The 72,089-nt window shown below is 48.8% G+C and overlaps 1 protein-coding gene across 1 annotated transcript; it reads left to right on the plus strand.

Annotated features, from left to right (window-relative positions):
* The first annotated feature begins 2,446 nt into the window (after positions 1-2,446).
* Positions 2,447-12,173, plus strand: LOC141938566 (kinesin-like protein KIF20B). The gene is made up of 4 exons (XM_074857439.1): positions 2,447-2,572; positions 9,017-9,164; positions 10,646-10,788; positions 12,090-12,173. The coding sequence occupies exons 1-4, from the start codon at positions 2,447-2,449 to the stop codon at positions 12,126-12,128; spliced, it is 456 nt and encodes a 151-aa protein (XP_074713540.1). The 3' UTR covers positions 12,129-12,173.
* The last annotated feature ends 59,916 nt before the right edge of the window (positions 12,174-72,089 follow it).

Raw genomic sequence — 72,089 nt, forward strand, 5'->3', positions numbered from 1 at the left:
AAGAAGAAAATCTAAGGTGATCAAGACGATGTGTGTCTCCTGCCTTGTGAGGAGAGGCTAAGAAGCTGGCACTGTGATTAGGAGAGGTTAAGGCCACCAGAGGGTTGTGGGGCTGAGGTTTACAAAATCATGGTTGCGGTGGGTAAACAGAAGGCAGAACTGTCCTTGTTAAAATCCTGCAAGAACTGGGCAGCACTTCGTGAAACTAATAGGAAATAATTTTAAGACAGCTAAAATAACATATTCCTATATGAAGCAGCTAGTAATTTTCTGGAGGTGGTGGAAACAGTTACTGTCAGCAGGGATTAGAAAAATTTTGTAGTAGAAATCCATCAATATATTTTTAAATGGATACTCTGAGGGTTAGACAGTGGTGTAGACTCTGACAATTGTAATGCACAGCTAAGAATGCTGGGAGAGTATGGAGAGGACAGATGACAAGGTGACCAGGATCACTATCTTATCCTTAAATAGCATCTCCCTTTGCCACTCTGGGGGCAGAATATTGAACTAGACGGACTGTTGGTGAGACCCAGCAGGGCACATCTCATGATGGCATCATGAGTAGAGGTTACTGCCTTAAACTTGTGTTGTCTCTCAGCCCAGGTGTTCATTAGCTGTCTGCACTTGAGCTTTTATATTGTAGCTTTAGAAAAATCAAAATATTTTGAGGTTTACAGTTTAGCATAATCTCTTCTCGTTCTAAATATTTACAGTTTATAGAAAAACAAAGCAGGACTAATCCTATACTTTGTCAAGTATTTCAGTTAGATATGACGCAGTTAAAGGGAATTATTCATTATCTCAATGTCCTGGCAGTGCCTCTTCATTAAGTGAGGTTGGTACAAAACTGAAATTTAAAAATTTTATGCAGTTGTATGGGTTTTGCTAAATGCAGAATAGGGAAGAAAATGTATCCTGTTGTCTGAATAATTCTAAAGTTTTATTCTGCAAATACCTTTCTTGGTGATCAGATCACCTCATTTTAGTGGCTTTTGGTAGAAATAAAAGATGTATAACATAATCATGTGAATAGCTATATCTGACTTCAGCTGCATGCTCTTGAAATCCTACCTCTCACCAATGCTTATGAAGTGGCTGATTATTAGATAAGTCACTTGAAACAAATATATAAACCCTTTTAAATGGATGAGCAGTAGCAGGGCAAATTGGATTTGCTTTCTTCCACTACAGGATTCCTGTGTGTAGCTGTGTTAGCTAATGACACTAGCCATTCCTGTGTAACTTTTTGATGGCTAACTCTCATGAAATAGCAGTTATAAAGAAAAATGTTTCTATTAGCCGACTCCATTCTTGGGAATGCAGTGGTGCTTGTATTCTTACTCAGAATCCCAGCAGAGCCTGTTGCAGAATGTGACTATCTCTGGGCTTTCCATGAGCTTTGATCACTTTCCTTTTTGAGAGGAGGAGAGTGCCCTTCGAGAAGCCACAGCAGCTGCTCTGTTTGGGACCCCACCAGCAGCAGTAGTAGCAGCCACCTGCAGTTTCTAAGCACCAACCACCCCAGCAGCCTGTCTTTCAGGTTTCATTCAAACAGCTGCTGAATCCATTCCTGTATGCTAGCCAGCAGCTGAACTGCTGCCACAGAGATGCAGGAGCTGGGAGGACCACAGCTCTCACTTGCTGGTTTTGCTAAGAAAAACAGGTTGGGTGGATGGTGGAAGGTAAGTGCTGCTGAGGAAGAAGAATTGTCAAACTGATTTTTCCATCCCACCCTCACTGTGCAGTTCTTGCAGTTTGGCTGTAAGCAGGTACAAGACAAGGTTTTCAGCTTGTGGGCTGCGGGCTGCCTTAATGCCTGCTCTTCCTCCAGAGAACAGGTAGTGATGTAGAAGCCTCTCATAGGTTGAATTTGGCTTGTAGCTTGCTAGTTGGACCTTGTTACTTACACAACTTCTCTGGTGTAGAAGGGGAAGGGAAAATTCCTTAAAGATAGGCTAGAGAAAGGTTATACTTTTCTCTCAAAAGCTGCTATCACTGCCTAGCTCCTAAGGAGCAGCAGAGTTAAGATGAAAGTCATGTCCATTCTACTACTGCTACTTGTGAAAACTGTGACTGTCTCTGCCCTTGAGCAAAATGACTTGGAAACAAAGTATCAGGCTGAGTTCAAGTTCTGTCACTGTAGATAGAAACGTTAACTTTTTAAAATGTAACAAAAAAGTTTTAGAAAGTAAGGGTTAAACTCTGCTATGGTTGAAGTAGATTCCTTCAATTAGAAGTGTTCTGAAAGTGAAAGCTGGGAAATGGAATGCTTACTTTGCAATCCATTGGGGAAAGATGTGTATTATGGGTTTTTTAACTCAGTTATTTTAAAACTTGTGTTCTTAAAATTTCCATGTATTTGCAGGAGCATTCAGAAATTGTCCTTGACTCTTCAGAAGTGTCCACAGAAAGTGGAAATACTAGTTGGTTCCCAAAACCAGAGATGGAAATTCAGTTCACACCTCTGGAACCCGATAAGATGGAGGTGAAACACCAGGGCAGCACCTTACCAGCTACAGTTAAAGTGCTCAAGCCAAGAAAGAAAAGGACAAGTGAAGAGAGGGATGAGGTATGACCTAGACCAACTGACAAAATGTGTTGTGTAGTCTTTCAATTTATTACTCTGATCATTTGTTAAAATCCTATCCTTTTGATTCTCACTGAGATCCTAAGGATATATACAGAGAATATTTAAACCTCTTTCCCCCCCACCCCCCACCTCCTGCCAAGGTGTGGATCTCTGGCCTATGTTGAATAAAGTCATAGATTTCAATTTATCCAGACTCTGGACGCTTGTCCCTGATATGTACTTCCTCTTCACCTTTTACATTTCTCTCTCCTTGCTCTTACTATTTGCTTCTGTCTGTAGCTGTGATCTGCAGGATTAGAGACCAGTTCAATAGAACTGCTTCTTTTGGTTTAAGCAATCATTGGTATCAACTATAACCTCTTCTAATAGGCAATTAAAAGTTAAGCCTCTGGGCTTAATCATTGCATTTCAGAGTTTCAAGACCACTTCCTTTGACTTTTTGTCCAGTCTGTGTTTTCTTTGATCTTTTTGTATTTAAAGGGAATATACAGAACTAATTGCACGAGCACCTGAACCTCCCTGTTTTCTGTAGAACTTAATTCCTCTTTAATTCCTTCAGTTGTGCTAGGTTATATGTGCCAGCGTTCTTAGTGTGCTGTGGTGTTTATGTGCGAGACTAAGGCTTCACAGCAGTTCAGGGTGGTAAAAATCTTCACTGCTCCTACTTGAACCGCACATTTCTTTCCTCTGACTTTTATCAACATTAGCATGAACAGAGCTATTTCTAAGACACAAAGACTATGAAACCCTAATACCTCATTGTGGTGGTACTTACTTGTAATCCTACTTGTGGGGCTTATGAATCTCTGTACTTCTAAGGACTTCTGAAGCTGACAGGTGAGTATAGGGAGATGACCTGTGGGTCATTTGCATAAGTGGCAAGTGATCACTCTGAGTTTGTCTCAGCTGGAGAGTGAAGTGTCTGATGGTTTTCTAGCATTCTCATTCAAGTGTTCTCAAGTGATGTTTTTTTAATCTCTTAGTAAAATAGTTAAGAGAAACGGTCACTTCAGTGATTAGTGTTCAACAGTACTTCAATAAACTCATTTTGTTAAACTTGGATTGCAAAAGTAACTGTTAAAAGTTGTGTAAGTTAATTCATCTGGAATTGAACGCTTCATTCTGGAATAATGTCCAGATTTGATTTAAACTTCCTATGTCTTGAACCAATTTTCTTTGAGAGGAGTATTCTCTTAGGCTGCTGGAAAAGTAAGTGTAAAAATAACCATCCTTCTGAAGGCACTGGAAAAGTACTGAACCTTATCTACAGATGAATATATTTCATCTAACATAGTTATCCATGTTTTGAGAAGACTGTTTTACCAATCCATTTATAAATCCTTTCATAGCGTAGATGTTCATATCCTGATGGGATAACATTTAGCTAAGTAATTTTTCAATAACATGGAACTAATTTTAGAAGTATCTTATTGCTGTTTTATTCACCTGAATGTTACTCTTAAATCACAGAATCATCTAGGTTGGAAAGGACCTTGAAGATCATCTAGTCCAACCGTTAACCTAGCACTGGCAGTTTCCAACTACACCGTATCCCCCAGCGCTATGTCGAACCTACTCTTAAACACCTCCAGGGATGGGGACTCCACCACTTCCCTGGGCAGCCCATTCCAATGCCCAACAACCCGTTCTGGAAAGAAATACTTCCTAATATCCAGTCTAAACCTTCCCTGGTGCAACTTGAGGCCATTACCTCTTGTCTTATCGCTCATTACTTGGTTAAAGAGACTCATCCCCAGCTCTCTGCACCCTCCTTTCAGGTAGTTGTAGAGGGCGATGAGGTCTCCCCTCAGCCTCCTCTTCTCCAAACTAAACAACCCCAGTTCCCTCAGCCGCTTCTCGTACGACATGTGCTCCAGACCCTTCACCAGCTTCGTTGCCCTTCTCTGGACATACTCGAATAATTCAATGTCCTTTTTGTAGTGAGGGGCCCAAAACTGAACACAGTAATCGAGGTGCGGCCTTACCAGTGCCAAGTACAGGGGCAAGATCACTTCCCTGGCCCTGCTGGCCACGCTATTTCTGATACAAGCCAGGATACCATTGGCCTTCTTGGCCACCTGGGCACACTGCTGGCTCATGTTTATCCGGCTGTCAATCAACACCCCCAGGTCCCTCTCTGACTGGCAGCTCTCCAGCCACTCCTCCCCAAGCCTGTAGCGTTGCTGGGGGTTGTTGTGACCCAAGTGCAGCACCCGGCATTTGGCCTTATTGAAGCTCATACAGTTGGCCTTAGCCCATCGCTCCAGCCTGTCCAGATCTCTCTGCAGAGCCTCCCTACCCTTGAGCAGATCAACACTCCCACCCAACTTGGTGTCATCTGCAAACTTACTGAGGGTGCACTCGATCCCCTCGTCTAGATCATCAATAAAGATCTTAAACAGTAGTGGCCCCAAAACCGAGCCCTGGGGGACACCACTCGTGACCAGCCACCAAGTGGATTTAACTCCATGCACCACAACTCTTTGGGCCTGGCCATCCAGCCAGTTTTTTACCCAGCAAAGCGTGTGCGACCATCCAAGCCTCGAGCAGCCAATTTCGCCAGGAGAATGCTGTGGGAAACGGTGTCAAAGACCCTACTCAAGTCGAGGTAAACTACATCCACAGCCTTTCCCTCATCCAATAAGCAGGTCAACCCTGTCATAGAAGGAGATCAGGTTTGTCAAGCAGGACCTGCCTTTCATAAACCCATGCTGACTGGGCCTGATCATCTGGTTGTCCTGCATGTGTTGTGTGATGGTACTCTGGATGAGGTGCTCCATCAGCTTCCCGGGCACTGAAGTCAAGCTGACAGGCCTGTAATTTCCTGGATCATCCTTCCGACTCTTCTTATAGATGGGCGTCACATTGGCCAGTTTCCAATCTGTCGGGACCTCCCCGGTCAGCCAGGACTGCTGATAATGATGGAAAGTGGCTTGGCGAGCACCCCAGCCAGCTCCTTCAGCACCCTCGGGTGTATCCCATCAGGTCCCATAGACTTGTGTGTGTCTATGTGATGCAGTAGGTCACTGACTGTCTCCTGGATTGCAGGGGGGTCGTTCTCCCAGTCTCTGTCCTCTGGCTGAGGAGGCTGGATTCCCTCAGTCCAACTAGTCTTGTTATTAAAGACTGAGGCAAAGAAGGCATTAAGGACCTCAGCCTTCTCCTCATCACTTGTTACCATGTTTCCCCCCGCATCCAGCAGGGGATGGAGACTCTCCCTGGTCTTTCTTTTGCTGTTGACATACTTATAGAAACATTTCTTGTTATCCTTGATTGCTGAAGCCAGGGTAATTTCCAGCTGGGCTTTAGACCTCCTGATTTCTGCCCTGCATAGCCTCACTGTGTCTTTGTAATCACTGTGAGTGGCTAGTCCCTTCATCCAAAGGCTGTAAACTTTCCTTTTCTCCCTGAGTTGCAGCCAAAGCTCCCTGTTCAGCCAGGTTGGTCTTCTCTGTCGCTGGCTTCTCTTACAGCACCTGGGGACTGCCTGTTCCTGAGCCATTAACACTTCCTTCTTAAAGAGTGCCCAGCCTTCCTGGACCCCTATACTGTTCAGGATTGTCTCCCAAGGGATCCTTTCAAGCAGGTGCCTAATCAATACAAAGTCAGCCCTTTTGAAGTCCAGGATGTCAGTTCTGCTTAGCCCTCTCCTGGCCTCTCTAAGAATAGAGAACTCTATTATTTCATGATCACTGTGCCCTAGTTGGCCTCCAGCTGCCACATTGTCCACCAGTCCTTCTCTGTTCACAAAGAGGAGATCCAGCAGGGCACCTTCTCTGGTTGGTTCTCTCACCAGTTGCGTCAGGAAGTTGTCTCCCACACATTCCAGGAATCTCCGGGACTGTCTCGCTCTGCTGTACTGTACTTCCAGCAGATGTCTGGGAAGTTGAAGTCTCCCACAAGAACAAGGGCAAGCGATCATGAGATTTCTTCTAAATACTTATAGAATATTTCATCCACCTCTCTGTCCTGGGTGGGTGGCCTCTAGTAGACTCCTACTACAACATCTGCCCTGTTGGCCTTCCCCCTGATTCTAACGCAAAGACACTCTACCCTGTCTTCGCTACACTTGTGCTCAAGGCAATCATAACAGTCCCTAACATACAGCGCCACCCCACCACCTCTCCTTCCTTGTCTGTCCCTTCTAAAGAGCTTGTAGCCATCAACAGGCGCACTCCAGTCATGGGAGACATCCCACCATGTTTCTGTAATAGCCACAACATCATAATTTTCCTGTTTCATCATGGCTTCAAGCTCCTCCTGTTTGTTACCCATACTGTGTGCATTGGTATACATGTACTTCAGATGGGCTGATGTTTTCCCCCTTCCCCCTTCAAATCTAGTTTAAAGCTCTGTCAATGAGCCCAGCTAACTCCTGTCCCATGATCCTCTTCCCCCTCTGGGACAGGTGCATTCCATCTAATGCCAAAAGGTCTGGCGCCCTGTATACCAACCCATGATTGAAAAATCCAAAGCCCTGACTGTAACACCAGTCTTGGAGCCACAAGCTCATCTGTTGAGTTCTCCTGTGTTCTTCTTCATCCATCCCTCCAACTGAAGGGATGGAGGAGAACACAATTTGTGCCCCCGACCCCTTAATCACTTTCCCCAAGGACCTGAAATCTCTCTTCATTGCTTTAGGACTTCTCCTAGTAATGTCGTCACTACCTACCTGAAAAACCAGGAGAGGGTAGTAGTCCTTGGGTCTCACTAGAGTGGGGAGTTTTGCCTTGAGGTCATTGACGCGGCCCCCAGGGAGGCAGCAGACTTCCCTATGAAGCGGGTCCGGTCTGCATATGGGGCCTTCTGTACCCATATTTAAATATTTAAATATTTATCTTCATGTTACATATGCCAAACAGATTATAAAATGATTCAGTAACTTTAACTGTTACAAGTCTACTGAAGACACAGTTTGTTTTTTTAAATTTCCTAAAACTGAAAAGCATTGTGAAAACTAAAACTGAGGGGAAACCTGTAGTGCTAAAATAACCACATACTGCTCATGTCAAATTTTTTTAAAAATGAAACAAACTCCCTGGTGTTTTAGAAACAAACAAAACCAAATCTTTTTCAGAGGCTCCCTTCTAATTAAAGAACAAAATCCTCTTTCCATTTTCTGATGCTGTTATCAGTTGGTATGGCTGTCGGTTATCTGAAATCTCTCAGCACCACTTCACAAGATAGAAGATGTCATTAAAAGACAGCTTAACAATGGCACTGTGCTACCAACCTGTTTTTTATATACTTGTCACCATAAATCCAAATTTACACTTAGATTTATTAATTTCAATTTGGGTGTTGGCTTGTCAAATCTCTTAAAGTCAAAAGTATAGGAAATAACAGAGAGAAGAAAATAGTAAATGTCAGAATGGTTTGACTACAGGCATTTCTAGTTCCCTTCCACAAGTTTGTTTAGTGTTTATTTCACGTTTGAATAGTTACCTCTATCCAGCAGTAGTCAATGCCTCCCTACTGTTAGTCATAGCATTTAAATAGTGGCTGCTTCTGTAATATAGGTAATCATTATTCTTTCCGGAAGAATCCTAGTTAAAATTTGTCATGTTTATTTTCTTAGGATTTTGTGAAAAGTGAGAACAAGAAAATGCAAAACCTGCTATGACTAATTCACCTTCTACAAGCAACAAGAAAATAGTTTGGTTTTGTTCAATTTTGAAGTTAGTTTCTCCTTTCATAAGTCCACCTTTTCTGTAAAGGTGGACTTGTGAAAGGAGCAAACATTCTTATGCAGCAGTATCTTAATCCTTATCTATGTATTTTAATAGGATTCTTAAACACGTACGTTGTCTTCCTACTAAACTTTCTAAGCTAACCAAGGAGAGTCAGTCTGTATTTGCCCAGAACGTGTACTGGCTGCAGCGTACAGGGATTCCCAGGGAAGGATGTTGCATGCTGAGTAGTTATGAAGACTAGTTTGAGCATACTCTTAGCATATGTCATGTTATAGGCAATTCCTTTTGAAGTAAAACTAAGGTTTGTGTCATCTATATGCATGACAACTATAAAAATATGATTTTAGGCCTTAGTAGTAACCTGGGCAGGCTCAAAGGGTGGACAGTAGATTTATTTTCACCATCAGTTTTCTTCTGTTTTATAACTAGAACAGCTAGTCTAATGAAATACTCTAAAACTTTGAATCTACTTTTTTAAAAGAAACTATTTGTTTCCTATATTACTCATGCCCTTAGATGTATTCTGTGAAACTGACAATTTTTTTTCTTTTGGGTATAAAATAAGGTTGTCTACATTGCTTGCTGCGGCAGTATCATTAATGAGCAGAGGTTTCGGTAGCAAAGCTCAAAATGTCAGCTTGAAAATAACATTGAAGCCAAACAAAATGGAATTAAACTTGAAGATAAGTCAACTTTTTGACTTAAACAATGACTGTGTATTTCTGTACAGATGTCTTCTACACAGAAGAAAAGAAAAGAATACCCCTTAAGAAAGCAAGAATCTACTTCACGTAAAAAGTCAGCTAAAAAGAAAGATGGAACACTACAAAAAATTGGAGATTTTTTCCAAAGTTCTCCTGTTATTTTTCACTCTAAAGGTTTGTACAGAATAAATAAGGCTTATTCCATGTTATCTGGGTATTGTAGAATAGCTTTTTTCTACTGTAATCTGTTAATGTATGTGCTGTTAAAGGCCACGTCTGCTGCATCCAGTTGTTCTTTCATTTATGAAACAATGGAGTCTGAGCTGGGGCCTGCTCTGCTGAATCTTGCAGAGTAGAAGAGGCCGACTGGATTACAAGGACCACATGGTTCTAAAGTTTAGGTTAAGTGTGAAAGGTAAGCCAGGTAGAGCGAAAGGATGCAGTGTGGACTATGTGCATATAAATTTATCATAAAAGCAATGATAAGCTCAAAATGTCTGAGTTACTTTGTTCTTGCTTACAGTAAAACAGTTAAAGGCAATTTCAGAAACTTGACCTGTTGATCTAAAAAAATCAAGAGTTGAATTCAAACCCAGATCTGACCTTGTTCTATAAGCAATCTCCCCCCCACTTCCTGTTTTGTTTCTGTGGAAATTGTATTAATGTTTTTTGAAGTATGTATGTAGGAGAGGAAGATTAGTTCTACAGAATCTGAAAGCCAGTATCTCCAGAAAATATGTGGAAGAGTTCAATAAACTAGCTCTGAAGCAGTTAATGGATTTCAAGTTTAAGTATAGCCTTGGGAAAATTAACTGCTAGGACCTTCCATTGAAGAATATATTTTTATTCTTTCCTACAGTAAGACATGATTTCTGAGTTACTGGGTTTTTTTTTAAAAAAAAGATTAAAATTAGCAGAGGGCACAAAGAATCACCAGTGTTAAATTCTAAAAGACACTACTATTTGGCTGGTTAAAACAAGGTTAGTCATTATTCACGATGCACAGTTAAGATAGTGGGATTTCTAACATTTTTCACATTTGTCAGAGTGGTTCCATGAGGACAACATGTCATTATCAATGGAAGCCAAATTCAGAGTAATCAAAATTTCACCCTGGAAATACTTTATTTGAGCAAATGAGGTCTAATTTGTAACCTTTATTACCATGTCCTGTATTTTTTCCCTCCTTTGCATAACTTAGTATTGATTGGGATCTCTTCTTTCCTTCTAGCTCATAAGATGCACACACTCATCTCTTCATAGAGCTGGTACTAGTTTGATAAAACTATACAAGTACATAGAGAAAATTGACTCAACCTTGTGCTTCTGTCAGTACAAAGAAGTTAAGCCTGGTTTTCAATTCCTGTTGTATTTAACATCCAGTGAAATCTGAATCCCAATTGATTTTTTTGGTGCTATTTAAATGTGTCCTTTAAGCTTTTGCATTTGAAGCTATAGAAAACTGTTTCAGGATATAGAAGACTGTGGTAGTCAAATACATACCACTTCTGAATTTTTATGTTTAAATTTCAGACTACATCTGTTTCATTTTTAAACTGATTTTAATAAACCTTTATTCATTAAACCTTTATTCATTAATTTTGAGGCTCATAAAACCAATAAGACATTGATTTACAATAAATTTTTTCTTGTAGCAAAGAAGCTGATGGCAACAATAAGCTCTCCCAAGTCTGCAGAACCAGAAAATGTCAAAGGAAAGGAGCTCAAGCCAAAACGATCTAAGAGAAAGCTGTGTTCAACGGACAGTTCTTGCCCTCTAGATATCCCTGATTCTTCGGTAAGTGATTACGGGTTAGTGTTCTGTCCGCTGTAATCTATTTCTGTAATCTGGGCTTAAAATAAGATATTGGGGGGACAGAACAAACCTGATTGAGTCAAGTTGCAGAAGAGGTTTGAAAGTACTGACTTATTTCTTTTGGTCTTTTCTTCCTGATGTGTTACTTTAATTTTCTCTGTTTTCTCGCTTATCTTCTCTGTGTGTGACTGCTGACTTGTTGTATCACCTATATAGCAGTCATGGCGATATCTTCACATTTGGAGTCTTAGATACCTTAGCTGTGGTATGTGGAGTGTTACTTTTTCCTCTAGTACAGCAGTTGAGTCTTAATTTGTTTTTCCAGTAGTTGGTGTTCATTTAAGAGTAGCATGAAGGGATAACAGAAATAGAGACCATTAAGGAATCCATAGATTTGGAATAGCATGATTGAAACACTGAAGAGAAAGGTCTGCATGTACGATTAACTTTGCAGGGCAAGTGAGCATCTGAGGTAATTTCCGATTCCTTTTCTGCCCAGCTGCTATTAGGGTTACTTTAGGATTTGGATACACCCATGCTTTTCAAAGCACAGTTTCAGTAGTCTTCTGCGTGTGCTTAAATTGCGTTGCCCTGTCTAAACCAGCCTATAGAGAGTCTTATAGGCCAGGGCTTGATGGACTGTTTCTGAAATCCAGCTTTATGGTTTTGTCAGTAACTAAAGTGCTGAGCGTGCTCTGGCTGTTAGAAGTACATCTCTTCATTCTGTTCAGTCCTTTTTCATTCGCTCTGGTGAGCATTTGCCCATACTGAGTTATTCTGTTGACTTTTCTGTAAACTGTATGAATAGATGCAGCAGTAACCAAAATGCTGTCCACAGGAGGCTGAAGGAAATGACAGGAAGGCAGGGCAAAAGAAGCTAAGGAGCTTGGAAGTGGAAGAAAAAGTTAAAGACTGAATCCTGGGAAAGTCAGAAAGCTAAAGAAATTTAAGCTAAAAATATGTTTTCTGAACGCTTCTTGTTTCACAAAATGAGTATTAGAGATAAGAAGTGAGAGCTGCTTTCAGATCACTGTTTTCTTTGGACTTTGATATTTGTTTCAGCAAAAAAAGGGATTTCATATGTTCCCAGTATTTTTTGCTTATTATGATGCACTAAAATGGTGTCTCTGTTCTGGAGACCTCTGACTAGAAGATAATAGGCAAAATTCATTCTGAAAACAGCTTCTGGGAAAAAACATGTTGTTGGTTACATGGGTCTAGAAGTACATGTCATTCGTCACTGAAGAAATGCTGAGTAACTCTTGAAATATCATCTTTTTCAGGTCTTTATAGAAAAAAAGAGAAGGAAAGCGATCAGCTAATCATCAAGCGACAGCTACGCTCAAAAAGAGCTAAATAATCTTGCAGAAGCATGTTTGTATTTTCTTAGTTAAGGCATATTTACAGTGTATTGTTTCAGGTGATTGTATATAGGAAGTAATAGGTACTTAGTCATGCTCCAAAGTGTTTATAGAGATGTATAGAATTGTTCTGATGGGTTACTGTTCTGATTCCATTAAAGTTGAAATACTGTTCAAGAAGTTTGTGTCTGAATATTTTTTTTTTAGGAATGGTGTCTCTGGAAGTGTTCATAATTTATCCATTGTGCAGTAAGAACTATGCCTGTGTGGAATGGTTTAAGTTGTTTTTTTCAGCTGGCCAATATACCAACCATAACTTTTAATGAAAAAAATATGAGTATGCAATAAATTCTGTGAAGTGACAAAAAAAGGAATTGGCACTATGTGGAGAAATATGCTTTTTATCACTGGTGTGGTTTAACTGTCTTTTATTTACTCTTCTAAAGGAATTTATAAGCACAATATTATTTCTTTGGGGATTATAATATCCATAGATAATTATAATCTGCTATTAAAGTGACCCACTCTCAGACATTTGACGTTTTATTCCAACCATCCAGTTCTGCTCAACTAGAACAGCTATATGTAGTAAGGTTTCAGCTTATAATCAGTGACTGAGTAAACATTTAAAACCCTTTTGGTTTCACCAATGTAGCATTTACCTAAGTCACGGGCAGTGACTGTATTTCGTAGGATTTTGCACTGTTTGAGGAACAGTCCTGATCACCTTTCAGAAAGAGCTGAAATTACATTGACAAGGACCTGCTGTTGGCATGGATGGAACAAGACAATCCCAGTAAGTGATCAGGTACTCTAACTTGTTGCTCATGCAGCTTTCTTATTTTTATTTTCTTGAATTAATGCCAACCATACAACACTGTTTTTACGTGGACTATTGGATTATTTTGATTATTACTGCATTTTGGTCTGTCACCCATCATCTATATGATTCTATGATGCCTTTGTTTAAAGAACTCCTTATCAGTCTGTTTTGCACGTGTATAGCACCACAGGAAGAATATCTTGTCTACAGGATTGCATTTTGAGGTTTGGTATTGTCTTGACCACAAAAATTTTTCAGAAATTCTCTGTCAACATTGAGTCTGAGATTTATTTTTTTTTTTGTTCCCTCCTTCCAAGCCATACTGGTTCATCAGCAACAACCAGTTGGTCTGTAGAGGCAGTGATAGTTTGCTCATACAGCCAGATAAGTGCTGCTTATTTTTGATAGTACAGCTGCAACTTTACTGTCCTTTTGAAATGATTCCATGATTTAAGTTATAAGTGGGGTTTTCTGTTTGTTTTCTTGGACTGCTGCTCTCTGTTGTCTTTTGTTTGATTGAAGACAAAAAGAATCAGATTGACTTGAACATGAGATTAAAGTTGTTTTTCTTGAGAGGAAAAAAAGGGACTTTGAATACCTGTTGCAGTTTTGTTTTAACAAATGTGATACCTTTAAAAATGCAAATCAACGTAAAAATGGTCATTAGTATTTCTTTAGTAGAAGTAGTTTTCCTTTCCTCTTTATGTGACTGTAACTTAAATGTGCTGTGAGTCAGTTCAGTGGCAACAAATTCTGACATGGTTTTCTCTGCTGTTATCCAGTAGATTGTCTGAGCATGAAATGTCTTTTCATAAGGATAATGCATAGTTCAGTTCTGTAGATCCTGACTTGTAAGATCAGATTCTCATACTGTCTTTTCTCTAGTTTCATGGCTGTAAAATGGAGTTGTACCCCTATACTCTTCAACAAAGAAAGATTGATATTTTATTCTTTCTAACTTGAAAGTGACAAAGTGAGCCTGATCCACCAATCATTCAGTTCTTCCATTGCTTCAACTTTTTGTCTTCATCTGTCTGTGTGAATGAGAACTTAGATTTCCTTGTCAAGCTTGCTCTTGACATCTTCTTTCTTCCCTCTTTTCGTTCTGTAAAAGAAAGATGTAAAATTCAGGTGATGATCAGATAATTCTAAATAAAAATAAATGCAGTATCTCTTTACAGGCAGGATTTTATACTTTGAGCCCCTTTGTCCTTCCTGAGATCTTCCATTTTCTGCTATCCATGTCCAGATACCTGGATTGATCTTTCAGGGCTATAGAAGAGCACAGCAGTGAAGATTCTTGCCTCATGTAGGTGCTAGTTGCTCATTTTACAGAAGTCTCGTAGCTGGAGACAGTAAATATACAAGGTGAAGTCATATAACAGTCTTAAACAATAGGACAGTACTTGGAATAGTTATTCTTTGTCTTTCTCTTAACATTTTGTCTGGTTTTCTCCATTTTTAGCAGATGTTCTCAGTCAGCTGTTCATCTTGACCCTTGTTGCTTTCTCTGAACAGTTTCAGTTAATTTTAGAACCCATCAGCATGTGCCTGTTTAGCTGGATTGTTCCTTCCATTGTGTATAACCTGGCACTTGCCTGCAGTGAAATTCATATGTCATCGTGTTGTCTTGAATGGCAGTTTGATTGCTTATTAAATCATCAAATGGCCTTATAGCTCTTATTTCACCAAAAAACATCTGCAACATAAGCGCAGGATTGGAAGAATGCTGAATTACTTGATTGTTGCGTGTAGGATTTCTTTATTGATTCAAATGTGTGGAAGTAATAGAAATATCTTCAGCCATTTGACATCTCTGAAATTACTGATTGATAGCTCCCCGTATCAAATACAGTATTTCATAGTTTCAAATAACTTGTGCTTCTTTCTGATTTTGTTGGTAAATAACAAGTGTCAAAACATTTAACAGTTTATTTCAATGACTCTGGTAAATTTTAGTTTAGTTATCTGCAACTAACTAGGAAGAAGAATCTCAAATTAGTCAAGCCACTGTGACACTCGGGGATGCCCCTGTATTTCCACCTGTGTTGCCAGTTTTTCTAAGTTCTTGTATTTACTAAAATTCTATCAGTGTTGCTGAGCTATCTGGAGGCTGTATGACAACCTGTTTTTTCTGGAAGTCATTTGAATGGGTGTTTTCAATATAATCTGGGCATTAGAGTAGCTATATACACATGTACAAAAATGTTGTCTGTTTCCCTTACCCTGTTTTTCTGTCCCTAAGGTAGCCTTTGCAAGAATTGCACTGAATTAACTTCCTTCACAGGTGGAGACTTGGTTATCAAACTCCATGGTTACTGATTTTGAATATATACAGAAATAAAGCATGCTCCCTTTGCTTTGGTCAAGGGATGGTGATTTCTGTACTTCCTACAGCTCTTGGAGTTTGAGCCTGTGTGTTGGAAGCCTAGAAAATGGGTCAGACTTTGTGTACCACCTTTGTCTATGTCAGGATTATCAATTATTTCCTGAGCAGGAAGAGCACAGGTGTGATAGGAAGGAAAAAAAAGAATTCAAGCAAGCAGGTTTTTTTGGTACTGTCACATATAAAGGTGTCACTTTCAGTTCTTTGGCAGTAATGGGAAATAATTTTTTTCCTGGTCAATACTGAGACTGGCTGGGTATTGTCATTCTTTCAGCTCCTCTGGACAGCGAAGCAAAAAGGTGTTTTAGGACATCATTTGCCTTTTGCCTTCTGACTTTTTCTCATAAGTGCTGTAACTGATTAAAAGCTGAGCATGAATAGGCCTACTCTTTAATTTAGTCTTACCTTAGTGTAAGATTCATCAATCAGCTTGCAGAGCACAGAGAATTAGTGTTAGTCTATTAATGGAGGAGAGCTCAATTCTTTACCTAGCAAAGACCAAAGGCAAGCACCATTTCATGGAAATTTGGTCTATGTTTTCACATGGTAATACTGAAACTTTTCTTGTTCTCTTCAGAACTCCCTTGGCCGCAGGAAGGTTGTACTCCAGCAGTGTTGTGTGATGCGTGTATCTCTGCAGCGTTGGCTGACGAGGGGAATACAAGCTTCTGTGTATGGATTTTGGTCATGCACTGCTGGTGTGCTGAGAGAACTCAAATCCCACAAAGGAAAGTCTCCTGGGGTACCAACAGTGACTTCCACTGGTTTGCTCTCCCCGCCCCCCACCCCCATTTGGGTAAATCTAGTTCCTGAAACTATCTGCAATAGGACAACCTCGTTCAGTATCAATCTCTTCTATGCACTGAAAACTTTTGATACTTAAAGTTTCTGTTTCCCAACAGAATAAGCTTATAACCTTATAACTTTAATAACAGTCTCTTAAGACTTGGCCTCACTTCTTTGGTGTTTTGTTTTCCCACACAAGGAAGGAAAGTCTTCTGTAGTATGTAACACCTGAATCCTGCAAAGTGCCTGGTACAGCAACACCGCTGTCTTTGAAGAGTTCCTTTTGAGCACGTCACGCTGGGGATAATTCTTAGAAAATAGCCTATACTAGTGTCAAGCTGCTCCAACTTTTCCAGTGGTTAAGCCTCATTTTGAAAAGACTATTCCTTACTCAACTTCAGCTTGTTTGGGGTGAACACTTTCTCTTTTGCCATGCTCATGGCACTCCAATTACAGACATAATGAAGTTTTCTGGAAGGAAAATATGAGGACACTACTTCATATAGGTCAAACTTTTCTCTTTGAGAAAACAAGGAGGAACAGTGGCACCATTTGATCAGACAGCTCATAAAGTGAGGGGAACTGTTTCTGGAGTTGAGAGTGAGACAAGGGAGTGGAATATTTTTGGGGTGATTTTTCAGTAATAGCTTTCCATAGATAAGATAATGTAAGTACTTGAACGTTAATGAAACTTGATTAGGGCTGTGAGAGAGGAAAAAGAAAATATTTTTAGTAAAACATGCTTACTTGGGTCTCTGCAGTCGGTTACCATGTCTCACGTACGACAGCAAAATCCCCAGGACATGGCGCCGAGGCACTGCTTGAGATAGCCGGTCTCCACACCAGGAATTTTATCTGGGAGGTGCAGGGGGGTGGAAATGTTTTGCTTTGTTTTAAATTAACGCACTTTGCAGCCTGTTTAGCCAAGCTGCATAAAAAGTGCAGAACGGGACCCTGCTGGACTAAATTCACTTGACACTACCCGTGCACACAAGCGATTAGAATATATAGCCCTGGGACAGGGTTTTGTTTCTTGGGTCAGGATTCTGAGACGAAGTGTTGGTTTATATACACTGATGCCTACTGTAACCTGTTCATCCATTGCTGCACATGAACGTTTCACAGGAGTTTATATACTCTCTTTTAACAAAGACAAAAGGTACTTCCGTTGTAAAATTCATTGGGCAGAACTAGAGGTCCTCCTAGGCTTGAGAAAAAGGATGAGATCAGATTCATTAAGGGAGAGTTTGTTTCCAGAGTTCCTGGATTCAATATTTATAGGTCTTTGTATTGATGGATAAAGTTGGACTCTTTTTTTTTTTTTCTGCCTAGAGATGTTGACACTAAACAAAAGCAGTATTCTGCTATAGGGGTGCATTTCATGTAGGTGCTATAACATTGTTTTATCTTTGAATTATCTATGAGAATAAGGATTATTCTGAGAAGCAAGTTTTGGCTTATTTCAGAACATAATGCCAAATTGTACCTTCCCTGCTGGGCACTTGAAGCCTCCATGTGCTCACTGATTGCTGCTGAAAAATGAGTTCTGAAACTCTTGTCTGGGGACAAAGACAGTTTTTGGGAGTTTAACTGAAAGATCAGCTTTTTCAATTCATTAAATAATTAGATTTGGGTAAAATGAGCTTGCACCTCTTTCACTTCGTTTTCAACTGTTTAAAGTGTGATTTGCTTTTAACAAGGAGTCCCTTTGAATCATAGACGAATTGCTAATGTGATGCTTCAGTGCTGTTTCATGTCAGATTAGAAAGAATAGAAAGTTCTGGCTAAATAAATGAAGTGGATAAAGGAGAGGCAGCATGTGTAGATGAAATAACTCAGTACCTTAAACAGCATGTCTATTTTAGATCTCCTGAAGGTATCATACCTTACGAGCAGGTATACTTCGTCTTGGAGACCCCATGTCAAGTGGATAATTCTGACTGCATATGGAGAAAACTATCCACCTATGCTCCTGTGTGCATGACGGACCAGGGTAGATTTAGATGTTCTTTTCTTGTCATCTGTGGTCAATAACCCTTAAATAGTACTTCTGCTCTGACATGTGTTATTGCCTCAAAGCAGCACCAAAAATGATTGCACAGGCTCTGTGCAAAACCCCAAAGACTAATCTTCCCCTGAGTGACCTTTCAAACTTCGGGTGTAGTCAGATGAGCCAGCTGAAAGGTTCTTGGCTGGCAATATGTCCCCATGCAATCTCCTATGGATTCAGTTGCTCAAAGGATAGAAGTATGGGAGGAAGCTGACATGAGTGAGTACTTGAGAGTGTTTGACAGGAGTGAATTGCCTTAAAAGCAGCTGGCAATAGAATGAACGGTTATATTTTCTGAAGAAGACAGAATTACAGTATTTGTTGCTGCACAAATAAGCTTTTTCCTTGCTTGTAGACTTGTGATATCCAGGTTTGTGTTCTGGAGAAAATGATTGGTGAAAAAACCCACATAAAATATGTATTTATATTTAATTACCTTATTAAAAACTTCAGCTGTGGAAGTTTAACTTCTTGGTGTTAGCCAGATGCATCTGCACGTGGTTGCTTATTAAATCATCAAATGGCCTTATAGCTCTTATTTCACCAAAAAACATCTGCAACATAAGCGCAGGATTGGAAGAATGCTGAATTACTTGATTGTTGCGTGTAGGATTTCTTTATTGATTCAAATGTGTGGAAGTAATAGAAATATCTTCAGCCATTTGACATCTCTGAAATTACTGATTGATAGCTCCCCGTATCAAATACAATATTTCATAGTTTCAAATAACTTGTGCTTCCTTCCCACCTTCCCACCATCCACCATCCAGAATCCCCCATCCACCATCCCACAATACACCATCCACCATCGACAATGAACTTCCCACAACCCACCATCCACCATGCACCATCCCGCAATACAACATCCACCATACACCGTCCACGATCCCACTTTCCACCATCCACCTTCCCAACATCCACCATCCCACCATCAACCATCACCCTTCCACCACACACCATCCCACATTCTTACATCCACCATCCAACAATCACCATCACACAATCCACCATCCATCTCCCCACCATCCACCATCCAACTTCCCACCATACACCATTCCCATGTGACACCCATATATAAGAAGGGTTAGAAGGATGATCCGGGAAATTACAGGCCTGTCAGCTTGACTTCAGTGCCCGGGAAGCTGATGGAGCACCTCATCCAGAGTACCATCACACAACACGTGCGGGACAACCAGATGATCAGGCCCAGTCAGCATGGGTTTATGAAAGGCAGGTCCTGCTTGACAAACCTGATCTCCTTCTACGACAGGGAGACCTGCTTATTGGATGAGGAGGTTAGTGCCAATCTCAAGAGGAACGCAGCATTCGTGACTCCCAGGCAAGACAGCTACTACACAAGTACCTAAACAAGGAAGTTATAGAAGTAGATGCATTTGAAATGATTGTTCTTACAATTTGCTAACCTGTTCCACACATAACATTTACAAGATAACATTGTTTGAAGTTTGGCAGAAACTAGTTTTAAAAGTATTATTTGACTTACTCTAAGGAGATGCATGCAATGTCTTACTCCACAGGGAAATGTGTACATTACTTCTATCCCGTATTACTTATTTTGGTTTGGGTTTTAGGATAGCATTGGAAAGGACAAAAAAATATTAACACGGGAGGCAAAAGTACCTAGAAAAAAGGAATCCAATCAGATAAAAACCGTTATCTCCTTCCAGTATTAATGAGACCTGGGCAAATGCTTCCAGTAGACAGCAGAATGCCTCGGGGTCAGATTGCAAAAATGAAACACTATAGCTTGAAATGGTCGGTGAGCCCATTGAAGCTGACTCCGATTAACTGCAATCTGCAAATTACTTGAGCAAATATTTCCATTCAAGGAATCTTCAAGTTATTGATCATGTGACATTAGAGGCAAAGTCACAGAAGGGGTGAGAGTGAACAACTTGGAACAAGAGACGTTAACAGAGCTTTCACCTGTACCAAATATTTTATAATATGCTATTACATCACAGAAGCACTTTTTAAAAAAAAAATACCTTTGCGAGACCTCGGCTGGTCCGAGGGATCAGAATGTAAGTTTGATATTGACCTTGAGCAGATAAACGTGTACCCTTAAGAGGCTTGAAAGTCCCAAGAAGAGCTGAGTAAACAAGAGTAAGGAACTACCAGACCGGAACTGCCTGACAGCAAGGAAAGGAAGGTTATTGAGGGTGCAACAGAGAAGAGGTCATCCAATCATGAACTGTTAGTCTCTAATTAAACCAATCATATATGGATACATACTCTTAATAAAGTTATAAAAAAGCTTGTTAGAACAATAAAGTAGCCATTTTGCACAATTTGGTGTTTGTCGTGTCCGTCTCAACAGCGACACACCATCAGCCATCCACAATGCACCACCCACCATCCACAACCCACCATCCACCTTCCCACCATCCAATATCCACCATGCACCATAAACCATACACCATCCACTATACACCATGCACGATCCTCCATCCCACCATCCAACACCCACCATCCATCTTCCCACCAACAACCATACTAGAATCCAACATCCACCATCCAACTTCCCACCATCAACCATCCCACAATACTGTCTACCACCCACCATCCACCTTCCCACATTACATCATCCACCATCTACAATGCAACTTCCCACCACCCACCATCCACCATGCACCATCACGCAATACAGCTTCCACCATACATCTTACACCAACCCACCATCCACCATTTACCTTCTGACCATCCACGACCCAATATCCCACAATACACCATCCACCATCACACAATACAAGATCCACCAGCCACCTTCCCACCATCCACTGTCACCCACCCACCACCCACCATTCCACAGTCTAACATTCACATTCCACCATTCACCATCCCACAATTCACCATACACCGTCCTCCTTCTACCCAAAACACAATACAACATACACCATGCACCATACATCGTCCACCATCCCACAGTCCACCATCCATCATCCACCTTCCCACCGTTCACCGTGCACCATCCACTATCCCAAAATGCACCATCCACCTTCCAACCATCCAACTTTCACCATCCCACAATCCACCATCTACAATACCACAATCCAACCATGGCCATGCACCATCTTTTTCCCACCCTCCACCATACACCATCGCCCAGTCCACCATCCATCATCAACCTACCAACATCCACAATCCACCATCCCGCAATTCTCCATACAACATCCACCATCCACCATCTACCATCAATCATCAAGCATACACCATCCACCATCCCACAATCTACCATCCAACATCTCACCATCAACCATCCTCTATCCACAATCCACCATCAACCATCCCGCAATCCAGCATCAACCATCCATTTTCCCACCGTCAACCATCCCACAATACACCATCCACCATTCAAATTCTTCTTTCCAACCATCCACCCTCCCACCACCTTCCCACCATCCACCATCCAGAATCCCCCATCCACCATCCCACAATACACCATCCACCATTGACAATGAACTTCCCACAACCCACCATCCACCATGCACCATCCCGCAATACAACATCCACCATACACCGTCCACGATCCCACTTTCCACCATCCACCTTCCCAACATCCACCATCCCACCATCAACCATCACTCTTCCACCACACACCATCCCACATTCTTACATCCACCATCCAACAATCACCATCACACAATCCACCATCCATCTCCCCACCATCCACCATCCAACTTCCCACCATACACCATTCCCATGTGACACCCATATATAAGAAGGGTTAGAAGGATGATCCGGGAAATTACAGGCCTGTCAGCTTGACTTCAGTGCCCGGGAAGCTGATGGAGCACCTCATCCAGAGTACCATCACACAACACGTGCGGGACAACCAGATGATCAGGCCCAGTCAGCATGGGTTTATGAAAGGCAGGTCCTGCTTGACAAACCTGATCTCCTTCTACGACAGGGAGACCTGCTTATTGGATGAGGAGGTTAGGGCCAATCTCAAGAGGAACGCAGCATTCGTGACTCCCAGGCAAGACAGCTACTACACAAGTACCTAAACAAGGAAGTTATAGAAGTAGATGCATTTGAAATGATTGTTCTTACAATTTGCTAACCTGTTCCACACATAACATTTACAAGATAACATTGTTTGAAGTTTGGCAGAAACTAGTTTTAAAAGTATTATTTGACTTACTCTAAGGAGATGCATGCAATGTCTTACTCCACAGGGAAATGTGTACATTACTTCTATCCCGTATTACTTATTTTGGTTTGGGTTTTAGGATAGCATTGGAAAGGACAAAAAAATATTAACACGGGAGGCAAAAGTACCTAGAAAAAAGGAATCCAATCAGATAAAAACCGTTATCTCCTTCCAGTATTAATGAGACCTGGGCAAATGCTTCCAGTAGACAGCAGAATGCCTCGGGGTCAGATTGCAAAAATGAAACACTATAGCTTGAAATGGTCGGTGAGCCCATTGAAGCTGACTCCGATTAACTGCAATCTGCAAATTACTTGAGCAAATATTTCCATTCAAGGAATCTTCAAGTTATTGATCATGTGACATTAGAGGCAAAGTCACAGAAGGGGTGAGAGTGAACAACTTGGAACAAGAGACGTTAACAGAGCTTTCACCTGTACCAAATATTTTATAATATGCTATTACATCACAGAAGCACTTTTTAAAAAAAAAATACCTTTGCGAGACCTCGGCTGGTCCGAGGGATCAGAATGTAAGTTTGATATTGACCTTGAGCAGATAAACGTGTACCCTTAAGAGGCTTGAAAGTCCCAAGAAGAGCTGAGTAAACAAGAGTAAGGAACTACCAGACCGGAACTGCCTGACCGCAAGGAAAGGAAGGTTATTGAGGGTGCAACAGAGAAGAGGTCATCCAATCATGAACTGTTAGTCTCTAATTAAACCAATCATATATGGATACATACTCTTAATAAAGTTATAAAAAAGCTTGTTAGAACAATAAAGTAGCCATTTTGCACAATTTGGTGTTTGTCGTGTCCGTCTCAACAGCGACACACCATCAGCCATCCACAATGCACCACCCACCATCCACAACCCACCATCCACCTTCCCACCATCCAATATCCACCATGCACCATAAACCATACACCATCCACTATACACCATGCACGATCCTCCATCCCACCATCCAACACCCACCATCCATCTTCCCACCAACAACCATACTAGAATCCAACATCCACCATCCAACTTCCCACCATCAACCATCCCACAATACTGTCTACCACCCACCATCCACCTTCCCACATTACATCATCCACCATCTACAATGCAACTTCCCACCACCCACCATCCACCATGCACCATCACGCAATACAGCTTCCACCATACATCTTACACCAACCCACCATCCACCATTTACCTTCTGACCATCCACGACCCAATATCCCACAATACACCATCCACCATCACACAATACAAGATCCACCAGCCACCTTCCCACCATCCACTGTCACCCACCCACCACCCACCATTCCACAGTCTAACATTCACATTCCACCATTCACCATCCCACAATTCACCATACACCGTCCTCCTTCTACCCAAAACACAATACAACATACACCATGCACCATACATCGTCCACCATCCCACAGTCCACCATCCATCATCCACCTTCCCACCGTTCACCGTGCACCATCCACTATCCCAAAATGCACCATCCACCTTCCAACCATCCAACTTTCACCATCCCACAATCCACCATCTACAATACCACAATCCAACCATGGCCATGCACCATCTTTTTCCCACCCTCCACCATACACCATCGCCCAGTCCACCATCCATCATCAACCTACCAACATCCACAATCCACCATCCCGCAATTCTCCATACAACATCCACCATCCACCATCTACCATCAATCATCAAGCATACACCATCCACCATCCCACAATCTACCATCCAACATCTCACCATCAACCATCCTCTATCCACAATCCACCATCAACCATCCCGCAATCCAGCATCAACCATCCATTTTCCCACCGTCAACCATCCCACAATACACCATCCACCATTCAAATTCTTCTTTCCAACCATCCACCCTCCCACCACCTTCCCACCATCCACCATCCAGAATCCCCCATCCACCATCCCACAATACACCATCCACCATCGACAATGAACTTCCCACAACCCACCATCCACCATGCACCATCCCGCAATACAACATCCACCATACACCGTCCACGATCCCACTTTCCACCATCCACCTTCCCAACATCCACCATCCCACCATCAACCATCACTCTTCCACCACACACCATCCCACATTCTTACATCCACCATCCAACAATCACCATCACACAATCCACCATCCATCTCCCCACCATCCACCATCCAACTTCCCACCATACACCATTCCCATGTGACACCCATATATAAGAAGGGTTAGAAGGATGATCCGGGAAATTACAGGCCTGTCAGCTTGACTTCAGTGCCCGGGAAGCTGATGGAGCACCTCATCCAGAGTACCATCACACAACACGTGCGGGACAACCAGATGATCAGGCCCAGTCAGCATGGGTTTATGAAAGGCAGGTCCTGCTTGACAAACCTGATCTCCTTCTACGACAGGGAGACCTGCTTATTGGATGAGGGAAAGGCTGTGGATGTAGTTTACCTGACTTCAGTAAGGCCTTTGACACCGTTTCCCACAGCATTCTCCTGGCAAAACTGGATGCTCACGGCTTGGATGGGCACACATTTTGCTGGGTAAAAAACTGGCTGGATGGCCGGGCCCAAAGAGTTGTGGTGCATGGAGTTAAATCCACTTGGCGGCTGGTCACGAGTGGTGCCCCGCAGGGCTCGGTTTTGGGGCCACTACTGTTTAAGAACTTTATTGGTGATCTAGACGAGGGGATCGAGTGCACCCTCAGTAAGTTTGCAGATGACACCAAGTTGGGTGGGAGTGTTGATCTGCTCAAGGGTAGAGAGGCTCTGCAGAGAGATCTGGACAGGCTGGAGCGATGGGCTAAGGCCAACTGTATGAGCTTCAATAAGGCCAAATGCCGGGTGCTGCACTTGGGTCACAACAACCCCCAGCAACGCTACAGGCTTGGGGAGGAGTGGCTGGAGAGCTGCCAGTCAGAGAGGGACCTGGGGGTGTTGATTGACAGCCGGATAAACATGAGCCAGCAGTGTGCCCAGGTGGCCAAGAAGGCCAATGGTATCCTGGCTTGTATCAGAAATAGCGTGGCCAGCAGGGCCAGGGAAGTGATCTTGCCCCTGTACTTGGCACTGGTAAGGCCGCACCTCGATTACTGTGTTCAGTTTTGGGCCCCTCACTACAAAAAGGACATTGAATTATTCGAGTATGTCCAGAGAAGGGCAACGAAGCTGGTGAAGGGTCTGGAGCACATGTCGTACGAGAAGCGGCTGAGGGAACTGGGGTTGTTTAGTTTGGAGAAGAGGAGGCTGAGGGGAGACCTCATCGCCCTCTACAACTACCTGAAAGGAGGGTGCAGAGAGCTGGGGATGAGCCTCTTTAACCAAGTAATAAGTGATAGGACAAGAGGTAATGGCCTCAAGTTGCACCAGGGAAGGTTTAGACTAGATATTAGGAAGTATTTACAGAACGGGTAGTTAGGCGTTGGAATGGGCTGCCCAGGGAGGTGGTGGAGTCCCCATCCCTGGAGGTGTTCAAGAGGCAGGTCGACATAGCACTTAGGGATATGGTGTAGTTGGGATCTGTCAGTGCTAGGTTAACGGTTGGACTAGATGATCTTCAAGGTCCTTTCCAACCTAGATGAATCTTGGATTCTGTAAGTACTCTGAGTGATGTCAGTGAAGGATCTCCTCGCAAAATATAAAACAAGCTATGCACATCATCATTAGTTAGGCCCAACAACAGCTGTATCCAATTTATGGCTCCCAACAGTTTTTGTAAATCATTTAAAGTCTTAACATCAGTTTTAAGTTTAACCTGTTGCAGGACAATGGTCTGTTCACAAATTCTCCACCCCAGGTACAGCCACAGTGATGATATCTGTACCTTTTCAGGCGCTATTTGCAACCCCACTTGAGATACTGAGTCTTTGGTTAAAGCAAGAGCCTTTTCCATGATCTCCTGTGTTTCTGCTGCTATAAGGATGTCATCCATATAATGATATATAGCAGCCTGGGGGACTGTGGCATCGCTGGAGAACAACGGACATGTTGTGAGTGGTCCAGACCAAGGGGCCTCACTGTAACAGCAAGCTGCAGCTGTGTTCAAGGACAAAAACAAGGCCGAGACGGCCTGAGAAACTACATTCCTGCCCAAGAGATAAAGATGTTGGAATGTGGAAAACAGAGGGTCTACCTGGGGGGAGAGCAGCGCGTGGACACCACACTGGGACCAATCATAGAGGGCAGAAAGGCACGTGAACATGTAGCTTTAGCCTATTAGCAATAAGATAGCGGCGCGTGAAGCTTGTGATAGAGTATAAATTGCTGTGTAGCCTTTAATAAAGTGACATCAGCTTGATCAAATTGGTCATCTAAGTTGTGTCCGAGACTTCCGCGTCAGCAACTGGCGCCCGAACAGGGACCCGAGGGAGCCTCATTGAAGATACGCGGGACTCAAGCCCTGGGGAATCGGGATCCTCCCGTTGGTGCTCGCCCGAGCAAGAGAAGACGGTCCGGAGGGGGCGGAAGCAGCCGTAGCAGGTGCTGCCCCGGCACCTGGGAAGACGCGCGCGCAATCGTCGGGAATCTCGCCCTGATCAGGTGAGCGGCTGGGGAGGAGATGGGGTCCACGCTGGGTAAAGAAGAAGCAGCAGTGGTTAAGCTCCTCCAACATATACTCTCTAAGAGAGGATTATCTTATCAGGGGAACCTGAGGAGGGTGCTGTTGTGGGCTCGGCAGCGCGGACTAATCCCCTCAGTGACCGCAGCCTTTGAACCTGCTACTTGGAAAAAGATCATTGCGGCGCTGTGGGATGACATTAGCTCAGGCTCTAAAGACAGTAGGAAACTCTCCACTGTGTGGAGATTGGTCTTAGACACTCTGAAAGAACTGAAAGCGGAACTGCAGACCCCCGCCTCTGCTTTCACTGCCCGGTCAGCAGAGGCAGAACGCGCTGGCTCTCAGGATTCCGTCACTGCTGGGACGTTTGTGGGATCCCTGTTCCCCAAGGCGGCTCCTAAAAGGAGGGACGGGGACGCTTCACGCGCAGCACCCGTGCGGCAGGAAAATCAAGAGCAAAAATCAACAGATTTACTCCAGATCGACTCCCCCTCCCCTCAAGCCCAAAAGATCAATCACCGGAGCGCACGGCCCCGCCCCTCTCCCGCCGCCCCCCGCCCGACCCCCCCGCCGCCGCCGCCACCTCGCCAGAGGACGGCGCTGACCCAGCCCTGCCCCCGCCCTCGCCCCCGATACCCCGGTGCAGAAACAATCTCGTTATGATTTACAAGATCAGCACTTGCAAGAACTCACGAGAAAATTAGAGCAATTTGAAATCCGAATGCAGCAAGCGGCTCAGCCCACCCCTACAGCACCGCCACCTCCCCCTCTTCCTATTAACCCCTTCCTCCGTGACACGGGTGGGGGGGGGGATGGTCAGAGGGAAACGGTGGCTATCGGGTCGCTGCCATCGTCGGCCCACATGGGAGGGGGGCCACTGGCTCAAATGGGAGGGGGGGCACTGGCTCAAATGGGAGCGGGGGCACTGGAACGCGCGAGTGGTAATGATAATCCAGCAAGCCGATGGCTGGGAGTTATTCGGGATTCTGTAATAGAGGGGCAGTTTAACGAACTTGGCCCAATGACGTTCCCGGTAACAGTAACCCCACAAGGCAAGGAGTGGGAAGCCTTAGACTGGAAAGTGATTAAGGAGGCAAAATTAGCTGTAACACAATATGGGTTGAAATCACCATATACAAATTCAGTAATTCCGCATATCTTTACAGCACATTTATTAACTCCGTTTGATGTGCGCATGATTGTACAAATCTTACTAACAGCTTCCCAACAATTGCAATTTTTCCAACGTTGGCAAGTGGCCTGTGACGCTGCTGCAGCCACACCCCATCAGCAAGGAGATCCTCTATATGAGGTGCAAGCTCAAACGCTTACAGGTGCAGGCCCTTTTGCTAGCTCCAACTGGGAAGTCGGATTTCAACCAGAAGCATTACCGTTAACCGAAGAATTGGCCTTAAAAACAATGAAAAAGCAGCACCAGCATTTACAGGAATAAGACAGGGGCCCACGGAACCCTATCCAAAATTTATTGCCTGACTACATGCCGCTATTGATGTTAATCCTGAGTTACATGATGATGCTTGGGGGGCTTGGGACTTTCTTAGTTTTATCACTATCATTACTTATGATGGTGCTGATGGGAGGGCTGAAAGAGTCTTCAGTCTTAACCGCCTGTGGCCGAGACCGGCACTGCGCTCTCGCTCTCGCCCCCGCCCCCCCCCCCCCCCCGCCAAAAGCAGCAGTTTTTACAGAAGCTGCTGACACTGGCATGCAGCACCCCACATAATCAATAAGCAATGGCTTTATATATTCTTAACAGTGTTTTGATGTTTGCAGCGTTTATCATTTTATGTTGTGTGAGTAATAAGTGTAAGAGGCCTCTTTGTGTGATTGCTTTGCGTGTGCGAGATGCAGCCCAGCGGCAGCTGCGGACTGCAGACTTCTTTGACAGAGTGCCATAGTACCCGCTGGGTCATCGGTGCTGCCTGTTTGTTTGGGCTCAGTGTTTGAAGTGTCATAGCTGAAATAACTCCTCTAGCAGGAGGCAGTAATTCTGTATTAATTGTTGTCTTGAATTCAGGTGCATACTCTGTGGGGAGAGTGCACCTTTGTACCATCTATCTGAGAAGGGTATTGTCATAAAAATCATCAACAACCTTACAGGGGTTGTTCGTTTTACCAGAGGTCATAGACGCATGTTCAGTAACAAAAGGGTCAAAAATTACTCAGCTTGTTATTTTACTACAGCTCCTCCTAATAGTATGCCGAGAGGCTGGGGTGACTCAGGATTTGGATCAGCAAGTACTCCCGAAGTATTTTCAGCTCAGACAGGAAGACAAAGTCGACCTCTGATAAAATGTAACCTCACTAAAGCAGAAGAATCTGTTGCACTGACAGGCATTTTATATTCTGGTGCGGATGTGACTGTAATATCTGCGAGCAGATTGGCCGTTAGCTCGGGTAACTCGAGTGCTTTTCGGGGTTGGTGGTCATGTTGTAACGTTTCAAAGCAGAGATCTCATCCATGTAAGGGGCCCAGAAAACTGGGTAGCAAATATTCATCCATTTATATTGGAAACACCTATTACATCATGGGGTCGTGACTGTATGGCTCCATGGGGAACTCAAATTGCATGAAATTTGTCTTAAGGGCCACTGCAGCACAACCCACCCCTAAACCCACCCTGAAACTAACCTGGAAAACAGAATCATCTGTGTGGGTGAGTCAGTGGCCCTTGCCAATGGAAAAGTTGTTCCACCTGAATGATTTAATTCATGAACAGTTAAGTGCAGGACATATCGTACCTACCACCAGTCCTTGGAACCCCCTGGTGTTTGTTATTTTAAAGAAAAGTGGTAAATGGTGACTTTTACATGATCTCCAACACATTGATTCCCCTAAACTGGCATCTTGTAATAAATGATCTGAAAGATTGATTTTTTCTCCATTCCCTTGCATCTGGATGATGCATCTAAATTTCCCTTTTTTGTTCCCAGTATTAATGTCAGTGAACCTGCAACACGGTACCACTGGGTTGTTTTACCATAAGGCATAAAGAATACTGCCACAATGCAGGTCTCCCAGGCTGTTATATATCATTATATGGGTGACATCCTTATAGCAGCAGAAACACAGGAGATCATGGAAAAGGCTCTTGCTTTAACCAAAGACTCAGTATCTCAAGTGGGGTTGCAAATAGTGCCTGAAAAGGTACAGATATCATCACCGTGACAGTACCTGGCGTGGAGAATTTGTGGACAGACCATTGTCCTGCAACAGGTTAAACTTAAAACTGATGTTAAGACTTTAAATGATTTACAAAAACTGTTGGGAGCCATAAATTGGATACAGCTGTTGTTGGGCCTAACTAATGATGATGTGCATAGCTTGCTTTATATTTTGAGAAGAGATCCTTCACTGACATCACCCAGAGTACTTACAGAGAAAGCAAAAACAAGATCTCCACCGTGCAGCTAATGCCATCTCAGAAACACGGTAAGCACGGCTTTCACATGCAATTTTTCCACCAAAATGCCAGGGCAATACAAAACCAGTTTTCTTTATCAAGGCATCAGGCTGAAGACATCATTGCGACTTGCCCTGAATGCCAGAAGGACTCCTTCTCTTCAACAGCTAGTGGTGTCAACCCTCGGGGACTCACTCCTCAGAATTATGGCAATCTGACATCACTCCCTTTGCTGCATTTGGATCGTTAAAATAGGTGCCGTCAATATTGCAGCACTTCTCATCACAGATATCAGATCAACAAGAAATCCAGGGCAAGGCTCAAGTCCTGGAAAATGTAACTGGGAAGGACCATATCCTTTAATAACCTGGGGAAGAGGTTATGCTTGTGTTTTCACAGGTTACAGTCCCGGTGGTTACCAGCAAGCTGTGTGCAACTACACCTGAGGTGTGAGAGGCAGCTTTTGGTGGACACTCAGGAGCCAGCTGTGTGTGCTGTGGATGCCCCTGTGTTGACAGTTTGTGGTCTCTTCAACTGATCATTTAAGCAGAATGTATGGGTAATGCTTGCTGCTGCAATAGGACAAAATACACTATCTCTGTCCTTAATCACACTGCAGTTGCCAACTCTTTTAAGAGAAAATGCTAACAGTAATTGCAACTCCTTGATGAAATTTATAGGCTTACTAGTCACTAGTGAAAGATGTAGCTTAGACAGAATGTAGCTATTAATAAGGATGAAATGCTGTAAGAATGTGTGTATTTGACTTTCTTTCTTTAGCAATATTAAGAATTAGGAACTTAAGTGTTTAACCTTATTAGAAACTCCCTTGGTTTTCCCCCTTGAGTGGTGGCCAGGCTCTGGGTGGAACCCAACAGGAGGATGAAATCAGATATTTCCGCTCAAAGAAAATTGCCAGTTATTTTGGCCTGTTGATTTGGATATATGAGGCTGGACCTGCTTGCAGCGACTTTGGATGCCTCACCTACAGATGGACGCATCGCGTAGGATTTCTGGTTTGTGAGGAAGGGCACTCTAAATTCTCGATGCATCCAGGGTTCCCCAGCAATTGCGGATCTGAATGTTAGCACCCCATTAAGCAAGCGTGTTATTTCGTATTTTCCTTACTGTTTATTTTTGTAGTATTTAGTCATATCCCTTAGTTATGGGTACTGAAATTAGCCTACTCTTTTTTACCTAATAACTGTAACTGCTGTATTGTCTCTAGCATTCTGTGAAGCTGTTTTAAGTATGCTGGTTTTTTTTGAAGTTTGCCTAACCCTTAATTGATAAAGTCTCGAAATAAGTCTTGCAGGTGCTGCTGCAAAACAAAGAAAGGGGAGTTGTGGGAGGCATTGGCCTGTCAGCCTTACACAGCCTCTAAGCAATAGCTAGGGTTGATGAAGAACAGGCCTTGGAAGATAGATAAGAAACTGCTGAGATGTGTCAAGGTAGCAGGCAAAACCAGCGGACAGCTGCAACACTGAACTGTGAAAAAGTACTAAGTTGTGAGAAGTTACCATCGTGGTAGGGCAGAATGCGCCAGAGAATATGGGAAATTAGTTCAATTGATCCGTGAAACTGATAACGGACCAGCCTATACCTCTCAAAAATTTGCTCTTTTTTGTCAACTCTGGGGTATACGTCACATCACAGGTATACCACATTCCCCCACGGGGCAAGCCATAGTGGAGAGAGCGCATCAAACTTTAAAAGTGCTTTTGCAAAAACAAAATGGGGGAGAGGTCTTGGCTGCTGCAGAACCATTTGCAAAAGCGGTGTATGTGTTAAAGTACTTACGGCTCACAGGTGATAGGGAGGAACCACCAGTAGTAATACATAGCATGGATCTGAAATCTGATATAAGCCGGTGTGGAGATGGTGCTTTTGCTCAGTACAAAGATGTTACTATAGGAGAGTGGAAAGGACCTGTGGAACTAAAAATGACGGGTCAAGGCTATGCCTGCGTTATTACCGATACTGGCACTAGATGGGTTCCGAGTCGATGGGTGCGACCCTGGAAAAAGGGTTAAGAAAGATGAAACAGAAACCGAATGAGATATTAACTTGGAGCGAGGGTTATGTTTGTGTTTTCACAGATGCCAGCTCTCGCTGGGTTCCTGCTTGGTGTTTGGCCTGTGTTGGAACCTGTCTCAGGGTGAAGGATGGGTGGTCTCACAACCAAACGCCACCGGAAGCCCTGAAAATCCGTTCTCTACGTGCTTGGTAGAAATACCTGTGGATACATGGCTGAATCCACTGCAGTTTTGGCTTAGCAAACAAACTAATGCTACTTCTTTGGCTTTAAGTGGTCTTTTAACTGATGCTGATAGTGTCAGACATGCTACGTTATAAAATAGAGCTGCGATTGACTTTTGCTTCTAGTGCAAGGACATGGTTGTGCTGAATTTGAAGGAATGTGCTGTATGAATCTATCTGATCATTCAGAATCTATTTTTAAAAGCATTCAGCAATTGAAGGATGGACTCAAACGCTTAACAGAAGATGATGGCTTGGACTGGCTGACAAGGATGTTTAAAGGTTGGGGATTATCTGGTTGATTGATAACATGAGTCAAAACTGTCGGAGTAGTCCTTTTGATTGTAGTGACTGTGCTCTTAATGCTGCCTTGCCTTATAGGCCTTCTGCAAAGGGGCTTGCAGAGGACTGTCGGTGCAATGTTTTTAGCACAGGACCACAGAGGGGTCTGGATTGCTCAAAAACAAAAAGGGGGATTTGTGGCATCGCTGGAGAACAACGGACATGTTGTGAGCGATCCAGACCAAGGGGCCTCACTGTAACAGCAAGCTGCAGCTGTGTTCAAGGACATAAACAAGGCCGAGATGGCCTGAGAAACTACATTCCTGCCCAAGAGATAAAGATGTTGGAATGTCGAAAACAGGGGGTCTACCTGGGGGGAGAGCAGTGCGTGGACGCCACACCGGGACCAATCATAGGGGGCAAAAGGGCACGTGAACAAGTAGCTTTAGCCTATTAGCAATAAGATAGCGGCGCGTGAAGCTTGTGATAGAGTATAAATTGCTGTGTAGCCTTTAATAAAGTGACATCAGCTTGATCAAATTGGTCATCTAAGTTGTGTCCGAGACTTCCGCATCGGCAACCATCCACGTTCCCACCATACACCATCAACCATCCTCCTTCCAACTTCCACCACCCCCCATCCTCCAAACACCTTCACACCATCCACCATCCCACTGCCCACCATCCACAGTCAGTCATCAACCTGCTCATTATTCACAATCCACCATCCCACTTTCTTCCATCCACCACCCACCATCCAACCATCCACCATCCCACAATCCACAATTTATCATCCACCTTCCCACAATTCACCATCCACCATCATCCAACCACCTTCACACCTTCCACCATTCCCCATCCCAAAATACACCATCCACAATCCACCATCCTTTTTCCCTGAATCGAACATCCACCATCCACCATCCACATTCTCACAATCCACCATCCACCAACAACTTTCACACCATCCACCATCCCAAAATCCACAATCTACCATGCAACATCCCACCTTCCACCATTCACCATCCACAATCCACCATCAACCATCCTACGATCCAACATCCACCATTCATCTTCCCACAATCAACCATACCACAGTCCAACATCCACCATCCACCTTCCCAACCTCAACCATCCCACAATCCACCATCCACCACCCAACCTCCTACCATCCACCTTCCCACAATCCACCATCTGCCATCACGCAATCCACAATTGAACATCCAGCTTCCAACATCCACCATCCAGCATACCACAATCCACCGTCCACCACCCACCAACAACCTTCAGACTATCCACCATCCACCTTCCCACAATCAACCATCCACCATCCTCCAACCACCTTTACACCATCCACCATCCACCGTCTCAAAATCCAGCATCCACCATCCAACTTCCCAACATCCACCATTGAACATACACCATCTCACAATAGATCACCATCCTCCTTCCAACGACACCACATCCCCCATCCACCTTCCCACCATCCACCATCCACCCTCCAACCATCCACCATCCACGGTCCTACAATCCAACATTCACCATCAACCATTCCACAATCCACCCTCCACCATCCACCATCTGCCACGGTCCACTCGTTGGACTCGTGATGGTTCGTTTGCTACGATCTCGAAAGTGCAAAATTAAGGTGACCAACACCAAAGGGGATAGCAGTAATCAAACAGTGAAACTTTATTGTGTTGCCTGTGAAGCGGCACGTGATAGTTTGAGATGGGTGAAAGAAAGGAGAAAAGTAAAGTTAAGGTTAGAGAGAGGGGAGAGAGAGGTTATAGCTACCACCGCTGATCTCACGACGTCCTAACGGTCCCGGGTCCAGCTGAGGCTGCGTCGTCGATCGTCGTGGTCCTTGGTGGGGAAGCTTCTCATTTTCGTTGTCCAGAAGTCATCTTTTATGCTCAGGAACACACCTTGCTCCACCTCTGCCTCAGGGGTCTCCGCCCTTCTTGAGTGAGGCTACCACGCATGCACGGGGAGGAGTGTCTGAGGCGTGGTCAGTCTTGGAGGTGGGTAACCTTCAACCAGGTGTTGTGTTTTGGTATTATAATGAAACAAAGTTAGTCTAAGGTTCATGATTTCTTCATCGATGTTATGGCAACAGTCGCGATCCATCTTTTTTGACAAGGGCTGTGCAATTAACTCTAACAGCTCCGGCTAGGCCCAGGTACCGAACAATAGCACAACACTCTTTGTATTACACGGCTCAGGCACCAAAGAACAGCACGGCACTGCCTGCACCACACGGGTCAGTGCTCAGGAGAACAGCACAACACTGGCTGTGCCACACAGTTCTGCATTCAGGAGACTTTGCACCACATTCCACTCCAGAGATCGACAACTGTGTTCCAAAAAGGTCGTTGTCGGGTCCCTCAATGTCCATGTCCCAGATAACAACGTTGAGACAATGCTGATCTTCTGACCGACTCTTACACATGGCCACCACTGACATGATGCCCGCTGTGACATGGCCTCCACAGTGACATGACCACCACTACACCTGCTGCCCACTGTGACCTAGCACCCACAGTGACATGGTCACCATTGACGCGCTGCCCGCTGTGACATGACCGCCACAGTGATATGGCCAGCACTGACCTGCTGCCCACTGTGACATGGCCCCCATAGTGACATGGCCACCACTGACCTGCTACCCACTGTGACATGGCCCCCACCGTGACATGGCCACAACTGACCTGCTGCCCACTGTGACATGGGCCCCACAGTAACATGGCCTCCACTGACCTGCTGCCCACTGTGACATAGCCCCCACAGTGACATGGCAACCAGTGGCCTGTTGATCACTATGACATGGCCACCACTGACCTGCTGCACACTGTGACATGACCTCACAGTGACATGGCCACCACTGACCTGATCCGCACTGTGACATGTCCCATACAGTAACATGATCACCACTAACATGCTGCCCACTGTGACATTGCCCCACAGTGACGTGGCCACCACTGACCTGCTGCCCACTGTGACTGGCCACCACAGTGACATGGCCACAACTGACCTGCTGCCCAATGTGACATGGCCCCCACATTGACATGGCCACCACTGACCTGCTGCCCACAGTGACATGGGCCCCACAGTGACATACCACCACTGATCCACTGCCCACTGTTACATAGCCACACAGTGACATGGCCACCACTAACCTGCTACCCACTGTGACATGGCCCCCATAGTGACATGGCCACAAGTGGCCTGCTGCCCACTGTGACATAGCCCCCACAATGACATGGCAAACAGTGGCCTGTTGCTCACTGTGACATGGCCACCACTGACCTGCTGCACACTGTGACATGACCTCACAGTGACATGGCCACAACTGACACGCTGCCCACTTTGACATGGCCCCCATAGTGACATGGCCACCACTGAACTGCTGCCCAAAGTGACATGCTCCCCACAGTGACATGGTCACCACTGACACGCTGACCACTGTGACATGTCCCCCACAGTGACATGGCCACAACTGACCTGCTTCCCACTGTGACATGGCCCCCACAGTCACATGGCCACCACTGACCCGCTGCCCACTGTGACATGGCCCCCACAGTTACATGGCCACCACTGACCTGCTTCCCACTGTGACATGGCCCCACAGTGACATGGCCACCAGTGACCTGCTACCCACTGTGACATAGCCCCCATAGTGACATGGCCACCACTATCCTGCTACCCACTGTGACATAGGCCCCATAGTGACATGGACACCACTGACCTGCGGCCCACTGTGACATGGCCCCCAGAGTGACATGGCCAGCACTGACCTGCTGCCCAGTGTGACATAGCCCCCACAGTGACATGGCCACCAGTGGCTTGTTGCTCTCTGTGACATGGCCACCACTGCCCCGCTGCCCCCTGTGACATGTCCCAAACAGTAACATGATCACCACTGACCCGCTGCCGACTGTGTCATGTCCCCATGGTGACGTGGCCACAACTGACACGCTGCCCACTTTGACATGGCCCCCACAGTGACATGGCCACCACTGACCTGCTGCCCACTGTGACATGTCCCTCACAGTGACATGGCCACAAATGATCTGCTGCCCACTGTGACCTCGCCCCCACAGTGACATGGCAACCAGTGGCCTGTTGCTCACTGTGACATGGCCACCAGTGACCTGCTGCACACTGTGACATGACCTCACAGTGACATGGCCACCTCTGAACCGCTGCCCAATGTGATGTAGCACCCACAGTGACATGGCCACCACTGACCTGCTCCCCACTGTGATATGTCCCAAACAGTAACATGATCACCACTGACATGCTGCCCTCTGTGACATGGACCCACAGTGACGTGGCCAGCACTGACCTGCTGCCCACTGTGACATGGCCCCCACAGTGACATGGCCAGCACTGACATGCTGCTCACTGTGACATGGCCCCCACAGTGACATGGCCAGCACTGACCTGCTGCCCACTGTGACATAGCCCCCACAGTGACATGGCAACCAGTGGCCTGTTGCTCACTGTGACGTGGCCACCACTGACCTGGTGCACACTGTGACATGACCAGAAGTGACATGGCCACCAGTGACACGCTGCCCACTGTGACATGGCCCCCACAGTGACATGGCCACCACTAACCTGCTGCGCACTTTGACATGGCCCAACAGTGACATGGCCAGCACTGACCTGCTATCCACTGTGACATAGGCCCCACAGTGACATGGCCACAACTGACCTGCTGCTCACTGTGACATGGCCCCAAGTGACATGTCCACCACTGACCCGCTGCCCACTGTGACATGGCCCCCACAGTGACATACCACCACTGACCTGCTGCCCACTGTGACATAGCCCCCATAGTGACATGGCCACAACTGACCTGCTGCTCACTGTGACATGGCCGCAAAGTGACATGGCCACCACTGATCTGCTGCCCACTGTGACATGGCCCCCACATTGACATGCCCACCACTGACATGCTGCCCACTGTGACATGGCCCCACAGTGACATGGCCACCACTGACCCACTGCCCAATGTGACATAGCCCCACAGTGACATGACCACCTGTGGCCTGCTGCCCAATGTGACATGGCCACAACTGATCTGCTGCCCACCTTGACATGACCTCACAGTGACATGGCCACCACTGACACGCTGACCACGGTGACATGGCCCCCACAGTGACATGGCCACCACTGATCCGCTGACCACTGTGACATGGCCCCCATAGTGACATGGCCACCACTGACCTGCTGCCCAATGTGACATGGCCCCCACAGTGACATGGCCACCACTGACCTGCTGGTCACTGTGACATAGCCCCCACAGTGACATGACCACCAGTGGCCTGTTGCTCACTGTGACATGGCCACCACTGACCTGCTGCACACTGTGACATGACCTCACAGTGACATGGCCACCACTGACACACTGACCACTGTGACATGTCCCCCACAGTGACATGGCCACCACTGACCTGCTGCCCACTGTGACATGGCCCCCATAGTGACATGGCCACAACTGACCTGCTGCCCACTGTGACATGGCCCCCATAGTGACATGATCACCACTGACCTGCTGCCCACTGTGACATGGCCACCAGAGTGACATGGCCACCACTGACCTGCTGCACACTGTGACATGACCTCACAGTGACATGGCCACCACTGACCTGCTCCCCACTGTGATATGTCCCATAGAGTAACATGATCACCACTGACATGCTCCCCAGTGTGACATGGCCCCACAGTGACGTGGCCACTACTGACCTGCTGCCCACTGTTACTGGCCACCACAGTGACATGACCACCACTGACCTGCTGCCCACTGTGATATATCACCCACAGTGACATGGCCACCACTGACCTGCTGACCACTGTGACATGTCCCAAACAGTAACATGATCACCACTGACCCGCTGCCCACTGTGTCATGTCCCCACAGTGACATGGCCACCACTGACCTGCTGCCCACTGTGACATAGCCCCCACAGTGACATGGCAACCAGTGGCCTGTTGCTCACTGTGACGTGGCCACCACTGACCTGGTGCACACTGTGACATGACCAGAAGTGACATGGCCACCAGTGACACGCTGCCCACTGTGACATGGCCCCCACAGTGACATGGCCACCACTAACCTGCTGCGCACTTTGACATGGCCCAACAGTGACATGGCCAGCACTGACCTGCTATCCACTGTGACATAGGCCCCACAGTGACATGGCCACAACTGACCTGCTGCTCACTGTGATATGGCCCCAAGTGACATGGCCACCACTGACCCGCTGCCCACTGTGACATGGCCCCCACAGTGACATGGCCACCACTGACCTGCTGCCCACTGTGACATTGGCCCCACAGTGACATGGCTACCAGTGACCTGTTGCTCACTGTGACATGGCCACCACTGACCTGCTGCACAGTGTGACATGACGTCACATTTGTTATAGACTATCGTGCCAAAATGATGCAAGTTAGGACTAATTAAATTTAAATTGTTTATTTAGCAAGCGGCAATAAGCAAAACAGCGCTGGGCGGCCGGGGAGTCCCTGCTCCACCAACGGCGCGCAATCACTCCCCGAGGGTCCGTCTTTTTTATATCCTCCGCCTTCCGTTATCGGGTCTCTCTGAGAGGTGTACCCTGCGTCTGCGCACTTTGCAGCTAGGGGGTCGCTCCATCCGGGTCTTCCTCACGTCACCAGCTCCTCGTATTTCCTGCTTTCCTGAGAGTGGCTCACAAAGCTTTTGTTTATATCTTACAGAATATAAGCACTACCCCTCTTTTTTTTTCTTCTTGTTCTCCCCTTTGTCCTTCTCCCCTTTCTCCCTCTTTTCAGTCTTTTGCCTAGTAGGAGTCCTTGCTTCAGCATTTCAACTTAGATAAGCACTTACAGTCTGTTAGTCGTTACACAGTGTAATAGTTAAGATTAAGCTTAGGCCTACATAGTTTATGGAATAACATGTCACGAGCTCCCAGTATCTTCTATGGAATTTGAAGAACAAACAGTTTACTGTCTATCACAATCCCCCCTTTTTCTTTTTATCATTTTGTTCATCAAATCGTTGCAATTCTTGTTGACTTAATAGGAGAGTTTTTTTCAATCTAAAGTCATCATCTAATTGGTCGTTTTTGGCTTTAATGAGTATTGGACGGGTGACAGATATCAGATATGTTACCCGTTGCATCATTCTCCAAGTTATGACATATAATATTATTGACAAAGTCAAACTGATTAAGATTAATATCAAGAGAACCACAATGGGGTGACACAACTTGTTCAAGATGCCTGTAGCAGTAGGTGACCATCCAAAAAGGGTGTCCCACCAGTTATGTTCTGCATTCTTTTTTGCTCTTTCCAAGACTCGGTGTATTTCTTCCACATTGTGATGAACAGTTATTAAGGTTTTCTGTCCATTTTCTCTAATTTTCTCTAAAATTCTAATTAAGTCTTTATGTTGAAGTAACTGCCTAACCAAAGTGAGATTCATTCCAATGGGTGTAGGTTGTAAATTATGTATTAATGTATAATTGGATTGCAGGAATTCATAAGACACGACCGGGGCTAAATAGGAAAAGTCACATCCAATTATCTTTGTGAAATTGCAAACACAGAGATTTGAATAATTTTTTTGTTTCTACTATGATCTTGTCTACGGTTAAGAATTCACAAACCGTCCTCAAACATACACAACCTTTGCCAATATATATAAGTACTGTTTTAGGATTTTCATTGGGATGGACCTCAAAGTGACAAATATTTTGTTCAGTATCTAGACAAATATCTTGTGCCTCAATTGCATTGCCTTCACAAATGAATCCTTGTTGTTCCCGTACAATGCAGGACTCTAGATTGACAGTTTGCCATTTTTCGTTTACCTTTCGGGCCCATGCTCTATGCTCAAAAGGATAGAGTATGGTCCCGTTGTGATTCAGCCCTAATGCAATGATAGGATAAATTTGGTATATGGTGGCATTGTATATAGTGAGTATAAAGGTAGTAGCTGTGTTTGTGATGGGATCATAGGTAAAGTTTACCAGGTTCCACCAGGATTGGAGTTCCTTTTCAAAATTAGTAGCACTGTTCCAAATTATTCTCCGAATTTCAGTAGGAAGAATACCTTCTTCACCTTCTCTTATAATTGAGGCAGCTATCGACTGCATCCATATTTGAGCCTGGATGCAGCTGAGAGCTAAAGAGAGGTTATTTTGGAGCACACTGAGTGCATCTGTAATCAATTCATGATCCTTTATATTTACCTTTTCCCCTTTTGGTAATACATTTGACAACAACCACTGGTTAGCCCCCAAAGCCAATAAGGAAGATTGCAAAGGCCTTTGTATATTAGTTAAATCACTAATTGAGGTAGCCAATTTGTTCATTATCACCTCCGAATCAATACTATTTAAAACTCCCAATCCTGTTCCCAAAGCACCGGTTAAGTCTCTCTGCGTTCTTTTTGCGTGAGGAATTTGTTTTTGCAGCCAGGTTGTCCATCCCTCGTAAGAAGTCTTTAGGAAAGGTGAACAGGCTGGCTGAATATTTGAAACATTATTTTGCATCAGCAATTTAACTTGTTTGAGAGACCACGCCGGGTTAAACAGCATTTGTTGTTGACCTGTATTCCTAATTGCATATGGTCCAATTTCAAAAATTCTTGGGCTAAGCACGACTGTTGGTTGTGTTGGAACAGTATGAGTAGTCCGAGTAGTCTCTTTGGAAGCGTGGGTTGTGGTTGTTGTAGTTTCCTCCTGTATATTCAATGGAAATCGGAAAGATATAGCTTGATCTCTTGACCTGGTTCCTCCCAAACAAATTATGGGCACCGGTTGGGTTGCAGTAAATGCATACCAACAGACCTCTGACTCACAATGGGTTTGAGCTATTTTAGATTCCGTTTTGTCTCTGATAACGATTTGAGTAAAAGGGGGCTGACGGACGGTTTGAATTAAAGGGTGCCGACTTATTATCACATTTACATTGAATACTCTGCAGCCTATCTGTATCTCATCTCCTTTTTTAGCTGTCCAGGTATGGGATGAATTCTCCCATTTATGTGTTTAGAGTGTTAGGTTATTGCTTAGTATGGCAGTTGCTAACTCTGTCCCATACAAATCTGCATCCATACTTCCTGTATGTCCATAATAAGCATCTGTCCAAGGCCATATAATTTGATTAGTTAGGGTATGTTCAAAAGGTTGGTGGGATTGGTTAGTCGTTCTAGCCCATCCTGGTAGTGTATTCATTGTGGCTAATACACCTAGCCAGACTATCCAATAGCTCCAATAGAAGACTGGCGGGATTCTATTGATTAGCATATTTTTTCTTAGTCTCTTTTGTATGAGGGTGTCTGGCACTCTCGTCTGACCCTTTTCCCTCAGAGGCCTTTTTTTCTTCAGAGTAGGGCAGTAAAGTTTTCCCCACTTTGGTACGTCTCTGCCTCCTCTGCCTACTCTGTTGCTTAGAGCAGCAGGGTGTTCCATCTTCTTGGCAGCAGCCGTATTCTTCAGGGGTACGTTTGCCTCTATTCCCGGGACACATAGGTTTCCCAGTTTTTATCTTTGACCTCGGGTTCACGATAGGGGACCCAGGAGATGTGCTTTCTACAGATCACCCTTAGGTTCTGAGGGTGTTATTCAGTAGGCCAATTAGGGTGAGTGCACTCTCTTTCAAGATTTATCCTTTTAGTAAATATTTTCTGTCAAATTTTAGAATCTTCAATTATTTTCCTGTTTTTACTCCAATTTTTAGGGCCTGATTAGTTAATCTCTGTTCTCGTTAATAACACTAATTACAACTAGACCGGAGATTTATTCCATGTGCATTATGAATCCCCCAGCCTTCTTTACATACATTACACTTTATGCATATAAAAGAAAAACAAATACAAGTTTCAATTGGACAAAATATTAGGGTCTCACTCATCGAGTCCTTCGTAGGTTCTTTTCTCACAATGTGTAGAGAGCTCTTTCAGGTTTTCCGAAGGGTGACTCGTAGATCCTCAGGAGGGCTGGTCACTTTCCAGGCTGGATCCTGTATAGGTCCCTTTACTCGGCTTGCGTGTGTCCACCCCTTCTCAGCAGTCCGAACAGCAGTTTCTGTAGTGATAAGAGCAACATAGGGTCCTTCCCAACGGGGGCTCAAAGAAGATTCTTTCCATGATTTGATTAGTACTTTATCTCCTGGTTGGATTTGATGCATGGCCACATCCAATGGAGGCCTTTGTACTACCATCCCCCGGGTCTGTAGTTGTTTTCTCCTTGCCATTAGCTGTATCAGGTAGGATTTTATCTTTAATTCTTCAAGTTGGGGGTGATCCGGTGGTATTTCTAAATCATAGGGCATCCCATATAGCATTTCAAAGGGAGAAATGCCTACATCAGTTCGGGGCTGAGTTCTGATATTTAACAATGCTAAAGGGAGACACTTTACCCATGACATTTTAGTTTCTAACATTAGTTTGGTAAGTTGTTTTTTTATTTCTCCGTTCATACGTTCAACTTTCCCTGAGCTCTGCGGGTGCCACGGAGTGTGGTACTGCCACTGTGTACCCAGTGCAGCCAAAGTCTCTTTGGCTACTCTGGATACAAAGTGTGGACCCCTATCTGAATCTATTGTTTCTATTGCTCCATACCGAGGTATAATTTCTTCAAGTAGTATCCTTGTTACTGTGTGAGCTGTGGCTCGGGCTGTGGAAAAGGCTTCTACGAATTGAGTTAAATGATCTATAATTACTAATAAGTATTTATACCTCCCCACCTTTGGTAATTCAGTAAAGTCTATTTGTATTCTTGCAAAAGGTCTATGAGCCAATTCTCGCCCCCCATATATTCGTTTTCTTATTTGATGTTTATTTACTTTTTGACAAACGAGACATTCTCCTATCACTCGTTTGGCTATATCATATATCCCAATGCACATGTATTTAGTTGCAAATTGATCCACTAATGCCTGAGTTCCCCAATGAGTGTTTTTATGGAATTGTTGCATTATTTTGGTAGCTATGGGTTTTGGGAGAACTTCTCGGCCGTCCGGGAGTTCCCATTTTCCATTAGCTTTCTGTTGAATCCCCATTTGATTTAATTTTGCTTGTTCTTGAACAGTAAAACTTAAAAGTTCATAGGATTTTCCATGAAAAAAGCACCACTTAAACCCTGGTCTTTCACATACACATTCTATGCCATCTACTCCGTATTCTTTCCAGCAACCATAACAGGGGAGGTAATTATCTCCACAATTAACACACCGCTTTCTGTCCTCTATCGGATCATCCAAGTGCAGTGCTAATAGCGCTGCTCTCTTTGCCTCTTGATCAGCAAGGTTATTCCCCCGTACTAAAGGATTTAGCCCCCTCTGGTGTCCCTTTAGGTGTACTACCGCAATTTCACTGGGCCCTCGTATAGCTTGCAAAATTTGTGATATTAATTCCTGATGTACTAGGCCTTTCCCCCGAGAATTGATTAAGCCTCTTTCTTCCCATATTTTCCCAAAGGTATGTACTACTCCAAAGGCATATCTAGAATCAGTGTATATAGTTCCCACTTTTCCATTTAGTAATTGTAAAGCCTTTAATACTGCATATAATTCACATGCCTGTGCTGACCAGCTGGGATTCAAGGGTCCTGATTCTATTACCTTAAAAGTTTTTCCATCAATTATGGAATACCCTGATTTTCTTTTTCCTTCTACCACTCGAGAGGATCCATCTACAAATAATTTTTCTCCTTTCCCCAATTCCTCTTCTTCCAAATCTGGTCTTATCTTAGTCTGCTCCTCGATGTTACGGAGGCAATCATGAAAAAGATCTTGACTAGGTTCTCCATACAAAAATTGGGCTGGATTTTGTAACGATGTTGTTTCAAGGGTCAGGTAGGGGGATGTAATGAGGATTGCCTCATATTTTACCAGTCTAGCATCGGTTATCCATTTTTCTGCTTTTTGCTGTAACACACCTCTAATATTATGGGGTGATAGTACCCTTAATTCACTACCAAAAGTTATTTTATGCGCTTCCTCAACTAACAAAGCAGCTGCCACCACAACTTGTAGGCACGTAGGCCATCCCCGACTTACGGGGTCCAGTAATTTTGAGATATATGCTACTGGTTTCTTTTTTCCTGCCCATTCTTGGGCTAATACTCCAAATGCAGTTCCTTCCTCTGTGTTGACAAATAAGAAAAATGGTCTTTTTAGGTCGGGCAAGCTCAGAACAGGAGCATTTACCAATTCAGTTTTTAATTCTTTTAACCGTTGATCATCTTCCTGAGTCCATTTTAATAATCCATTTTTAGTTATTTTGGTGTATAAAAACTTCACCTTTCCACTATACCCTTCGATCCACTGCTTACAATATCCAAATAGCCCTAATAGTTGTCGGACTTGTTTTTCAGTTTTTGGACTTGGTAGGGAAAGTATCCCTTTAACTCTTTCTGGATCTAATTTCTTAGTTCCTTGACTTAATCGATGCCCTAAGTATTTAACTTCCTTTTCAACAAATTGCAATTTGGATTTTGACACCTTCAATTCCTTTAAGCTCAGGAAGTTTAACAATTTGATACTTTCTTCCCGAACCCTTTCCTCATCCTCCCCTGCTATTAAAAGATCATCTACATACTGGACTAGGGTAAGGGTATCTCCTATCTGGTAATCCTGTAAAATTTGTTCTAAGGCTTGCCCAAACAGGTTTGGGGATTCAGTGAAACCTTGGGGTAGGACTGTCCACCGGAGTTGAGTTTTCCTGTGGGTATCTGGGTCCTCCCACTCAAAAGCAAAATAGTTTCTGCATTCCTCTTTTAAGGGACAGGCCCAGAAAGCGTCCTTCAAGTCTATTACACTGTACCACCGGTCATTCGGGCCTAATTGACTTAAGAGAGTGTGTGGGTTAGCTACTACAGGGAATCTAGTTACAGTCCTTTTGTTAATTTCCCTTAGGTCATGGACTAATCTATACCCCCCATCTGCCTTCTTGACAGGTAAAATGGGAGTATTAAAAGGGGACATGCAGGGTTCCAATAATCCCTGCTTTATTAATCTCTGAATTTCTGGTTTTAATCCTTGCCTTCCCTCCAGAGGTATGGGATATTGCTTAATCCTCACCGGTACCTCAGGATCCCGGATGGTTACCATAAAAGGTTCAACATTCAGTTTTCCCACCGTATCTGGAGTGTACCATACTTCAGGGTTGATTTTAGCCTCATCTTCAACCCGTAAGGGGCATATTTTGATTTCAAGTTTGTGTTCTGTTACTTCCAAACTAATTCCTAATTCAATCATTAGATCCCTCCCCAGTAGGTTATAATCTGCCTCAGGTACTAACAATAAGGATCCCACCCCCACTTTAGAATCTGTTTCAAGGAGTACATCTTTAATTACCGGTACTCCGAATGGTTCTCCTTTTGCCCCAACTACTTGTACTTTTTCTGATGAAATCTTACATCCTTGGGGCAATGATTGAACAGTAGATCTCTCCGCTCCTGAATCTACTAAAAATTCTACCTCCTGTTGCTGAGGACCTACTTTTAACTTTATCAAGGGCTCAGTTCATTCTCGGGTCCCCAGCAAATAGAGCCCCTGACACCCCTAATCTTCTTTAAACATTCTCTCATCCATCATTCTCCTTCTGCAGCTCTTCTTTGTGTGACCTTTTCTTCCGCAATAAAAGCAGACAATACCCCCTTTTTCTCTCTCTCTCTCCGGTTCCTTTGATCTATAGCCTGTTCTTTGATCTTCTTGTTTTCTCCCAGCACTGTTCACTCTCTGTCCTTCCCTTATCGCAGCTACCATCATTCTGGTATGTTTCTTTTGAGTCTCGTCCTCCCTTCGGACATAGACTTTCTGTGCTTCCCTCAGTAATTCATCCAACCCCCGATCCTGCCAATCTTCTATTTTTTCTATCTTCTTTCTAATATCTATCCATGCTTTTGCCACAAATTGTGTCTTTAACAATGCCTGTCCCACTGGGGTATTAGGGTCCAGTCCTGAGTAAAGCTGAAGATTTTTTCTCAGTCTCTCTAACCACTCGGTAGGGGTTTCATCTTTTTTCTGATGTTCACTAAAAGCTTTGTTTATATTTTGTCCTCTAGGGACTGATTCTCTTATACCCTGGATTACAATCATCCTCAGGTCTTGCATATGACCTCTATTGATTTCATTTTGATTATTCCAATTAGGTCGATTTAGAGGCCATTTTACATCTGCTGCCGGACCTTGCTGATGCTGTTGATCCCAAATTCTCATTCCTGCTCTCCTGATCATATCCCTTTCTTCAACAGTGAATAGTATAGCCATTATGGCTTGTATTTCATCCCAGGTATAGATGTTTGGTCCTAAAAACTGATCCACCCGCTCTGCCACACCTAAAGGATCCTCCAATAGATTCCCCATCTCTTTTTTAAATTCTCTGACGTCCCCTGAATTAAGAGGGACAGTCACATATCCCATGCCAGGCTCGGGTCCTCCCATCGCAACCTCCCTTAGGGGGTACAAGCTACTGTCACCCCCCCCCCATTCTAGTTTGACTACGGGTTATTCGTCTTGGTTCTTTCGGGGATTCAGGTGGAGAGTCTGAATTCTCTGGGTCCTCCGGCGCAGTTGGAGGAGGTGAAGGCGCCGGAGGTGGGGGTGGAGGTATGTAAGGAGGAGGAGAGGTGGGAGGTTCGTCCTCATCACGTACCTTCTTTTTCTTAACTTTTTCCTTTAGAGGATATAGATTTATTCGGGTATCTGATGCTATCCATACCTGTGCATATTCACTCTCCTCTAAATTAAAGGGTTCCCTTGAGTTGACATAAATGTTTAGGGCTTGGCAGACCCATTCTTCAAAGGACCCAAAACCAGGCCAATAGAGATGGTGGCCTCTGATTTGTTTCCCTCCCCAAACTTCCATACAATAATAAATAATTTTTGCTTTGTCCTTACCCCGCCTAGAGGGGTAATCTTCCCAATGGTTTAACATCAAGCCTAAAGGGCTATCTGGTGGTATTTGGGGGTACCTCACCTCGGGTCCCAAATCACCCATGGGATCAGAAAGCTTGCTCTTCTTCTGTCCCATCTTCCGGAGCGCCTTCACACACTCACACAATTCGCTTCCCCCTTTTCATGACCCAGTCCCTCGCGGGATATGGGAACTGCACTACCGAGGGGTCCGCACTCGCTTCGCCCTGCTGGGCGTCTCACACACCACGCTCCGGGAAACTCAACCCCAACCGAACGGTAACCGGCCTATACTCACGCAACCCTGCGTCTTCGTCCGGGGCTTCGTGCACAAAGATTACGGGGTTACCGGTATTTTTTTGCTTGTTGCCGAGTTTTGGAGTTCGTCGGTAGAGGGCGTGATGTGATAGCACTCAGCTGGGGCCGCTGAACTCAGTGGGCGCGCCTCCCCGTATGGGGCTTCCCACCAGATTGCCTCTATCCGAGTCACGGCACCAATTTTGTTATAGACTATCGTGCCAAAATGATGCAAGTTAGGACTAATTAAATTTAAATTGTTTATTTAGCAAGCGGCAATAAGCAAAACAGCGCTGGGCGGCCGGGGAGTCCCTGCTCCACCAACGGCGCGCAATCACTCCCCGAGGGTCCGTCTTTTTTATATCCTCCGCCTTCCGTTATCGGGTCTCTCTGAGAGGTGTACCCTGCGTCTGCGCACTTTGCAGCTAGGGGGTCGCTCCATCCGGGTCTTCCTCACGTCACCAGCTCCTCGTATTTCCTGCTTTCCTGAGAGTGGCTCACAAAGCTTTTGTTTATATCTTACAGAATATAAGCACTACCCCTCTTTTTTTTTCTTCTTGTTCTCCCCTTTGTCCTTCTCCCCTTTCTCCCTCTTTTCAGTCTTTTGCCTAGTAGGAGTCCTTGCTTCAGCATTTCAACTTAGATAAGCACTTACAGTCTGTTAGTCGTTACACAGTGTAATAGTTAAGACTAAGCTTAGGCCTACATAGTTTATGGAATAACATGTCACGAGCTCCCAGTATCTTCTATGGAATTTGAAGAACAAACAGTTTAATGTCTATCACAACATTGACATGGCCACAACTGACACGCTGCCCACTGTGACATGGCCCCCATAGTGACATGGCCGCCACTGACCTGCTGCACACTGTGAAATGACCTCACAGTGACATGGCCACCACTGACCTGCTCCCCACTGTGACATGTCCCATAGAGTAACATGATCACCACTGACATGCTGCCCACTGTGATATGGCCCCACAGTGACATGGCCACCACTGACCTGCTGCCCACTGTGATATGGCCCCCACAGTGACATGGCTACCACTGACCTGCTACCCACTGTGACATGTCCCCCACAGAGACATGGCCACCACTGACCTGCTGCCCACTGTGACATAGCCCACACAGTGACATGGCAACCACTGACCTGCTCCCCACTGTGACATGGCCCCCACAGAGGCATGGCCACAACTGACCTGCTGCCCACTGTGACATAGCCCCCACAGTGACATGGCCACAACTGACCTGCTGCTCACTGTGACATGGCCCCACAGTGACATGGCCACCACTTATCCGCTGCCCACTGTGACATAGCCCTCATAGTGACATGGCCACCTATGACCTGCTGCCCACTGTGACATGGCCCCATAGTGACCTGACTACCACCGACCTGCTGCCCACTGTGACATAGCCCCCACAGTGACATGGCAACCAGTGGCCTATTGCTCACTGTGACATGGCCACCACTGAACTGCTGCCAACTGTGACATAGTCCCACAGTGACATGGCAACCAGTGGCCTGTTACTCACTGTGACGTGGCCACCACTGACCTGCCGCACACTGTGACATGACCTCACAGTGACATGGCCACAACTGACACGCTGCCCACTGTGACATGGCTCCCACAGTGACATGGCCACCACTGACCTGCTGCCCGATGTGACATGGCCCCCACAGTGACATGGCCACCACTGACACGCTGACCACTGTGACATGTCCCCCACTGTGACATGGCCACAACTGACCTGCTGCTCACTGTGACATGGCCCCAAGTGACATGGCCACCACTGACTCGCTGCCCACTGTGACATGTCCCAAACAATAACATGATCACCACAGACGCGCTGCCCACTGTGACATAGCCGCACAGTGACATGGCCACCACTGACCTGCTACACACTGTGACATGGCCCCACAGTGACATGCCACCACTGACCTGCTGCCCACTGTGATATACCCCCCACAGTGACATGGCCACCAGTGGCCTGTTGCTCAGTGTGACATGGCCATCACTGACCTGCTGCACACTGTGATGTAGCACCCACAGTGACATGGCCACCACTGACCCGCTGCCCACTGTGATATATCACCCACAATGACATGGCCACCACTGACCCGCTGCCCACTGTGTCATGTCCCGACAGTGACGTGGCCACCACTGACCTGCTGCCCACTGTGACATGGCACCCATAGTGACATGGCCACCACTGACCCACTGACCACTGTGACATAGCCGCACAGTGACATGGCCACCACTGACCTGCTGCCCACTGTGACATGGCCCCACAGTGACATGGCCAACACTGACCTGATGCCCACTGTGACATGGTCCCAACAGTGACATGGCCTCCACTGACCTGCTGCCCACTGTGACATGGCCCCACAGTGACATGCCACCACTGACCTGCTGCCCACTGTGACATAGCCCCCACAGTGACATGGCAACCAGTGGCCTGTTGCTCACTGTGACGTGGCCACAACTGACCTGCTGCCCACTGTGACATGACCTGAAGTGACATGGCCACCACTGACACGCTGCCCACTGTGACATGGCCCCCACAGTGACATGGCCACCACTAACCTGCTGCGCACTGTGACATGGCCCAACAGTGACATAGCCACCACTGATTTGCTATCCACTGTGACACAGCCCCCACAGTGACATGGCCACCACTGATCTGCTGCCCAATGTGACATGACCTCACCGTGACATGGCCACCACTGACAAGCTGACCACTGTGACATGGCCCCCACAGTGACATGGCCACCACTGACCTGCTGTCCAATGTGACATAGCCCCCATAGTGACATGGCCACAAGTGAGCTGCTGCCCACTGTGACATAGACCTCACAGTGACATGGCCATCTCTGAACCGCTGCCAACTGTGATGTAGCACCCACAGTGACATGGCCACCAGTGACTCGCTCCCCACTGTGACATGTCCCAAACAGTAACATGATCACCACTGACATGCTGCCCTGTGTGACATGGCCCCACAGTGACGTGGCCACTGCTGACCTACTGCCCAATGTGACATGGCCCCCACAGTGACATGGCCACCACTGACCTTCTGCCCACTGTGACATGGGACCCACAGTGACATATCACCAGTGACCTGCTGCCCACTGTGACATAGCCCCAAAAGTGACATGGCCACAACTTACCTGCTGCTCACTGTGACATGGCCGCACAGTGACATGGCCACCACTGACCTGCTGCCGACTGTGACATGGCCCCCACAGTGACATGCCCACCACTGACGTGCTGCCCACTGTGACATGGCCCCACAGTGACATGAGCACCAGTGGCCTGCTGCCCAATGTGACATGGCCACAACTGATCTGCGGCCCACTGTGACATGACCTCACAGTGACATGGCCACCACTGACACGCTGACAACTGTGACATGGCCCCCACAGTGACATGGCCACCACTGACCAGCTGACCACTGTGACATGGCCCCCACAGTGACATGGCCACCACTGACCCGCTGACCACTCTGACATGGCCCCCACATTGACATGGCCTCCACTGACCTGCTGCCCACGGTGACATGGCCCCCATAGTGACATGGCCACCACTGACCTGCTGCCCACTGTGACATGGCCCCCATAGTGACATGGCCACAACTGACCTGCTGCCCACTGTGACATAGCCCCCACAGTGACATGGCAACCAGTGGCCTGTTGCTCACTGTGACATGCCCACCATTGACCTGCTGCACACTGTGACATGACCTCACCGTGACATGGCCACAACTGACATGCTGCCCACTGTGACATGGCCCCACAGTGACATGCCACCACTGATCTGCTGCCCAATGTGACATGACCTCACCGTGACATGGTCACCACTGACCAGCTGACCACTGTGACATGGCCCCCACAGTGACATGGCCACCACTGATCTGCTGCCCAATGTGACATGACCTCACCGTGACATGGCCACCACTGACCAGCTGACCACTGTGACATGGCCCCCACAGTGACATGGCCACCACTGACCTGCTGTCCAATGTGACATAGCCCCCATAGTGACATGGCCACAAGTGAGCTGCTGCCCACTGTGACATAGACCTCACAGTGACATGGCCATCTCTGAACCGCTGCCAACTGTGATGTAGCACCCACAGTGACATGGCCACCAGTGACTCGCTCCCCACTGTGACATGTCCCAAACAGTAACATGATCACCACTGACATGCTGCCCTGTGTGACATGGCCCCACAGTGACGTGGCCACTGCTGACCTACTGCCCAATGTGACATGGCCCCCACAGTGACATGGCCACCACTGACCTTCTGCCCACTGTGACATGGGACCCACAGTGACATACCACCAGTGACCTGCTGCCCACTGTGACATAGCCCCAAAAGTGACATGGCCACAACTTACCTGCTGCTCACTGTGACATGGCCGCACAGTGACATGGCCACCACTGACCTGCTGCCGACTGTGACATGGCCCCCACAGTGACATGCCCACCACTGACGTGCTGCCCACTGTGACATGGCCCCACAGTGACATGAGCACCAGTGGCCTGCTGCCCAATGTGACATGGCCACAACTGATCTGCGGCCCACTGTGACATGACCTCACAGTGACATGGCCACCACTGACACGCTGACAACTGTGACATGGCCCCCACAGTGACATGGCCACCACTGACCAGCTGACCACTGTGACATGGCCCCCACAGTGACATGGCCACCACTGACCCGCTGACCACTCTGACATGGCCCCCACATTGACATGGCCTCCACTGACCTGCTGCCCACGGTGACATGGCCCCCATAGTGACATGGCCACCACTGACCTGCTGCCCACTGTGACATGGCCCCCATAGTGACATGGCCACAACTGACCTGCTGCCCACTGTGACATAGCCCCCACAGTGACATGGCAACCAGTGGCCTGTTGCTCACTGTGACATGCCCACCATTGACCTGCTGCACACTGTGACATGACCTCACCGTGACATGGCCACAACTGACATGCTGCCCACTGTGACATGGCCCCACAGTGACATGCCACCACTGACCTGCTGCCCACTGTGACATGGCCCAACAGTGACGTGGCCACCACTGACATGCTGCTCACTGTGACATGGCCCCAAGTAACATGGCCACCACTGACCCACTGCCCACTGTGACATAGCCCCCATAGTGACATGGCCACCTCTGGCCTGCTACCCACTGTGACATAGCCCTCATAGTGAAATGGCCACCTATGACCTGCTGCCCACTGTGACATGGCCCTCATAGTGACATGGCCAGCACTGACCTGCTGCCCACTGTGACATGGCCCCCATAGTGACATGGCCACAACTGACCTGCTGCCCACTGTGACATAGCCCCCACAGTGACATGGCAACCAGTGGCCTGTTGCTCACTGTGACATGGCCACCACTGACCTGCTGCCCGCTGTGACATGGCCCCCACAGTGACATGGCCACCACTGACACGCTGACCACTGTGACATGTCCCCCACTGTGACATGGCAACAACTGACCTGCTGCCCACTGTGACATGGCCCCCATAGTGACATGGCCACAACTGACCTGCTGCCCACTGTGACATAGCCCCCACAGTGACATGGCAACCAGTGGCCTGTTGCTCACTGTGACATGGCCACCACTGACCCGCTGCCCACTGTGCTATATGAGCCACAGTGACATGGCCACCACTGACCCGCTGCCCACTGTGATATATGAGCCACAGTGACATGGCCACCACTGACCCGCTGCCCACTGTGATATATCACCTACAGTGACATGGCCACCACTGACCCGCTGCCCACTGTGATATATCACCTCAGTGACATGGCCACAACTGACCTGCTGCCCACTGTGACATGGTCCCCACAGTGACATGGCCACCACTGATCCGCTGACCACTGTGACATAGCCGCACAGTGACCTGACCACCACTGACCTGCTACCCACTGTGACATGGCCCCCATAGTGATATGCGCACCACTGACCTGCTGCACACTATGACATGGCCCCCATAGAGACTTGGCCACAACTGACCTGCTGCCCACTGTGACATAGCCCCCACAGTGACATGGCAACCAGTGGACTGTTTCTCAAAGTGACATGGCCACCACAGACCTGCTACACACTGTGACATGACCTCACAGTGACATGGCCACCACTGACCTGCTGCCCAATGTGACATAGCCCCCATACTGACATGGCCACCACTGACCTGCTCCCAACTGAGACATGTCCCATACAGTAACATGACCACTACTGGCATGCTGCCCACTGTCACATGGCCCCACAGTGACGTGGCCACCACTGACCTGCTGCCCACTGTGACTGGCTACCTCAGTGACATGGTCACCAGTGGATGGTTGCTGATTGTGACATGGCCACAAATGATCTGCTGCCCACTGTGACATGACCTCACAGTAACATGGCCACCACTGACCTGCTGCGCACTGTGACATGGCCCCCACAGTGACATGGCCACCACTGACCAGCTGACCACTGTGACATGGCCCCCACAGTGACATGGCCACCACTGACCCGCTGACCACTCTGACATGGCCCCCACATTGACATGGCCTCCACTGACCTGCTGCCCACGGTGACATGGCCCCCATAGTGACATGGCCACCACTGACCTGCTGCCCACTGTGACATGGCCCCCATAGTGACATGGCCACAACTGACCTGCTGCCCACTGTGACATAGCCCCCACAGTGACATGGCAACCAGTGGCCTGTTGCTCACTGTGACATGCCCACCATTGACCTGCTGCACACTGTGACATGACCTCACCGTGACATGGCCACAACTGACATGCTGCCCACTGTGACATGGCCCCACAGTGACATGCCACCACTGACCTGCTGCCCACTGTGACATGGCCCAACAGTGACGTGGCCACCACTGACATGCTGCTCACTGTGACATGGCCCCAAGTAACATGGCCACCACTGACCCACTGCCCACTGTGACATAGCCCCCATAGTGACATGGCCACCTCTGGCCTGCTACCCACTGTGACATAGCCCTCATAGTGAAATGGCCACCTATGACCTGCTGCCCACTGTGACATGGCCCTCATAGTGACATGGCCAGCACTGACCTGCTGCCCACTGTGACATGGCCCCCATAGTGACATGGCCACAACTGACCTGCTGCCCACTGTGACATAGCCCCCACAGTGACATGGCAACCAGTGGCCTGTTGCTCACTGTGACATGGCCACCACTGACCTGCTGCCCGCTGTGACATGGCCCCCACAGTGACATGGCCACCACTGACACGCTGACCACTGTGACATGTCCCCCACTGTGACATGGCAACAACTGACTTGCTGCCCACTGTGACATGGCCCCCATAGTGACATGGCCACAACTGACCTGCTGCCCACTGTGACATAGCCCCCACAGTGACATGGCAACCAGTGGCCTGTTGCTCACTGTGACATGGCCACCACTGACCCGCTGCCCACTGTGCTATATGAGCCACAGTGACATGGCCACCACTGACCCGCTGCCCACTGTGATATATGACACACAGTGACATGGCCACCACTGACCCGCTGCCCACTGTGATATATCACCTACAGTGACATGGCCACCACTGACCCGCTGCCCACTGTGATATATCACCTACAGTGACATGGCCACAACTGACCTGCTGCCCACTGTGACATGGTCCCCACAGTGACATGGCCACCACTGATCCGCTGACCACTGTGACATAGCCGCACAGTGACCTGGCCACCACTGACCTGCTACCCACTGTGACATGGCCCCCATAGTGATATGCGCACCACTGACCTGCTGCACACTATGACATGGCCCCCATAGAGACTTGGCCACAACTGACCTGCTGCCCACTGTGACATAGCCCCCACAGTGACATGGCAACCAGTGGACTGTTTCTCAAAGTGACATGGCCACCACAGACCTGCTACACACTGTGACATGACCTCACAGTGACATGGCCACCACTGACCTGCTGCCCAATGTGACATAGCCCCCATACTGACATGGCCACCACTGACCTGCTCCCAACTGAGACATGTCCCATACAGTAACATGACCACTACTGGCATGCTGCCCACTGTCACATGGCCCCACAGTGACGTGGCCACCACTGACCTGCTGCCCACTGTGACTGGCTACCTCAGTGACATGGTCACCAGTGGATGGTTGCTGATTGTGACATGGCCACCACTGACCTGCTCCCCACTGTGACATGTCCCATACAGTAACATGATTACTACTGGCATGCTGCCCACTGTCACATGGCCCCACAGTGACGTGGCCACCACTGACCTGCTGCCCACTGTGACTGGCTACCTCAGTGACATGGTCACCAGTGGATGGTTGCTGATTGTGACATGGCCACAACTGATCTGCTGCCCACTGTGACATGACCTCACAGTAACATGGCCACCACTGACCTGCTGCGCACTGTGACATGGCCCCCACAGTGACATGGCCACCACTGACCAGCTGACCACTGTGACATGGCCCCCACAGTGACATGGCCACCACTGACCCACTGACCACTCTGACATGGCCCCCACATTGACATGGCCTCCACTGACCTGCTGCCCACGGTGACATGGCCCCCATAGTGACATGGCCACCACTGACCTGCTGCCCACTGTGACATGGCCCCCATAGTGACATGGCCACAACTGACCTGCTGCCCACTGTGACATAGCCCCCACAGTGACATGGCAACCAGTGGCCTGTTGCTCACTGTGACATGCCCACCATTGACCTGCTGCACACTGTGACATGACCTCACCGTGACATGGCCACAACTGACATGCTGCCCACTGTGACATGGCCCCACAGTGACATGCCACCACTGACCTGCTGCCCAGTGTGACATGGCCCAACAGTGACGTGGCCACCACTGACATGCTGCTCACTGTGACATGGCCCCAAGTAACATGGCCACCACTGACCCACTGCCCACTGTGACATAGCCCCCATAGTGACATGGCCACCTCTGGCCTGCTACCCACTGTGACATAGCCCTCATAGTGAAATGGCCACCTATGACCTGCTGCCCACTGTGACATGGCCCTCATAGTGACATGGCCAGCACTGACCTGCTGCCCACTGTGACATGGCCCCCATAGTGACATGGCCACAACTGACCTGCTGCCCACTGTGACATAGCCCCCACAGTGACATGGCAACCAGTGGCCTGTTGCTCACTGTGACATGGCCACCACTGACCTGCTGCCCGCTGTGACATGGCCCCCACAGTGACATGGCCACCACTGACACGCTGACCACTGTGACATGTCCCCCACTGTGACATGGCAACAACTGACTTGCTGCCCACTGTGACATGGCCCCCATAGTGACATGGCCACAACTGACCTGCTGCCCACTGTGACATAGCCCCCACAGTGACATGGCAACCAGTGGCCTGTTGCTCACTGTGACATGGCCACCACTGACCCGCTGCCCACTGTGCTATATGAGCCACAGTGACATGGCCACCACTGACCCGCTGCCCACTGTGATATATGACACACAGTGACATGGCCACCACTGACCCGCTGCCCACTGTGATATATCACCTACAGTGACATGGCCACCACTGACCCGCTGCCCACTGTGATATATCACCTACAGTGACATGGCCACAACTGACCTGCTGCCCACTGTGACATGGTCCCCACAGTGACATGGCCACCACTGATCCGCTGACCACTGTGACATAGCCGCACAGTGACCTGGCCACCACTGACCTGCTACCCACTGTGACATGGCCCCCATAGTGATATGCGCACCACTGACCTGCTGCACACTATGACATGGCCCCCATAGAGACTTGGCCACAACTGACCTGCTGCCCACTGTGACATAGCCCCCACAGTGACATGGCAACCAGTGGACTGTTTCTCAAAGTGACATGGCCACCACAGACCTGCTACACACTGTGACATGACCTCACAGTGACATGGCCACCACTGACCTGCTGCCCAATGTGACATAGCCCCCATACTGACATGGCCACCACTGACCTGCTCCCAACTGAGACATGTCCCATACAGTAACATGACCACTACTGGCATGCTGCCCACTGTCACATGGCCCCACAGTGACGTGGCCACCACTGACCTGCTGCCCACTGTGACTGGCTACCTCAGTGACATGGTCACCAGTGGATGGTTGCTGATTGTGACATGGCCACCACTGACCTGCTCCCCACTGAGACATGTCCCATACAGTAACATGATTACTACTGACATGCTGCCAACTGTCACATGGCCCCACAGTGAGGTGGCCACCACTGACCTGCTACCCACTGTGACTGGCCACCACAGTGACATGGCCACCAGTGGACTGTTGCTGATTGTGAAATGGTCACAACTGACCTGCTGCCCACTGTGACATGAACTCACAGTGACATGGGCACCACTGACCCGCTGACCACTGTGACATGGCCCCACAGTGACATGGCCACCACTGACCTGCTGCACACTGTGACATGGCCCCCACAGTGACACGGCCACTACTGACCTGCCGCCCACTGTGACATGGCCCCCACAGTGACATGGCCACCAGTAATCCGCTGCCCACTGTGACATAGCCGCACAGTGACATGGCCACCACTGACCTGCTGCCCACTGTGACATGGACCCATAGTGACATGGCCACAACTGACCTGCTGCCCACTGTGACATAGCCCCCACAGTGACATGGCAACCAGTGGCCTGTTGCTCACTGTGACATGGCCACCACTGGCATGCTGCACACTGTGGCATGACCTGAAGTGACATGCCAACAACTGACACGCAGCCCACTGTGACATGGCCCCCACAGTGACATGGCCACCACTGTCCTGCTGCCCCCTGTAACATGGCCCCACAGTGACATGGCCACCACTGACCCGCTGACCACTGTGACATGGCCCCCACTGTGACATGGCCACCACTGACCTGCTGCCCACTGTGACATGGCCCCCATAGTGACATGGCCACAACTGACCTGCTGACCACTGTGACATGCCCCCACAGTGACATGGCCACCAGTGACCTGCTGCCCTCTGTGACTGGCCACCACAGTGACATGGCCACCACTGACCTGCTGCACACTGTGACTGGCCACCACAGTGACATAGGCACCACTGACCTGCTGCACACTGTGACTGGCCACCACAGTGACATGGCCACCACTGACCTGCTGCCCACTGTGACATAGCCCCCATAGTGACATGGCCACAACTGACCTACTGCTCACTGTGACATGGCCGCACAGTAACATGGCCACCACTGATCTGCTGCCCACTGTGACATAGCCCCCACAGTGACATGGCCATCACTGACCTGCTGCCCACTGTGACATAGCCCCACAGTGACATGGCAACCAATGGCCTGTTTCTCACTGTGACATGGCCACCACTGACCTGCTGCACACTGTGACATGACCTCACAGTGTCATGGCCACCACTGACCTGCTGCCCAATGTGACATAGCCCCGATAGTGACATGGCCACCACTGACCTGCTGCCCACTGTGATATGGCCCCCATAGTGACATGGCCAGCACTGACTTGCTCCCCACTGTGACATAGCCCCCACTGTGACATGGCAACCAGTGGCCTCTTACTCACTGTGACATGGCCATCACTGACCTGCTGCACACTGTGACATGGCCCCACAGTGCCGTGGCCACTACTGACCTGCTGCCCACTATGACATGGCCCCCATAGTGACATGGCCAACACTGACCCGCTGCCCACTGTGACATAGACGCCACAGTGACATGGCAACCAGTGGCCTGTTTCTCACTGTGACATGGCCACCACTGACCTGTTGCACACTGTGACATGACCTCACAGTGACATGGACACCACTGACCTGCTGCCCAATGTGACATAGCCCCCATAGTGACATGGCCACCACTGACCTGCTACCCACTGTGTCATGGCACCCATAGTGACATGGGCACCACTGACCTGCTGCCCACTGTGACATGGCCCCCAAAGAGACTTGGCCACAACTGACCTGCTGCCCACTGTGACATAGCCCCCACAGTGACATGGCAACCAGTGGCCTGTTTCTCACTGTGACATGGCCACCACTGACCTGTTGCACACTGTGATATGACCTCACAGTGACATGGACACCACTGACCTGCTGCCCACTGTGACATAGCCCCCACAGTGACATGGCAATCAGTGGCCTGTTGCTCACTGTGACATGGCCATCACTGACCTGCTGCACACTGTGACATGGCCCCACAGTGACGTGGCCACTACTGACCTGCTGCCCACTGTGACATGGCCCCCATAGTGACATGGCCACCACTGACCTGCTGCCCACTGTGACATGGGACCCACAGTGACATACCACCAGTGACCTGCTGCCCACTGTGACATAGCCCCAAAAGTGACATGGCCACAACTTACCTGCTGCTCACTGTGACATGGCCGCACAGTGACATGGCCACCACTGACCTGCTGCCGACTGTGACATGGCCCCCACAGTGACATGCCCACCACTGACGTGCTGCCCACTGTGACATGGCCCCACAGTGACATGACCACCAGTGGCCTGCTGCCCAATGTGACATGGCCACAACTGATCTGCGGCCCACTGTGACATGACCTCACAGTGACATGGCCACCACTGACACGCTGACAACTGTGACATGGCCCCCACAGTGACATGGCCACCACTGACCAGCTGACCACTGTGACATGGCCCCCACAGTGACATGGCCACCACTGACCCGCTGACCACTCTGACATGGCCCCCACATTGACATGGCCTCCACTGACCTGCTGCCCACGGTGACATGGCCCCCATAGTGACATGGCCACCACTGACCTGCTGCCCACTGTGACATGGCCCCCATAGTGACATGGCCACAACTGACCTGCTGCCCACTGTGACATAGCCCCCACAGTGATATGGCAACCAGTGGCCTGTTGCTCACTGTGACATGCCCACCATTGACCTGCTGCCCACTGTGACATGGCCCCACAGTGACATGCCACCACTGACCTGCTGCCCACTGTGACATGGCCCAACAGTGACGTGGCCACCACTGACATGCTGCTCACTGTGACATGGCCCCAAGTAACATGGCCACCACTGACCCACTGCCCACTGTGACATAGCCCCCATAGTGACATGGCCACCTCTGGCCTGCTACCCACTGTGACATAGCCCTCATAGTGAAATGGCCACCTATGACCTGCTGCCCACTGTGACATGGCCCTCATAGTGACATGGCCAGCACTGACCTGCTGCCCACTGTGACATGGCCCCCATAGTGACATGGCCACAACTGACCTGCTGCCCACTGTGACATAGCCCCCACAGTGACATGGCAACCAGTGGCCTGTTGCTCACTGTGACATGGCCACCACTGACCTGCTGCCCGCTGTGACATGGCCCCCACAGTGACATGGCCACCACTGACACGCTGACCACTGTGACATGTCCCCCACTGTGACATGGCAACAACTGACCTGCTGCCCACTGTGACATGGCCCCCATAGTGACATGGCCACAACTGACCTGCTGCCCACTGTGACATAGCCCCCACAGTGACATGGCAACCAGTGGCCTGTTGCTCACTGTGACATGGCCACCACTGACCCGCTGCCCACTGTTCTATATGAGCCACAGTGACATGGCCACCACTGACCCGCTGCCCACTGTGATATATGACACACAGTGACATGGCCACCACTGACCCGCTGTCCACTGTGATATATCACCTACAGTGACATGGCCACAACTGACCTGCTGCCCACTGTGACATGGCCCCCACAGTGACATGGCCACCACTGACCCGCTGACCACTGTGACATGGCCCCCACAGTGACATGGCCACCACTGACCTGCTGCCCACTGTGACATAGCCCCCATAGTGACATGGCCACCACTGAGCTGCTTCCCACTGTGACATGGCCCCCATAGTGACATGGCCACCACTGACCTGCTCCCCACTGTGACATGTCCCATACAGTAACATGATTACTACTGACATGCTGCCAACTGTCACATGGCCCCACAGTGAGGTGGCCACCACTGACCTGCTACCCACTGTGACTGGCCACCACAGTGACATGGCCACCAGTGGACTGTTGCTGATTGTGAAATGGTCACAACTGACCTGCTGCCCACTGTGACATGAACTCACAGTGACATGGGCACCACTGACCCGCTGACCACTGTGACATGGCCCCACAGTGACATGGCCACCACTGACCTGCTGCACACTGTGACATGGCCCCCACAGTGACACGGCCACTACTGACCTGCCGCCCACTGTGACATGGCCCCCACAGTGACATGGCCACCAGTAATCCGCTGCCCACTGTGACATAGCCGCACAGTGACATGGCCACCACTGACCTGCTGCCCACTGTGACATGGACCCATAGTGACATGGCCACAACTGACCTGCTGCCCACTGTGACATAGCCCCCACAGTGACATGGCAACCAGTGGCCTGTTGCTCACTGTGACATGGCCACCACTGGCATGCTGCACACTGTGGCATGACCTGAAGTGACATGCCAACAACTGACACGCAGCCCACTGTGACATGGCCCCCACAGTGACATGGCCACCACTGTCCTGCTGCCCCCTGTAACATGGCCCCACAGTGACATGGCCACCACTGACCCGCTGACCACTGTGACATGGCCCCCACAGTGACATGGCCACCACTGACCTGCTGCCCACTGTGACATGGCCCCCATAGTGACATGGCCACAACTGACCCGCTGACCACTGTGACATGCCCCCACAGTGACATGGCCACCAGTGACCTGCTGCCCTCTGTGACTGGCCACCACAGTGACATGGCCACCACTGACCTGCTGCACACTGTGACTGGCCACCACAGTGACATGGCCACCACTGACCTGCTGCCCACTGTGACATAGCCCCCATAGTGACATGGCCACAACTGACCTACTGCTCACTGTGACATGGCCGCACAGTAACATGGCCACCACTGATCTGCTGCCCACTGTGACATAGCCCCCACAGTGACATGGCCATCACTGACCTGCTGCCCACTGTGACATAGCCCCACAGTGACATGGCAACCAATGGCCTGTTTCTCACTGTGACATGGCCACCACTGACCTGCTGCACACTGTGACATGACCTCACAGTGTCATGGCCACCACTGACCTGCTGCCCAATGTGACATAGCCCCGATAGTGACATGGCCACCACTGACCTGCTGCCCACTGTGATATGGCCCCCATAGTGACATGGCCAGCACTGACTTGCTCCCCACTGTGACATAGCCCCCACTGTGACATGGCAACCAGTGGCCTCTTACTCACTGTGACATGGCCATCACTGACCTGCTGCACACTGTGACATGGCCCCACAGTGCCGTGGCCACTACTGACCTGCTGCCCACTATGACATGGCCCCCATAGTGACATGGCCAACACTGACCCGCTGCCCACTGTGACATAGACGCCACAGTGACATGGCAACCAGTGGCCTGTTTCTCACTGTGACATGGCCACCACTGACCTGTTGCACACTGTGACATGACCTCACAGTGACATGGACACCACTGACCTGCTGCCCAATGTGACATAGCCCCCATAGTGACATGGCCACCACTGACCTGCTACCCACTGTGTCATGGCACCCATAGTGACATGGGCACCACTGACCTGCTGCCCACTGTGACATGGCCCCCAAAGAGACTTGGCCACAACTGACCTGCTGCCCACTGTGACATAGCCCCCACAGTGACATGGCAACCAGTGGCCTGTTTCTCACTGTGACATGGCCACCACTGACCTGTTGCACACTGTGATATGACCTCACAGTGACATGGACACCACTGACCTGCTGCCCACTGTGACATAGCCCCCACAGTGACATGGCAATCAGTGGCCTGTTGCTCACTGTGACATGGCCATCACTGACCTGCTGCACACTGTGACATGGCCCCACAGTGACGTGGCCACTACTGACCTGCTGCCCACTGTGACATGGCCCCCATAGTGACATGGCCACCACTGACCTGCTGCCCACTGTGACATGGGACCCACAGTGACATACCACCAGTGACCTGCTGCCCACTGTGACATAGCCCCAAAAGTGACATGGCCACAACTTACCTGCTGCTCACTGTGACATGGCCGCACAGTGACATGGCCACCACTGACCTGCTGCCGACTGTGACATGGCCCCCACAGTGACATGCCCACCACTGACGTGCTGCCCACTGTGACATGGCCCCACAGTGACATGACCACCAGTGGCCTGCTGCCCAATGTGACATGGCCACAACTGATCTGCGGCCCACTGTGACATGACCTCACAGTGACATGGCCACCACTGACACGCTGACAACTGTGACATGGCCCCCACAGTGACATGGCCACCACTGACCAGCTGACCACTGTGACATGGCCCCCACAGTGACATGGCCACCACTGACCCGCTGACCACTCTGACATGGCCCCCACATTGACATGGCCCCCACTGACCTGCTGCCCACGGTGACATGGCCCCCATAGTGACATGGCCACCACTGACCTGCTGCCCACTGTGACATGGCCCCCATAGTGACATGGCCACAACTGACCTGCTGCCCACTGTGACATAGCCCCCACAGTGATATGGCAACCAGTGGCCTGTTGCTCACTGTGACATGCCCACCATTGACCTGCTGCCCACTGTGACATGGCCCCACACTGACATGCCACCACTGACCTGCTGCCCACTGTGACATGGCCCAACAGTGACGTGGCCACCACTGACATGCTGCTCACTGTGACATGGCCCCAAGTAACATGGCCACCACTGACCCACTGCCCACTGTGACATAGCCCCCATAGTGACATGGCCACCTCTGGCCTGCTACCCACTGTGACATAGCCCTCATAGTGAAATGGCCACCTATGACCTGCTGCCCACTGTGACATGGCCCTCATAGTGACATGGCCAGCACTGACCTGCTGCCCACTGTGACATGGCCCCCATAGTGACATGGCCACAACTGACCTGCTGCCCACTGTGACATAGCCCCCACAGTGACATGGCAACCAGTGGCCTGTTGCTCACTGTGACATGGCCACCACTGACCTGCTGCCCGCTGTGACATGGCCCCCACAGTGACATGGCCACCACTGACACGCTGACCACTGTGACATGTCCCCCACTGTGACATGGCAACAACTGACCTGCTGCCCACTGTGACATGGCCCCCATAGTGACATGGCCACAACTGACCTGCTGCCCACTGTGACATAGCCCCCACAGTGACATGGCAACCAGTGGCCTGTTGCTCACTGTGACATGGCCACCACTGACCCGCTGCCCACTGTTCTATATGAGCCACAGTGACATGGCCACCACTGACCCGCTGCCCACTGTGATATATGACACACAGTGACATGGCCACCACTGACCCGCTGTCCACTGTGATATATCACCTACAGTGACATGGCCACAACTGACCTGCTGCCCACTGTGACATGGCCCCCACAGTGACATGGCCACCACTGACCCGCTGACCACTGTGACATGGCCCCCACAGTGACATGGCCACCACTGACCTGCTGCCCACTGTGACATAGCCCCCATAGTGACATGGCCACCACTGAGCTGCTTCCCACTGTGACATGGCCCCCATAGTGACATGGCCACCACTGACCTGCTCCCCACTGTGACATGTCCCATACAGTAACATGATTACTACTGACATGCTGCCAACTGTCACATGGCCCCACAGTGAGGTGGCCACCACTGACCTGCTACCCACTGTGACTCGCCACCACAGTGACATGGCCACCAGTGGACTGTTGCTGATTGTGAAATGGTCACAACTGACCTGCTGCCCACTGTGACATGAACTCACAGTGACATGGGCACCACTGACCCGCTGACCACTGTGACATGGCCCCACAGTGACATGGCCACCACTGACCTGCTGCACACTGTGACATGGCCCCCACAGTGACACGGCCACTACTGACCTGCCGCCCACTGTGACATGGCCCCCACAGTGACATGGCCACCAGTAATCCGCTGCCCACTGTGACATAGCCGCACAGTGACATGGCCACCACTGACCTGCTGCCCACTGTGACATGGACCCATAGTGACATGGCCACAACTGACCTGCTGCCCACTGTGACATAGCCCCCACAGTGACATGGCAACCAGTGGCCTGTTGCTCACTGTGACATGGCCACCACTGGCATGCTGCACACTGTGGCATGACCTGAAGTGACATGCCAACAACTGACACGCAGCCCACTGTGACATGGCCCCCACAGTGACATGGCCACCACTGTCCTGCTGCCCCCTGTAACATGGCCCCACAGTGACATGGCCACCACTGACCCGCTGACCACTGTGACATGGCCCCCACAGTGACATGGCCACCACTGACCTGCTGCCCACTGTGACATGGCCCCCATAGTGACATGGCCACAACTGACCCGCTGACCACTGTGACATGCCCCCACAGTGACATGGCCACCAGTGACCTGCTGCCCTCTGTGACTGGCCACCACAGTGACATGGCCACCACTGACCTGCTGCACACTGTGACTGGCCACCACAGTGACATGGCCACCACTGACCTGCTGCCCACTGTGACATAGCCCCCATAGTGACATGGCCACAACTGACCTACTGCTCACTGTGACATGGCCGCACAGTAACATGGCCACCACTGATCTGCTGCCCACTGTGACATAGCCCCCACAGTGACATGGCCATCACTGACCTGCTGCCCACTGTGACATAGCCCCACAGTGACATGGCAACCAATGGCCTGTTTCTCACTGTGACATGGCCACCACTGACCTGCTGCACACTGTGACATGACCTCACAGTGTCATGGCCACCACTGACCTGCTGCCCAATGTGACATAGCCCCGATAGTGACATGGCCACCACTGACCTGCTGCCCACTGTGATATGGCCCCCATAGTGACATGGCCAGCACTGACTTGCTCCCCACTGTGACATAGCCCCCACTGTGACATGGCAACCAGTGGCCTCTTACTCACTGTGACATGGCCATCACTGACCTGCTGCACACTGTGACATGGCCCCACAGTGCCGTGGCCACTACTGACCTGCTGCCCACTATGACATGGCCCCCATAGTGACATGGCCAACACTGACCCGCTGCCCACTGTGACATAGACGCCACAGTGACATGGCAACCAGTGGCCTGTTTCTCACTGTGACATGGCCACCACTGACCTGTTGCACACTGTGACATGACCTCACAGTGACATGGACACCACTGACCTGCTGCCCAATGTGACATAGCCCCCATAGTGACATGGCCACCACTGACCTGCTACCCACTGTGTCATGGCACCCATAGTGACATGGGCACCACTGACCTGCTGCCCACTGTGACATGGCCCCCAAAGAGACTTGGCCACAACTGACCTGCTGCCCACTGTGACATAGCCCCCACAGTGACATGGCAACCAGTGGCCTGTTTCTCACTGTGACATGGCCACCACTGACCTGTTGCACACTGTGACATGAACTCACAGTGACATGGACACCACTGACCTGCTGCCCAATGTGAGATAGCCCCCACAGTGACATGGCAATCAGTGGCCTGTTGCTCACTGTGACATGGCCATCACTGACCTGCTGCACACTGTGACATGGCCCCACACTGACGTGGCCACTACTGACCTGCTGCCCACTGTGACATGGCCCCCATAATGACATGGCCACCACTGACCTGCTGCCCACTGTGACATGGCCCCCATAGTGACATGGCCACCACTGACCCGCTGCCCACTGTGACATGCCCCCATAGTGACATGGCCACCACTAACCTGCTGCCCACTGTGACTGGCCACCACAGTGACATGGCCACCACTGACCTGCTGCCCACTGTGACATGGGCCCCACAGTGACATACCACCACTGACCTGGTGCCCATGTGACATAGCCCCCACAGTGACATGGCAACCAGTGGCCTGTTGCTCAGTGTGACATGGTCACCACTGACCTGCTGCACACTGTGACATGGCCCCCATAGTGACATGGCCACAACTGACCCGCTGCCCACTGTGACTGGCCACCACAGTGACATAGCCACCACTGACCTGCTGCCCACTGTGACTGGCCACCACAGTGACATGGCCACCACTGACCTGCTGCACACTGTGACATGACCTCACAGTGATATGGCCACCACAGATCCGCTGACCACTGTGACATAGCCCCACAGTGACCTGGCCACCACTGAACTGCTACCCACTGTGACATGACCCCGATAGTGACATGGGCACCACTGACCTGCTGCCCGCTGTGACTGGCTACCTCAGTGACATGGTCACCAGTGGATGGTTGCTGATTGTGACATGGCCACAACTGATCTGCTGCCCACTGTGACATGACCTCACAGTAACATGGCCACCACTGACCTGCTGCGCACTGTGACATGGCCCCCACAGTGACATGGCCACCACTGACCCGCTGACCACTGTGACATGGCCCCCACAGTGACATGGCCACCACTGACCTGCTGCCCACTGTGACATAGCCCCCATAGTGACATGGCCACCACTGAGCTGCTTCCCACTGTGACATGGCCCCCATAGTGACATGGCCACCACTGACCTGCTCCCCACTGTGACATGTCCCATACAGTAACATGATTACTACTGACATGCTGCCAACTGTCACATGGCCCCACAGTGAGGTGGCCACCACTGACCTGCTACCCACTGTGACTCGCCACCACAGTGACATGGCCACCAGTGGACTGTTGCTGATTGTGAAATGGTCACAACTGACCTGCTGCCCACTGTGACATGAACTCACAGTGACATGGGCACCACTGACCCGCTGACCACTGTGACATGGCCCCACAGTGACATGGCCACCACTGACCTGCTGCACACTGTGACATGGGCCCCACAGTGACATACCACCACTGACCTGGTGCCCATGTGACATAGCCCCCACAGTGACATGGCAACCAGTGGCCTGTTGCTCAGTGTGACATGGTCACCACTGACCTGCTGCACACTGTGACATGGCCCCCATAGTGACATGGCCACAACTGACCCGCTGCCCACTGTGACTGGCCACCACAGTGACATAGCCACCACTGACCTGCTGCCCACTGTGACTGGCCACCACAGTGACATGGCCACCACTGACCTGCTGCACACTGTGACATGACCTCACAGTGATATGGCCACCACAGATCCGCTGACCACTGTGACATAGCCCCACAGTGACCTGGCCACCACTGAACTGCTACCCACTGTGACATGACCCCGATAGTGACATGGGCACCACTGACCTGCTGCCCGCTGTGACTGGCTACCTCAGTGACATGGTCACCAGTGGATGGTTGCTGATTGTGACATGGCCACAACTGATCTGCTGCCCACTGTGACATGACCTCACAGTAACATGGCCACCACTGACCTGCTGCGCACTGTGACATGGCCCCCACAGTGACATGGCCACCACTGACCCGCTGACCACTGTGACATGGCCCCCACAGTGACATGGCCACCACTGACCTGCTGCCCACTGTGACATAGCCCCCATAGTGACATGGCCACCACTGAGCTGCTTCCCACTGTGACATGGCCCCCATAGTGACATGGCCACCACTGACCTGCTCCCCACTGTGACATGTCCCATACAGTAACATGATTACTACTGACATGCTGCTAACTGTCACATGGCCCCACAGTGAGGTGGCCACCACTGACCTGCTACCCACTGTGACTCGCCACCACAGTGACATGGCCACCAGTGGACTGTTGCTGATTGTGAAATGGTCACAACTGACCTGCTGCCCACTGTGACATGAACTCACAGTGACATGGGCACCACTGACCCGCTGACCACTGTGACATGGCCCCACAGTGACATGGCCACCACTGACCTGCTGCACACTGTGACATGGCCCCCACAGTGACACGGCCTCTACTGACCTGCCGCCCACTGTGACATGGCCCCCACAGTGACATGGCCACCAGTAATCCGCTGCCCACTGTGACATAGCCGCACAGTGACATGGCCACCACTGACCTGCTGCCCACTGTGACATGGACCCATAGTGACATGGCCACAACTGACCTGCTGCCCACTGTGACATAGCCCCCACAGTGACATGGCAACCAGTGGCCTGTTGCTCACTGTGACATGGCCACCACTGGCATGCTGCACACTGTGGCATGACCTGAAGTGACATGCCAACAACTGACACGCAGCCCACTGTGACATGGCCCCCACAGTGACATGGCCACCACTGTCCTGCTGCCCCCTGTAACATGGCCCCACAGTGACATGGCCACCACTGACCCGCTGACCACTGTGACATGGCCCCCACAGTGACATGGCCACCACTGACCTGCTGCCCACTGTGACATGGCCCCCATAGTGACATGGCCACAACTGACCCGCTGACCACTGTGACATGCCCCCACAGTGACATGGCCACCAGTGACCTGCTGCCCTCTGTGACTGGCCACCACAGTGACATGGCCACCACTGACCTGCTGCACACTGTGACTGGCCACCACAGTGACATGGCCACCACTGACCTGCTGCCCACTGTGACATAGCCCCCATAGTGACATGGCCACAACTGACCTACTGCTCACTGTGACATGGCCGCACAGTAACATGGCCACAACTGATCTGCTGCCCACTGTGACATAGCCCCCACAGTGACATGGCCATCACTGACCTGCTGCCCACTGTGACATAGCCCCACAGTGACATGGCAACCAATGGCCTGTTTCTCACTGTGACATGGCCACCACTGACCTGCTGCACACTGTGACATGACCTCACAGTGTCATGGCCACCACTGACCTGCTGCCCAATGTGACATAGCCCCGATAGTGACATGGCCACCACTGACCTGCTGCCCACTGTGATATGGCCCCCATAGTGACATGGCCAGCACTGACTTGCTCCCCACTGTGACATAGCCCCCACTGTGACATGGCAACCAGTGGCCTCTTACTCACTGTGACATGGCCATCACTGACCTGCTGCACACTGTGACATGGCCCCACAGTGCCGTGGCCACTACTGACCTGCTGCCCACTATGACATGGCCCCCATAGTGACATGGCCAACACTGACCCGCTGCCCACTGTGACATAGACGCCACAGTGACATGGCAACCAGTGGCCTGTTTCTAACTGTGACATGGCCACCACTGACCTGTTGCACACTGTGACATGACCTCACAGTGACATGAACACCACTGACCTGCTGCCCAATGTGACATAGCCCCCATAGTGACATGGCCACCACTGACCTGCTACCCACTGTGTCATGGCACCCATAGTGACATGGGCACCACTGACCTGCTGCCCACTGTGACATGGCCCCCAAAGAGACTTGGCCACAACTGACCTGCTGCCCACTGTGACATAGCCCCCACAGTGACATGGCAACCAGTGGCCTGTTTCTCACTGTGACATGGCCACCACTGACCTGTTGCACACTGTGACATGAACTCACAGTGACATGGACACCACTGACCTGCTGCCCAATGTGACATAGCCCCCACAGTGACATGGCAATCAGTGGCCTGTTGCTCACTGTGACATGGCCATCACTGACCTGCTGCACACTGTGACATGGCCCCACACTGACGTGGCCACTACTGACCTGCTGCCCACTGTGACATGGCCCCCATAATGACATGCCACCACTGACCTGCTGCCCACTGTGACATGGCCCCCATAGTGACATGGCCACAACTGACCCGCTGCCCACTGTGACATGCCCCCATAGTGACATGTCCACCACTAACCTGCTGCCCACTGTGACTGGCCACCACAGTGACATGGCCACCACTGACCTGCTGCCCACTGTGACTGGCCACCACAGTGACATGGCCACCACTGACCTGCTGCCCACTGTGACATGGGCCCCACAGTGACATACCACCACTGACCTGGTGCCCATGTG

Source organism: Strix uralensis, unplaced genomic scaffold (assembly GCF_047716275.1).
Source record: "Strix uralensis isolate ZFMK-TIS-50842 unplaced genomic scaffold, bStrUra1 scaffold_156, whole genome shotgun sequence".
Classification (NCBI taxonomy): domain Eukaryota; kingdom Metazoa; phylum Chordata; class Aves; order Strigiformes; family Strigidae; genus Strix; species Strix uralensis.

Coding starts and splice junctions, on each gene's coding strand:
- LOC141938566 (XM_074857439.1), top strand. CDS start 2,447: ATGGAAATTCAGTTCACACCTCTGGAACCCGATAAGATGGAGGTGAAA. Junction 9,165..10,645: donor TGTTATTTTTCACTCTAAAG/GTTTGTACAGAA, acceptor TTTTTCTTGTAG/CAAAGAAGCTGATGGCAACA. Junction 10,789..12,089: donor TAGATATCCCTGATTCTTCG/GTAAGTGATTAC, acceptor CATCTTTTTCAG/GTCTTTATAGAAAAAAAGAG.